This window comes from Nicotiana tabacum, chromosome 8, assembly GCF_000715075.1.
Source record: "Nicotiana tabacum cultivar K326 chromosome 8, ASM71507v2, whole genome shotgun sequence".
Taxonomy (NCBI): Eukaryota; Viridiplantae; Streptophyta; class Magnoliopsida; order Solanales; family Solanaceae; genus Nicotiana; species Nicotiana tabacum.
Genome location: NC_134087.1, coordinates 97,547,531 through 97,619,619, shown reverse-complemented (window position 1 = coordinate 97,619,619; position 72,089 = coordinate 97,547,531). Strand labels below are relative to the sequence as shown.

The following is a 72,089-nucleotide window of genomic DNA, read 5'->3' as shown; positions in this document are numbered from 1 at the left end:
ATGATTGTTGGGAGTTTGAAGATGTGTAAGCCGTAAATGGGGTATTTTTCATGTATTAGGGGGTCCACTTTGTCGAGTTTTCACTAATAGCCACCCTCGGCCACTTAGGACATTTTGTAAAAAATAGTCCAATCGTGTCTTGCATCTGTCCACTAGGAAGTGTTGTGGCGTTGCATAGTGTCTTAAGTCACTAACTGTGTTTTCTTCATTCAGGTATGGACCCACTAATTCGATCCAAAGTATTAATGGTAGTGAAAATTCCGAGGAAGTTGGTCAGGTGGTGGAAAATATTTTCATTGTTAGAACAACACGAGCTAATGAGTAAGTTGGGCACCCTCATTTCGCTTCTTGATATCATACCTCGCTCGGATTTAGCGGAGGCGATGTTGACCTATTGGGACCCGCAAAACATTTATTTTCAGATTTGGGGAGTGTGAGATGACTCCTACCTTGGCAGAAATGTCTGGTCTCACTCGTTTAAGCTATATATGCAAGGACATGATACTTCCCCGAGACCATTCTAGGACAAGATTCCTCAGCGACCTGGGCCTGAAAGACAACAAGAATTTAAGATGCCTCGAGCAGTCTTGGATATCCTTGGATTATTTGTTTGCTAGATTTGGACCACAGGATAGTTTTGACGTCTTTTGGGATGAGTTTTGCACAACCAAAGCAAAGTGGCAAAGCCATCACCTCGAAGCTTTCAGCCTTGCTTTGTTGGGATTATTGGTTTTTCCATTAGATGAGAGGCACATTAGCACCCGTCTACAGTCAGTGATGATGACACTATTTCATGAGAAGCAATGCAAAATCGTTACCGTTGTGCCGATGATCTTAGCAGAGTTGTATCAAGCCCTAAGTGAGGTTAGAGGAGGTGTCAGGTATTTTGAGGGAAGTAACCTTTTTCTACAATTGTGGATGATGGAGCATTTGCATACCACTTCCTTACTTTGTCCCATCGACCGTGCCTTGAGGGATCAGGTGGTATGCATCGAGCGTAGAATGAAATCTTCTAAGTTTACATACCCAGTAGCGTCACAGCTTGGATTGAGTTCCTTGGGTTGAGGACAAATGGGAATATTTTGTGGGCTTACCTTTGGCTACTTTTAGATGAGATTTTGGTAGGATGTCACATGCAGCCTTTCTTTGTGTTGATAGGACTTAAGTGTGCCAGGATGTACACTCCCATTAGGGCGATGCGACAGTTGGGCAGGAGATAAGAGGAGCAGCCAACTCTGAATCTTCGGAGGCACATCATGAATTTTAGCAGAAAGGCGCCTGACGAAATTAAGTACGTGCTATACTGGAACAATGCAAAGAGGATGAAGAAAAATACATTAGTAGAGGACATTAGCTGGCCCGAGTGTACTCAGGAGTATTTGATTTGGTTGCAGTCCATCCCACCAAGGGTCAGCACCCCATTGCCGGCACAGCTTAGGGGTCGGGCAGTTCAGACATATGATTTTGAGGAGACTTCGGATCAGGATCCTTGGGGTAAGCTTGAGTTGATAAGGTCTCAGTTAGGGGGATTGGCAGCAAACATGGAGCAGCATAGCCAGTATTTGTTTAGGGTCGGCCTTCAGGAGGCGGGGGAACACGCCAGGGTCTTTATTCCCATCATCGGTGTATCTTTACAAAGCATGTTGCAGAGTTTGAGCGTGACAGACAACCCAGGACCATCCCAAGCGGGGGCATCATATCCAGGAGCTACTTGAGGATTCTTTTATATGTTTTGAGTTTGTTTATATTGTTGTTATCTTCTAGTCTGGTAGTACTGAGTCCTGTAGATAGTGTCAAAGTCCGTCGTAGTGTAGTCAAGTCTATTAGTCTTATATTATCGTACTTCCCATTTTGTATTTTGAAAAGCGAAATTTCTTTTTTTTTTTTCTGAAAATTCCAAAAAGATTTTTGTTTAGTTTACCTTCTCACCAATTTTCTGGAACTACGTTTTGTCTGATTCATGTGGAACATGAATACATATGCAACCTACATCGGGTTCGATCGAATCATTTTAAAAGTTAAAGAAAAAGAGAAGGATTTATGGGGTGCAAGGAGAGAGTGATTAAGCAAAAGAAAAAGGTGGAGAAAATTGAAATGAGCAAATTGGGATGATGCCATATGACCTTATGACCCTCGAAGCTATTTTAGAACTGTTAATTGTTGCTAGGTGCATTGCACTTAATATGATATTATTATCTAATAAATGCCCTAACACTAACATGTTGGCTTTGTTTTGCTCCTTTTGGCTTTGTTTCACTATCAACAACAAGAAGGTGGTTAGTTCGTTTGCACTCTGGCAAGTTATTTATACAACACTAGGTCAAAAAGCAAGACAGCCATGACTAGCAAAGAATTGGATACATGTGTTGTTGACCCATCAAGAGAGATTATGGAATCAGAATCTGAGTTGAATGAAGAGGTTAAAAGGTTGAAACAGCAAATGTCAGATACGTATCAAGCTTGGATCAATGGGCATCCTCCACCCTCATTTCCCACTAACTACACTGAAAACCCTGTTACCATCCCACCACTATCACAAGGCCAGATTCCCACCACTGCTGATTTTTCCCACAATATGATCCAGGCTTTACCCCTTATCACAACTACCCTGGCACCTCTTCCCAACCTTTCCCTGCTCCACCAACCAAAACAACCTCATATCCCACTCCAAAATCCACTCCTGTTCTTGTAGCCCCTCCACAAACTGCTATCCATCGATCTTCTAGTGAACCCAAATTCAAAATCCCTGATGCCCAATCCTATGCTCCTGAACCAACTTTCAAGGTCTTGGATCCTTATAGCTATACCCGTCACTTTGAGCGTCCTGTTGAAACTGAGAAGCCCACTAAGAATATGGATAAAGATGACATATTCAGGAAGGTGAAGAGTTTAGAGCAATCTTTAAGGAACATGCAAGGGATAGGAAACCAAGTAAGTGTGTCTTACAAGGACTTGTGCTTGTTCCCTGATATCCAACTGCCCGCTGGGTTCAAGATGCCAAAATTTGATTTATATGATGGACATGGAGATCCCGTGGCCCATTTTAGAAGTTATTGCAGTAAGATGAGAGGTGTTGGTAGGAAGGATAAGCTTTTAATGGCCTATTTCAGTCAGAGTTTGAATGGGGAAACCCTCGAATGGTATACACGTCAAGATGCTAGTAGGTGGTATACATGGGACGATATGGCTCAGGCCTTTGCTCGACATTTTCAGTATAATATCAATATTATCCCGGATTTCCTATCTTTGACCAAGAGAGAAAAGAAGTCTAATGAAAGCTTTAGGGAATACAGATTCAGATGGAGAGAACAAGCTGTCCGGGTCAATCCTCCGATGGAAGAAGAAGAAATGGTCAAGTACTTTCTTCAAGCACAAGAGCCTACTTACTTTGGCCACTTGATATCAGCTATGAGCAAGCCTTTTAATGATGTGGTGAAGATGGGAGAGATGGTGGAAGAAAGACTAAAATCAAGCAAGATCATGAGCTATTCCGCCATAAAAGCAACTACACATGCAATCCAGAATGGCACAGGAAGTTTGTCGGGGAAGAAGAAAAAAGATGATGTCGCTATAGTTGAATTTGAACCATGGCGTGGACCAAGGGTTTCACCTCACCAGTACACTCAGCCTCGATCCCAACCTCGAGCCTACACTCAAGCTCCATATAATCCACCCCAACATTATTTCCCACCACAAGAACCTCAATACTCAGTCAGACCATACCAATATCATGTCTACCATGCGTAGTCATATGCTCAACCCCCTCTTTATCCGCAATGGCGTGCTCCAACTCCACAAAATCCTTATCCACCTACACAACCATACCGAAACCCTACTAGTTCAAGCTTTCGTCCAAGGCCAGATTACAGAAGAGAAAGGCAGCAACAGAAAAAAACTTTCACCCCGCTTGGAGAGTCCTATACCAGTTTGTTTCAAAGGTTGAGGCAGTTGGACGTCTTGAGGCCGATTGAGTCAAAGATACCAAATTCCCCTCCAAAGAACCTTGATTATTCACTCAGATGCGCATACTGTTCTGATACCCCAGGGCACGACACAGAGAAGTGTTGGCATTTAAAAAGAGCAGTCCAAGAGCTTATTGATACAAATAAAATTGTAGTCCAGAACCCAAAAGCGCCAAATATCAACCAAAATCCTTTGCCAGCCCATGCAGAGACACATATGATCGAAATAGTTCGTAAAGATGGAGAACCTAAGAATTCTTCTAAGTCCGTCATGATGATTCGTGCTAGTGAAAGTAATCCAGTTAAGGCTCCAGATTCTACAAAAGTGACTCCCTTGACAGTTGAAGGGGTGATAAAGAAACTAAGCACGCTCAACGTGAAGCCACCTATATTGGTAGTGAAAGGGCTTCCGAATGATGTGGGAGCAAGTCAAGAAAAGCCGAAGGTGGTCATGCCAAGGATCCAAAAAAAGCCTATCATAGTCGTGGAAGGGGCTCGTATTACCCCTGTCGTTATTAAACCAGTGACCTAGTTGCCAATGGTTGATACAAAATCTGTCCCATGGAATTACAAACGGGTGATAGTGACATATAAAGGGAAATAAGTAGGGGAAGAAGTCAAAAAAACTGAAGGACTGACTCTTTCTGGGAGGTGTTTTACCATGGAAGAATTAAGGAAGGCCAAGCCATTCAAGGATAGTCAAATGCCAGTGAAGAAGCCGATCACTGAAGAAGAGGTTGAGAGTTCCTAAAAAAGATGAAAGTACAAGACTATTCCATTGTGGAGCAATTAAGGAAAACACCGGCTCAGATATCTCTTTTGTCTTTACTAATACATTCAGATGACCACTTCAAAGCCCTAATGATGATTCTGAATAAGGCATGTATTCCTGATAAGATCACAGTGAATCACTTGGAAAAAATTACTAACAAGATCTTCGAAGCAAATAGGATCACCTTATCAGATGATGAGCTTCCTATGGAGGGTACAGAACACAATCGAGCTCTTTATCTCACGGTGAAGTGCGAGGAGTCAGTTGTCTCGAGGGTACTGGTTGATAACGGTTCTAGTGCAAATATTTGTCCTTTGTCTACTTTACAAAAGTTAAAAATCGGCACTGAAAGAATCCGCATGAACATTTTAGGTGTTCGAGGCTTTGATGGGGGAGGAAAAGATTCTGTTGGCGATATAATGATCGAATTGTTGATAGGGCCAGTCAAGTTCACTATGGAGTTTCAAGTGTTAGATGTGGATGTTTCCTACAATTTGTTGTTTGGTAGACCTTGGATACACACGGCTAAGGCAGTCCCGTCTTCTCTGTATCAAATGGTAAAGTTCGAATAAGACGGGCAAGAAATAGTAGTGCACGGTGACGATGACATATCTGCTTATAATGACCTGTCTGTTCCCTTTAATGAAGCTGAAGATGATAAAGGACCTTGGGCCTACCAAACTTTCAAAACAATGTCTGTTGAGAAGATTTCTGAGTGTGAATGCATTCCAGGTCCGGGGCTATCCTCAGCATCCCTCATATTTGCAAATGAAATGTTGAAGAATGGTTTTATGCCGGTTAAAGGTTTGGGTTCATCTCTACAAGGTATTGTGCATCCAGTGTGCCCACATGAAAATTTTGGCACATTTGGTTTGGGATTCACGCCTAAGTAAAGGGACGTGAAAATGGCTAAAAAATAGAAACAGTAGGTATGGTCGCTACCCAAACCTATTCCACACATCTCCAAGTCTTTTGTCAAGCCAGGGGCCGCAAAACGTCCAATATCATTAGTTCCGAAACCTATTGTCGATGTTGATGAAGAGATGATCAAGAGGTTCCAGAGTCTGTTCGATGAGGTTAATATGGTAGAAATTGGGGAAAGTTCTAGTAATGCAGATGTGCAGCTCGTTGGGCCAAATGTGAAGCTTAGCAATTGGGAAACTACTCCTCTCCCCACCCGGAAGGAGTTTTGGTAGTTTGCTTTGTTTTCCTTTATGTTATTTTGGTTATTCCAGGATTGTAATCTAAATTTTTATTTTTTGCTTGTTTTGATGTTCAAACCCTTCTATCCTTTTATTTTCAATGAAAAACAACTTTCTGTTCTACGTTATTCCTAATAGGGTTTCATTTTGTTTTGTACAGTTCTTTTTATGCTGGTTCTAATGACATGACATGCATGAGGAATTTTCAGCCAAGTCTAAAAAGCCAATCTAATTCTGAAATAATAATCCAAGAAGTGGAGTATGATGATGAAACAAAATATGATGAAGAAGCATCATCTGAGAAAATCAGTAAAGAGTTAAAATAATTTGAAGAAAAACCAAAGCCTAATTTGAATGAAACTGAAGCAATCAATTTAAGAGACTAGGATAATGTTAGGGAAACCAAGATAAGTGTGCATCTGGAACCACAAGTTAAGGAAGAAATAATCAAAGCATTGTTTGAGTACAAAGATGTCTTTGCATGGTCGTATGACGATATGTCGAGTTTGAGCACTGATTTGGTAGTTCATAAATTGCCAACTGATCCAGCATTCCCTCCTGTCAAGCAAAAGTTAAGAAAGTTCAAGACTGATATGAGTGTGAAGATCAAAGAAGAAATCACAAAACAACTTGATACAAAGGTCATTCGGGTCACTCGATATCCCACTTGGTTAGCTAATGTTGTGCCAGTATCAAAGAAGGATGGTAAGACCAAGGTATGTGTCGATTACCATGATCTTAACAAAGCGAGCCCAAATGATGATTTTCCATTGCCGAGCATTCCCATTCTGATCGATAATTGTGCCAAGCATGAGATTGGGTCTTTTGTGGATTGCTACGTGCGATATCACCAGATTTTGATGGATGAGGAAGATACAGAAAAGACTGCGTTCATCATGCCATGGGGAACCTATTGCTACTAGGTAATGCCATTTTGTTTGAAGAATGATGGGGCAACTTGCATGAAGATGATGGCTACCATATTTCATGATATGATACATAAGGAGATTGAGGTTTATGTAGATGATGTGATCATAAAGTCAAAGAATCAGTCTGACCATGTCAAGGACTTGAGGAAGTTTTTCCAAAAGCTCCGCAGATACAACCTCTAGCTCAATCCAACAAAATGTGCATTTGGTGTCCCCTCTGGGAAACTGCAGGGATTCGCGGTTAGTAGACGCGGTATTGAGCTGGATCCATCGAAGATCAAAGCCATCCGAGAGTTATCGTCGCCAAAAGAACAAAACTGAAGTGATGAGTTTGCTTGGAAGGTTAAATTACATCAGCATGTTTATTGCTCAGCTCACGACAACCTGTGAGCCCATCTTTAAGCTGCTGAAGAAGAATGCTGCAGTCACGTGGACTGACGAGTGTCAAGAAGCATTTGATAAGATTAAGAGGTACTTGTCAAACCCACCTGTGTTGGCCCCACCAGAGCCTGGGAGACCTTTAATTCTCTACTTGACAATCTTGGATAATTCTTTTGGCTGTGTATTGGGTCAACATGACATCACGGGAAAGAAAGAGCAAACAATCTATTATCTCAGTAAGAAGTTCACTCCCTATGAGGTTAAGTACACTCTGCTTGAGAGGACATGTTGCGCCTTGACTTGGGTGGCACCAAAGTTGAAGCATTATCTTTCGTCCTACACTACTTGCCTCATTTCTCGTATGGATCCTCTAAAGTATATCTTTCAGAAGCCTATGCCCACAGGAAGACTTGCAAAGTGGCAGATTTTACTCACAGAGTTTGACATTATTTATGTGACTCGGACCACGATAAAAGCCCAAGCCTTGGTTGACCATTTGGCCGAGAATCCGGTGGATGAAGAATATGAGCCACTGAAGACTTATTTTCCTGATGAAGAAGTCATGTGTGTTTATGAGGTTGACTGTAAGGAAAAGCCAGGTTGGAAACCTTCTTTGATGGAGCTGCTAACATGAAAAGTGTCAGAATATGGACTGTACTCATCTCTGAAATAGGGCAATACTACCCTGTAACAGCCCAACTTTGATTTTATTGCACCAACAGCATGGCTGAGTATGAAGCATGCATTCTGGGTTTGAGGTTATCTATAGACATGGGAGTCCAGGAAATACTTGTTCTAGGAGATTCAGATTTGTTGGTTCACCAGATTCAAGGCGAATAGGAGACTCGGGACTTGAAACTCATACTGTATCGACAGTGCCTGCATGATCTTTGTCAAAGATTCAGGTCGGTAGAATTTAGACATATTCCCAGGATTCATAATGAGATTGCCGATGCTTTGGCTACTCTGTCATCGATGTTACATCATCCGGACAAGGCTTATGTCGACCCCGTGTATATCCAAGTTCGTGATCAACATGATTATTGTAATATGGTTGAAGAGGAAATCGATAGCGAACCTTGGTTCCATGATATCAAGGAATACATAAAGTCAGGGGCATATCCAACATATGCCACAAGTGATCAAAAGAGAACCATCCGGCGTCTGACTAGTGGATTTTTCTTGAGTGGGGGAATCTTATACAAGAGGACTCCAGATTTATGACTGTTGAGGTGCATAGATGCTAAAGGAGCTTGAACTATCATGGCCGAAGTACATTCTGGAGTTTGCGGGCCACATATGAATGGGTATGTCTTGGCAAAGAAGATACTTTGAGCAGGTTATTATTGGCTCACATGAAACGAGATTGTATTAGTTTTGTTCGCAAATGTCATCAATGCCAGGTACACGGTGATTTGATTCATTCTCCCCTATCTGAGTTACACACAATGTCTGCACTTTGGGCATTTATTGCTTGGGGCATGGATGTCATTGGACCAATTGAGCCGGCAGCATCGAACGGGCATAGGTTTATTCTAGTGGCCATTGATTACTTTACCAAGTGGGTCGAAGTTGTAACTTTCAAGTCCATTACCAAGAAGACAGTGGTGGATTTTGTTCATTCAAATATCATTTATCGGTTTAGAATTCCCAAGGTGATCATCATAGACAATGCTGCCAACCTCAACAGTCATTTGATGAAAGAGGTATGCTAACAGTTCAAGATTATGCATCGAAACTCCACTCCGTACCGTCCCAAGGCGAGTGGAGCTGTTGAGGCTGCTAACAAGAACATAAAAAAGATACTTTGTAAGATAGTGCAAGGTTCTAGGCAATAGCATGAAAAGTTGCCTTTTGCCTTACTGGGTTATCGCACTACTGTTCGCACTTCAGTGGGTGCAACTCCTTATTTGCTGGTCTATGGAACTGAGGCAGTTATACCTGCGGAAGTTGAGATTCCATCCCTTCGGATCATTGCAGAAGCTAAAATTGATGATGATGAGTGGGTCAAACCCGGCTAGAGCAGTTGAGTTTGATTGATGAGAAAAGGTTGGCTGCAGTATGTCATGGTCAATTGTATCAGAAGATAATGGCAAGAGCATACAACAAGAAAGTGCGTCCTCGGAAATTCGAAGTGGGTCAGCTGATATTAAAACGCATCCTTCCTCATTAGGCTGAAGCTAAAGGCAAGTTTGCTCCAAACTGGCAGGGGCCATTCATGGTGACAAGAGTGTTGCCCAATGGTGCTTTGTATTTAACAGATATAGAAGACAAATGTGTAGATATGATTGTCAATTATGATGCAGTCAAGAGGTACTATGTATGAATTCTTTGCTTATTTCCATTCGCATTTTATACTTGGCATGTTCAAAGTTGAAATGACGAAGACATTTTGTTCCGCTACCCAAACACTTTTATCCTTTGTTATCCCTTTTGAGCCTTATTTATTTGCTTTCATACCCCTCTTTTGGAATCAGGAGTAGAATTAAAAAAAATAAAAAACAAAATGAAAAAATAAAAAATAGAAAAATGAAAAAAAGAGAAAAGAAAAGAAAAGGAAAAAATAGAAAAGAAATAAAGAAAAAAGAAAAAAAGAAAGAAAAGCAACAAAAACAAACAACTTTTGTTTGAACTACGTTCGACCTGATTTCTTTCAAGGATACGTAGGCAACCTTACACGGTTCGGTCCCCTCAAAATAAAAATCTAAAATTCCCCAGACCCAAATAAACTGGGGTAGAAGTTTTGGTTTTGCAAAAGATCTAATTCCGAAAGTTATAATTTTGAACCCTTTTCATTTTAAGTTATTTTGAGCCTTCATGCCACCCTTTCTTCCTAGCCTTGCCCAAAAGCCTACATAACAGTCCAAAGGAAGACCTTCCAATCAATCTTTGAGGATGTCAAGTCAGGTGAGATAGAGGTATGATTTACATCATGGGTAACATTTTGTTCATGGGCACAAATGAAAAATGAATAAAATGAGAGTCTTATTTGTGAAAACCCTTACGGGCATCGTAAGGCGATGGTGAGCTGAGAGAAAATTTAAAATGAGAGAGTATTATTGGTTAAAACCCTCGCGGGCACCGTAAGGCAATGATGAGTTGAGAGATGAACAAATGAGAGAGGCTTGTCAGTGAAAACCTTTCGGGGCACTACAAGTCGAATGAGGCTCGTGATGTTATAGAGAAATTGAATCATTGAAAGCCCGATTTTGAAGTATGAAGGTATGACATGAACTGAAAATATGATTGGTTGGACAAATTAGGCTGATCAATCCGAAATGCATGTCATGATCATTGGAGCTAGCCGCCTCACACAGATAAGTCTTTTTCTCTCATTCTTCTTCACACAATCATCTTTGTTCAAAATTTTCCTTCGTTCCTTTTGTCAAAAATCACTTCACTGTGCCCTTTGAGTCTGTCTTTATGAGTCTTTTTCAAGTCCTCCCTTGTTGAACAAGCATGAAAGGATCCCAAAGCCTACTACCAACTTTTAAATTGCACAAAGCGGAGTTCGGCCAAGCACATCACAAGTGACATGATTTAAAATGAGCAGTATGGTGATAACTGAAGTTCAGGCGGTAAGGTGATTTTGGAATTTTGAGAAAATACAAAGGTTTAGCAACTTTCAGAATGAAAACACAATGCAACAAGAGAGTGCAATAGATTCAGACCATTCAGAGATTTTGTGGTCCATTTTTAATCAAAAGGTCAAAAATTCTTTGTTAGCCCGAAGCAGCCAATCAGAATGAAGCATGGTAGTGGCAAAAGCAAACACCTTCAGCAAGGATGCCACAAACTAACCGCCACATTTTTAAACTAGCGAGATTTTCTTTGTTTGAAACAGGGGCAAGAATTTTTGTTTGCTTTACAAGAATCCTCCATGAAGAAAGCTTGTTCCAAGTAAGTTCAGTTTTAAGTTTTCAGGACCCTCCTGGATAATGAGACTTAGTTTCAAGTTTTCAAGACCCTCCTGGATAATGGGATTTAGGTTTTAAGTTCTAAGGACCCTCCTGGATAATAGGATCAGGCTTTAAGTTTTCAAGACCCTCATGGATAATGGGATTTGATTTAAATTTTCAGTACCCTCCCGAAAAATGGGATTCAACTAACACTCACAAATGTTCCTGGTACAAACTAGGGCACAAAATTTTCTTTGTTTTGTCTATATTGTTGTGATTGCAGGCGCCCACCTGGAGAATGAGGGAATTTATTTCAAATTTTAAGTTAGTTATAGGCGCCCACCTAGAGAACAAGGGAATCCACTTCAAGTTTATAAGTTAGTGGCAGGCGCCCACCTGAAGAATGAGGGAATTTCGTTTCAAGTTTCAAATCAGCAGCAGGCGCCCACCTAGAGTATGAGGGAATTCATTTCAAGTTTTAAGCAAGTCACAGGCACCCACCTGGAGAACGAGGGAATTCATTTCAAAGTTTTATGTCAGTGGCAGGCACCCACCTGGAGAACGAGGGAATTCATTTCAAGTTTAAGTCGATCGCAGGTGCCCACCTGGAGAATGAGAGAATTCATTTCAGTTTTAAGTCAGCCGCATGCGCCCACCTAGAAAACGAGGAAATTCATTTCAGATTTACTTTCAATTCTCAAATACAAGAGGCATCAGGAGCCCGCCTCAAGAACAGGGTCAACTTCCAGTTTTCTTCAAATTCATGTCAGCAGGATGCCCACCTAAAGAATAGGCTGAATTTTCAATTTCATGTTTAAGGATCAAATGGGGATTCAAGGAAGATTCAAGACAAGAAGTTGATAGGACCTTGTATTTTTCTTTTATTTTTTCTGTAATTTTTCCTTTTAATTTTGATGTAATGGCAGGAACCGAGGACTAGAACCTCGACGGCACCTCAACCGGCTCTCCACCTTGGTATACTCCATCGCTCTTCTCACTTCTGAGCTATACGTGGCTTGATTCCTTTATAGCCAAGGATATGTAGGCAACTCAAATACTAGGGCTCGGTTACATTCTTCTTTCTTTTAGTTTTTGGTCTCTCCAAATAAGGGTCGAGTCAAAAACCTATCTCGTCATTTTTTGTCTGAAATCTCTTCGTGTTTCCAGTCAAAGAGGGGCAGCTGTAGACATGTAATTTTTGACTCTCCCCGAAATTTTATACATTTTAGTACTTCGATATTGGTTTTAGGCCTAATATCGCTATTTTGATTATTTTAAAACCTTTTGCTTTATTTTATCTTAAAAATAAAAACTAAAAAAATATTTTCAATTATTTTAGTTAATTGGTTTTTACTATAAACTTTTAATTTTTCTTAGTTTTCATAAAATTAAAAGATACAAAAATAGTCTTGGCATTTTATTTTACAAAACGAAAAGAAAAGAAAAGAAGAGATAGTAAGAAAGTTTCAAAAAAAAATTATATAATATTTTACTTAATTTAATGTGATTTTTAAGATGTAAGGTTTTAGTATATATTGAGTATTATTTAAATTTCATTGATATAGTTGTCACACCTCCTTTTTACAGACCCGAAGGTAGTACAAGGGAGTTTTTCCAATTAAAGTGACATTATTCGAAATGGGATTAATTTATTCAATTTTGTTCAGAGTCGCCACTTGGGATAGTTTATTTGGTATCCCAAGTCACCGATTTATTTTAAATCCCAAATCGAGGAAAATTTCGACTTTCCTTTTTGAAGTCTGCGAACCAGAAATTCTAAATAAGGAACTCTGTTAACCCGGGGGAAGGTGTTAGGCATCCCCGGATTCCGTGGTTCTAGCACGGTCGCTTAAACTATTATAATTGGCATATTATCTGATTTTAATACATGTTTTAAACTATTGTGCATTTTTACCTTATAACCGCTTTTATTTAATTATTGTTATATATTGCGAATCATGTCACGAGAACCATAGTCTCGATCTACAATATGTTTAAATTTTTTTTTAAAGATTAAATTGTGGTCGGGTCACATAACTGTACCCCCGAATTTCAGTAACTAGGTGTCACAAACTACGTTACGGGAACCGTACCCGTAGCTATGATAATTATTCAATTAACGCACATAAAGTAAACTACGAAAGTTCAAACCAATTTCTAATTTTTTAGCTTGCGTTTTCTATCTCTTTTATACATACACGAACATATACATACTTCAAAAGTTTTTGTAAAAAAGGAAGATATATATTTAAATTTGCTCAACTTATGTAACTTAATGTACAAGTCATGAAAATACATAGACTAGTAAAAAAGAGATTGGATAAATCAGGAGGCAAAAAGTCCAAGAACCAGAAAACGTGAGGCAGTGAGGATAGGGGGCAAATTTTGACGTTAAACTAATCAAATAAATAAAGTAGATTGTGGTTGTAAAAGCTGGAGTGCACAAACAACTCATTAACAAACTATTGAGGAATCATTATGCCTACGATTTGAAACATGTGATACTATATATCTTTGTATTTTTGCTACTAAAAAAAACTATATACCTCATGATGCCGCTTATCTTATTTCTGAAAGTGGAGTATAGAATATAATTTACGGCTTGTTTGCTATTAAAAGATAACCCTTGCTGGCTATCAGATCCTCGATTTAAGAGAAAATTTGCTTGGATTTTACTCTCTTCCTCGATGACAAGAAGTGGAAATTAAAGAAAATGAGTAAAGACTCCCAAAGTAAATAACAGATTCCAAAATCTTTACAGCATTTACTTCGTCAACATTTAATCTAAAGTTTAACATTTTCGATTCATTACACTACTTTATTCAAATGGAAACCAAACATTCATCCATGACACACTAGAATAGCAGAAATCGTATTTTTGAGCAAATCCAAAAATCTAAAAGGAATTCAATAACTTTATATAGCCATTCAGCAAAATATAATACAAAGGATTTGGGACTAACCTAACAGAGTTAAGCGGGCACCAAGAGATAAGCCAAAGAAAAGCAGAATCCAAATCACATGAGGAGCTCAAGAAGCAATTTTCAACAGTAGCAACAAAGCAACAAACTTTTACCCGAATCCAGCTGAAAATTTTAAATTTTGAAGCCTTTGCTTTCAGCTCTTTTGAGTGTGAAGAACTTTTAAAGTGAGTCTCTCAAATGTTGGGTGTGAATTCAGGTGTGCATTTTCAGAGAAGCTTCCATGGTAAAATGAGTGTGTGCGACCGTTTTTCTTGGGAAGAAAGGATGAGATCTTTTGTATTTGTCTGTTGCTTGGAAAAAAACTCCAAGAAGAAGAAGAGAGCTCTCTTGTAAAATGCGTCCTTTTCTATATATAATTTTTTTTAAGGTGAGGTCTTTATGTGTGTGTTATAGGTAGAGAGAATGATGAAGAGTGGTGGAGGAAATATTTTTTGGGGAGAGTGGGGAACATGAGTGGGGAAAATGGGGAAAGTGGGTAGTGAGTGGGGAAAGTGGGGAGAGTGGGGAACATGAGTGGGGAAAATGGAGAAAGTTGGTAGTGAGTGGAGAAAGTGGGGAAAGTGGGTAGTGAGTGGAGAAAATGGGGAAAATGGGTAGTGAGTGGAGAAAGTGGGGACAGTGGGGAAAGTGGTGAGTGAGTGGAGAAAGTGGGGAAAGTGGGGAGAGTGGGGAACATGAATGGGGAAAATGGGGAAAGTGGGTAGTGAGTGGAGAAAGTGGGGAAAGTGGGGAACATGAGTGGGGAAAATGGGAAAAGTGGGTAGTGAGTGGAGAAAGTGGGGAAAGTTGGTAGTGAGTAGAGAAAAGTAGGAATAAATTCAAACATGGTCAAAAATAAGTTGCTCACAGCTGCCCCTCTTTGCTCAAAAACATGAAGAGTTTTCGGGCAAAGATAAAGTGAGCAACTACAAGCAATTTTTGTCCGTTTGAAACTCAATTTGGAAGCATTTTGAAAAAGTTTGACCGAACCTTGCTTCGGAGGTTGCCTACATATCCTTGGCTATAAAGGAATCATGTCGGTGTAGTTCTGAAAGTTTTTGTAGCTGGGATTACCGGGAAACTATGGTTTCACTGCTGTTGCTGCTGTTTCTGCTTGCTGAGCTCCTTATTACACAAAAAAAATGGAAAAATAAAAAGCTAAACTAGCTAAGTCTATCAACTATGAGTTACAAGATTCTCATCTATAAGTCTCTTGAAGCTTGATCTTGAGTCTTAGCTGGTTCTTGCTGTTGGACTCCGATCTGAATCTTGATGCTCGTTAGCTGCAATCGCTGGTTCATTCTTCAGCTTTTGGATCAAGGCAGGACATGCGAAGCTTGTGACTTCAATCCTATCTTGAGCAGTCCGCATCTTTTCTCCGCTTCTGCACTTTAGAGCTCACTTCATTTTTCTTGTTTTTCTTTTCTTTTATTTGAAAAAAGACTTCTTTTTTTGGTCGCCTCGAAACTTGTCCCTCAAGGTAAAAACCTGCTTAGGCACCAAAACAAACAAACGAACGAAATTTTTCAGCCCCAGTTTTCACTAGGAAAATTTTGTGAGTTATTGCAACAAAATCTAAATTATTTCTTTTATTGAAAGCAATAAAATCGGGATTGTGTATCCCAGAAAAAAAGAGATTAGGGAATGGAGACCCTATATCTAAAATGATATCAAATGGGGATCGGAGGCCCCAAGTTGGAAATATTACCAGGTTATGCTGGAAAAAATGATCGGGTTATGCCGGAAAGTCTTCGGGTTATGCCGGAAAAGAAAAATGTCTTCGGGTTATGCCGGGTAAGACCACTGGTTATGCCGGGAAAGTCATCGGGTTATGCCGGGAAAGTTATCGGATTATGCGGAAATAAAAAAGGTCATCGGGTTATGCCGGGGAGGTCCACGGTTTATGCCGGGAAATTCATCGGGTTATCCCGGAAAAAGGAAAGGTCCTCGGGTTATGCCAGAAAATTCATCGGGTTATGCCGGAAAAGAAAAAGGTCCTCGGGTTATGCTGGGGAGGTCCACGAGTTATGCCGGGAGAAAAGAAAAAAAAAAGGTCCCTGGGTTATGCTAGGGAGGTCCACGGGTTATGCCGGGAGAAAAAGAAAAAAGTCCCTGGGTTATGCCAGGGAAGTCCACGGGTTATGCCGGGAGGAAAAGAAAAAGGTCCTTGGGTTATGCTAGGGAGGTCCACAGGTTATGCCGGGAGAGTCATCGGGTTATGCCGGAAAAGAAAAAGGTCATCGGGTTATGCCGGGGAGGTCCACGGGTTATGCCGCGAAAGAAAAAAAAGTCCTCGGGTTATGACAGGGAGGTCCACGAGTTATACCGGAAAAGTTCATCGGGTTATGCAGGAAAAGAAAAAGGGTCCTCGGGTTATGTCGGGGAGATCCACGGGTTATGCCGGGAAAGTCATTGGGTTATGCCGGAGAAAGGAAAAGGTCCTCGGGTTATGTCGGGGATCAACTAGAGAGTGGAACTCAATACTAAAAGAGATTACCAGGTTATGCTGGCAGTGACTAGGGAATGAGACCCTAGGTGGGAAAAGATTACCAGGTTATGCTGGCGTCGACTAGGGAATGAGATCCTATGTTGGAAAGGACGTAGCTAGAGATTGGAGACCCTATGCTACCATGATTTTGAATTTATCTTCTTATTCTTTTTATTTTTATTTTTTATCAATCTTCATTTTATTTTTATTTTTTTATTTTTTTTTATTTTTGAGTTTAAGAAAATGAGTAAAAAATGCAGGAAAGAATTAGGAGGAGACTTCCCTTTTGGGTTGATTATTGCAGCATAACTATTTCTAACCCTTGCGCATTTCCTTTTGGTTGCACCTGCTTTTTGCATGGTTGCTTTGGATTGCACCTGTTTCAATTTTTCAAACAAAGAACAACTGTTAGTTTGAAACGGTGGTCGATTTTGTGGCCTTCATTGTTTTTGATCACTTAATCTCGGCCTAGCTCTTTTGGTGAGAACCTCTGCTGCTTGCTGAAGATTGATCTCTCTCCTAAAACCGAGGAACTCAACTTTTAAAACGTTCTTAACGGCGGTTCAACCGTGCGGGGCTTTAGCCCTTTCACTTTAATCCACCTCTAGGTCTTTGACTTCGAATTTCTTTTCATTTTCAATAACTCTGGTTTTAGAGCATCGGCTATTATGGCCAGTCGGGATCGACTTGATGCACCCGTTGAGGCTGGGGTACTTTTCTTTGGACTTGGTTTTTATCAAGCAGAACTCTGTAAAACCAATCTTGCCACATTTTCTTTGTATTAGTTTCGGAACAAATTTAGACCGAAAGAGGTTCAAGGAAAAGTAAACAAAGGACAAGAAAATGAATTTAAAAGAGAAGCATCCCTTTCGGGGAGGAAGGACGGACTTATCTGAGGTGCATGCAGACTTCAAATAGACATGACATACTTCTTGGACTAGACAACCGATCCGCACAAATATCCTATATTCTCATAAACCCATTGCGACCCGTGTTTCAAAACCGAGAAACCTTGCCAGGACTCTTTCAATACCAATGGTGGTGAGGGGTTTCTTCTTTTCGATCGATGACGCCCTTTGTGGGTTTTCACCAATCGATCTCTCTCATTTCTCTTCTTACCATCACCTTATAGTGCTCGTTACGGGTTTTCACTAACAAGACTCTCTCATTTTCGATTTCTCTGCTCGCCATTGCCTTATGGTGCCCGTAGGTTTTCACCAATAAGACTCTCTCATTTTATTTCTCTCATCTTGATTGCATCAGATCCATGCAACTACGTTCTTTAATTTTGAAAAACCTTTTGCCGATTGATCGAAAGGACTTGAAACAGGTTTGGGTAAAAAGAACTTGGATCGAATTACAACTTTGGAACCGTTCGGGCGGGATCATCGCCGAATTATTATAACGTCTGCCCCAATTTCACTTTTGGGGAAATTTGGATTTTTGTTTTGGTGTGACTGAACCCCAGGGAGAGGCTTCCAACGTATCCTTTCGGAATCAAGTCGAATGTAGTTCAGGAAACTTTGTTTTTTATTTTTCTTTTGTTTTTCTGTTTTGTTTTGTTTTCTCTCTTTTTTTTAATGACACTTTCAGGTTCCAAAGAGGGTAATGAAAGAAAGGTAAACGGCTCAAAGGGTTAGCAAAGGATTGGAGTTTTTGGGGTAGCGAGAATGAAAGTCTTCGTTATCCCAATCGGATAATGTTATTGCTACAGAAGGATTAGACATAGTACCTTTTGACCGCATCTGCATTTATAGCTGTTTCAGAGTAATTTCCTTCAATGTCTCCCAGATACAATGCCCCTTTTGGCAACACTTTTCTGATGATGTATGGGCCTTTCTAGTTAGGAGCAAATTTTCCTTTGGCTTCATGATGATGGGGGAGAATACGCCTTAAGACGAGTTTCCCCACTTCAAAGTTTCTAGGCTGCACTTTCTTGTTGTAGGCACGAGCCATTCTTTGTTGATACAACTGCTCGTGGCAGACTGCAGCCATTCGCTTTTCATCGATCAGGGTTAACTGTTCCAAATGGGTTTTGACCCACTTATTGTCTTCAATTTCAGCTTCAGCAATGATCCGGAGAGAAGGGATTTCAACTTCTGCGGGTATTACGGCTTCCGTGCCATAAACCAAAAGGTACGGGGTTGCTCCGACCGATGTGCGCACAGTAGTGCGATACCCCAATAATGCAAACGGCAACTTTTCATGCCACTGCCTGGAACTTTGAATCATCTTTCTCAAAATCTTTTTGATGTTCTTGTTTGCTGCTTCGACGACACCATTGGCTTTGGGACGATAAGGAGTAGAGTTCCGATGCGTTATCTTAAATTGTTCACATATCTCTCTCATCAAATGACTATTCAAATTTGGAGCATTATCCGTAATGATAGTTGCAGGAATACCAAAACGGCAGATGAGGTTGGAATGCACGAAGTCTACTACAGTTTTCTTGGTGACATATTTGAGGGTAATTGCTTCAACCCACTTTGTGAAGTAGTCGATAGCGACCAATATGAATCTATGCCCATTTGAAGCTTTCGACTCAATCGGCCCAATGACGTCCATACCCCAGGCAACAAATGGCCAAGGTGCTGACATGGGATGCAGTTCTGTAGGCGGTGCATGAATAAAATCACCGTGCACCTAATATTGGTGACATTTTCGGACGAAACTGAAGCAGTCCTTTTCCATAGTCATCCAGTAATAGCCCGCTCGCAGGATTTTCTTTGCTAAAACATACCCGTTCATGTGGGGTCCGCACACTCCTGCGTGTACATCATACATGATTCTTCCGACTTCTTTGACATCAACACATCTTAACAAGTTGAGGTCCGGAGTCCTTTTGTACAAAACATCACCGCTCAGGAAGAAACCACTTGCGTACCGTCTGATGGTTCTCTTTTGGTCCCCACTGGCTTGCTCGGGGTACTCTTTAGTTTTCAGAAATATTTTGATATTATGATACCATGGCTGAATACTTGGTTCTACCTCAGCCGTATTACAGTAAATGTGCCTTTCCCGGATTTGGATTTCCAAGGGATCAATGTGGGCATTTCCTGGGTATGGCAGCATCGAGGCCAAAGTAGCAAGTGCATCGGCCAGTTCATTGTGACAATGAGGGATGTACCTGAACTCTATTGACTTGAATCGCCTGCTAAGATCTTCCACATGTTGCCTGTAGGGAATAAGTTTGACATCTCGAGTCTCCCATTCTCCCTGAGCTTGTCGGATAATCAGATCTGAATCTCCCATGATTAACAATTCTTCGACATCTTGGTCGATTGCCATGTTCATACCCATAATGCAGGCTTCATACTCGGCAGTATTGTTTGTGCAGAGAAACCGAAGTCGGGATGTGGCTGGATAGTGCTGACCAGTAGGTGAGATCAGGATTGCCCCAATTCCAACGCCTTTTGCGTTCACAACTCCATCGAAGAACATTTTCCAAGCACCGATGTCTTATGATGTCATCTCGATTGAATTCACCTCCTCATCTGGAAAGTAAGTACTCAGAGGTTGATATTCATCATCCACAAGGTTTTCAGCTAGGTGATCTGCTAAAGCCTGGGCCTTTATTGTCGTGCGGGTGACATAGAATATGTCAAACTCAATGAGCAGGATCTTCCATTTTGCTAACCTCCCTGTGGGCATCGGCTTCTGGAATATGTACTTCAAAGGGTCCAACCTGGTAATGAGGTAAGTGGTATAGGCCAACAAGTAATGCCTAAGCTTCTGAGCGACCCAAGTTAGAGTGCAGCAAGTTCTTTCCAACAAAGTGTATTTGGCTTCATAGCTGGTAAACTTCTTGCTCAGATAGTAGATGGCCTGCTCTCTCTTTCCGGTCACATCATGTTGCCCGAGGACGCAGCCAAAGGAATTTTCCAAGACTGTCAGATACAAGAACAGAGGCCTTCCCGGTTCAGGTGGGACCAAGACTGGCGGGTTCGACAAATATTCTTTGATTTTGTCAAAGGCTTCTTGACACTCATCCGTCCATTTAATCGCTGCATCTTTCTTTAACAGCTTGAAGATGGGTTCACATGTTGAAGTCAACTGAGCAATGAATCGGCTAATGTAATTCAACCTTCCCAACAGGCTCATAACCTCTTTCTTGGTTCTTGGAGAAGGCAAATCCCGAATAGACTTTATCTTTGTTGGGTCTAGCTCGATGCCTCTCCGACTGACTATAAATCCCAAGAGTTTGCCAGACGGAACTCCGAATGCACATTTCCCCGGATTTAGCTTCAACTCATATTTACGTAGCCGCTCAAAGAATTTTCTTAGGTCCCGAACATGGTCGTCCTGGGTTCTGGATTTGATGATCACATCGTCCACATACACCTCTATCTCTTGATGCATCATGTCATGAAATATGACAGTCATGGCCCTCATGTAAGTTGCCCCGGCATTTTTCAAACCAAAAGGCATGACCCTGTAACAGTAGGTGCCCCAGGGTTTGGTGAAAGCTGTCTTTTCCGCATATTCTTCATCCATCAACACCTAGTGATATCCTGCATAACAATCCACAAAAGACTGTATTTCATGTTTGGCGCAGTTATCAACAAGGATGTGGATGTTTGGTAGAGGGAAATTGTCCTTAGGGCTTGCTTTGTTCAGATCTCGATAGTCAATGCACACCCGAATTTTCCCATCTTTCTTTGGCATGGGAACTATGTTAGCCAGCCATGTGGTGTACCGGACCACACGGATCACTCCCGCCTTTAACTGTTTTGTGACCTCTTCTTTAATCTTGTCACTGATATCAATTTTGAACTTCCTATGTTTTTGCTGGACAGGGGAATAATCGGGGTAGGTTGGCAACTTATGGACCACTAAATCGACATTTAATCCTGGTATGTCATCGTATGACCAAGCAAACACATCTTTGAATTCAAACAAAAGTTGGATCAATGCATCCCTAGTTCTTTCATCTGTGTGAATGCTTATCTTGGTTTCTTTGATTTCTTCAGAGCTACCCAGATTAACCGGCTCGGTTTCATTTAAGTTCGACTTAGGTTTATTCTCAAATTGTTCCAATTCTCGATTTATTTCCTTAAAAGCCTCTTCTTCATCATATTTCATTTCTTGATTCATTATTTCACAATTAGACAGCATGTTTGGATCTGGGCATGAAGTCCGCAAGCATGTCATGTTATTTAAAGCCGCATTATTAGAACTGAAAGAAGAAATAAGAAAAAGTAACAAAATCAGAAAGAATAAAGAGAGATGAACAATGAAATATTAATTTCATTTCATTGAATTTTGAAGATAACAGGGTTTACATTAGCATTTAAAGACAGGAAACTAAAAGAAAAACATCCGAGTTACACCCTGAAATAACTCCTGATGCAGAAAAGGTGGCAGGACTAGACTATCGGGATTCCCGCCTGATTGGGAACGGAGTAGCCTTCCAGTTTTGCAACTTGGTATTGGGCCCCATATACAGCACCTCAACGGTGCTTGAGCCTTCTCCCGGCTGAACTATGTGGGTTTCATACAGCATTTGCCTCATAGCCCCACAGATTTCTTCAATTTCCTCGGCCATGAAGGCCTCATCTTCTTCTTCTTCATTGTACTTGGGCCTGACAAATGTTCTGTAGAGATGCGGAATTGGCTGAGATAAAACCCAACCATTGCTCTTTCGTTGATTTGCCCACATCACATCAGCTTTTGTGGCGTGAAAACCCACACCGAAGAACTTCTTGGTGGCAAGTAAGGTGATAGGTTCGGTGATACCTTGCAATGATGCCCTGAGCCCCTTCCCGGGTTTATAACCATGCCTGATCATTTCCTTGGCAACCATAATTGACGCTTTTGAGAGAAAAGGCTGAGGGCAAGGGCTTCCTTCTTTATATTGGTCTGCGACCACAACCTCGAAAACTTGATAGACTATATGTTCACTACCTTCCCTAGCTTCGAGGCATGGGACCGACGGGACCCGATAGATCGATTGCTCATCCTCTCCGTGGACTATGATCTCCTGATCTTCATATTCCAATTTCACCATCTGGTGGAGAGTGGAAGGTACGACTCCTGCCGTGTGAATCCAAGGCCTTCCCAAGAGGAAATTATAAGAAGTATCCATGTCTAGGAATTGAAAGGTCACCTCAAAATCCACAGGTCCAATAGTCAAAATCAAATCAATCTCGCCTATGGTGTCTCTTTTGATGCCATCAAAGGCACGAACACATATGTTGTTGGGACTGATTCTCTCAATCTTGATATCCATTTTTTGCAGAGTTGAGAGAGGGCAAATATCTACTCCGGAACCGCCATCCACCATGACTCTCTTCACATAGTACCCCTCACATTTAACTGTTATGTGGAGGGCTTTGTTGTGGGTGGCCCCCTCCGGGGGCAGGTCATTCTTGCTAAAGGAGATCTGATTGATTGTGAAGAATCTTTCTGCCATCCTCTCCAGTTGTTCCACAGTAGTTTCAATCGGAATGTAAGCTTCATTGAGGGTTTTGATCAACACTTTCTGATGTTCAGTTGAATTCATTAATAGAGACAACAAAGAGACCTGAGCATGAGACTTTCGGAGTTGGTCAATTATCTCGTAGTCCGCAGTTTTCATTTTCCTGAAGAACTCTGCTTCTTCAGCACTAACTGGCTTCTTGAGTGGGAAACACTTCTTCGTGGCATTATTCACTTCCTCCAGATTGAGGTATTTCTCAGCCGGGTTAGTTTCATTTACTTCTCCCAGGACTTCTTTTTCTTTGTAGGTTACTACCGCCTCGTTATAATTCCATGGGATGGTAGTAGGATCTGTCATGGGCCTCTGCGGCGCGCGGCCAATAACCACGGGCTCATTCAGCCTTGGTGAAATTATTGGCCCTCGTACCACATAAGTTCCTTTTGGCACATACATTTTAGATCCTTTGTTCAGCTCAAACCTTCTTGGAGGGCTCAATGTCACTTGTCCTTTCCTAGGACACCGGGGCACATAAAGGATGGCATCTTTCGAGGGTACTACCTCAGTTTTGGTTTCCACTGTTTTTTCTGTATTTTGAGGGGTGGGTTTACTCTTCTTCTCCCCTTTTTCTTGCTTTGCATCAGCCTTTGGATTTTTCTCGACGTCGGCGATTGCAATGATGGCTTTCAAGGCAGGATCAAACTCTTTATCTTCGCAGATCATTCCAATAACCGGTCCATTGTTGTGAGCCGGTAATGGGTTGTTGGTCACATTAGGAATGTCTTCATCCTTTAACACTATCCGTTTTTGTTCTATGAGATTTTCAACAACCCTTTTCAAAGTCCAACAGCTCTCAGTGTCATGCCCTTCCACCCCAAAATGATAGGCACATCGAGCGCCAGGTTGGTAAGAGGGTGACTCTGGGTTTTGCCTATTTGGGGGTACGGGTTGTAACAAACCCATTTGGACCAATTTAGGGAAAAGCTAGAATATGACTCACCAATAGGTGTGAAGTTCGTCTTCTTGGGCGACTCCCGAGTACGGGCATTGTAGGGAAAATTATTTTGTGGAGGTCGGGGATTATACTGAGCTTGATGAGGAAGTTGATTTCTGGGAAATTGAGTTCAGTTTTGGTGAAATTTTTGTTGTGGCCTAGCGTGTGGTTGTGCATTCATCACTGCGTATGGCTGAAGATCCATAGCATAGGCCGCATCTTGATGGGGGTAGTAGTGTTGTGGGGTTCTTTCAGAGAAATGAAGTCTGGCCGAACGGGGTTTTCTTACACTCGAAGTTGCCATTGATACTTCTTCCTTCTTCTTTCGGTTTGCTACTCCTCCAGACCCGCCTTGGATTGCTTAGGAGGTAGCCCTTATAGCAGACTGACTCAAGATTCGCCCTGTTTTCAACCCATTCTCAACCATTTCACCGATTTTGATGGCTTCGGCAAACGGCTTTCCCATTGCAGACATCATGTTTTGATAATAATCAGCCTCTTGGGCTTGAAGGAACACACTGACCATTTCTGTTTCGTCCATTGGAGGCTTGACTCTGGCCGCTTGTTTGCGCCATTTGACAGCATACTCTCGAAAGCTCTCCGAGGAATTCTTCTTTAGATTTGATAATGAATTCCTGTCAAGGGCAATGTCGATGTTATATTGAAACTGCCTGACAAAATCCCGAGCCAAGTCGTCCCAGATATGCCAATGAGATATATCCTGATCCATATACTATTCAGAAGCAATGCCGACCAAAGACTCTCCAAAGTATGCCATAAGAAGCTCTTCTTTTCCGCCCGCTCCCCGCAACTGGTTGCAGTACCTTTTGAGGTGGGCAATGGGATCCCCATGCCCTTCATATTTTTCAAATTTTGGGGTTTTGAAACCCAAGGGTAGATGTACGTGTGGGAACACGCACAGGTCAACGTATGATACGCTCTTTTGCCCACTCAGACCCTGTATATTTTTGAGACTTTGCTCCATGCTTCTCATCTTTTTGGTAATTTCCTCTTGTTCAGGTATTTTTTCGGCTTTTTCCTGCCCTGCGGTAAACTCGTACCGGGGCGGCTGAGGGTAAGCATTGGTAGTAAACTGGGTAGGTTCCAGTGGGAAAGATGGTGCTTGAAATGTGAAGGAAGATGAATCAAAGTTAGGCCTAGGTAAAGCAGGTTGTGCCATAGCTGAACAAGCTGGAGCAGTGAATATGTTTGAAGCTGCACTTGAAGCTAACACCTAGGGGCGAGACTCAGAAGGTGTTCCAGCAAAGTGGGCTGAAATGGTAGGATACCCCAGTGGGGTATTTGGATAACTCATGGGGATGTTGGAGGTCCCACTTGCCCTGAGAAAAAGATCAGGGAATCCAGGGATCGCACTTGGTGGTTCTTTTCCATTGGCCCATGCGTCCCACATTTCCATCATGCGGAGACACAGAATTCTATTTTCCTCAGCAGTTGCTGACTCAGAAGTTGGGATGGTCGAGATCGGACTATCCTCTGGAATAGGAACTGTTGGCAGAGGAATTTCCGAAGACATTTCAATGCTTCCTTTTGACCTTGTGAAGTATGAATGTGAAGCCAGACTACCACAAAACCAACCACCTTACTATAGAACCTAACTAACAGTAAACAACAAACCGGTCAGTTTGAAGCAATTAACACATAGGTAATCGCACGTTGGGGTGTGATGCACCTATACAGTTAAATGTGTTTCTACATGTTTCGCAACGGTTGCATGTTTCATCCCGGCTCTGCTTATTTTCCCCAATTTTCTTTTTCTTTCCACTTTTGGCTTTTGTACTTCTCCTCTTATTCCTATTTTCCACTCTTTTCTTTCCTCTCTTTCCTTGCTTTTTTTTTCGTTTTTCTTTTGGTTTTTCTTTGGCTCTCTTTTTCACATCCCTCTCTTATTTGAGTTATTTACAAAAATGTGACCGGATCCGATGAGAATTGCCTACGTATCACGATGCCACGTGAATCAGATTATTACGCAGTTCAAGAAAAACAAATGCGAAAAATAAAGAAATAATTTTTGGGAATTTTCAAATTTTCATTAATAAAACTCCTAAACTTTCTATTACAAAAGACTTCCAACTACTTATTTTCTTGGAATTTTAAAAACTACCAACAGACTCAAAAATAATTTCCAAAATACAGACTCAATAAATGAAAAATCATGAATACATCAATGCTTCAACTCCTGGGGCCCGTGGGACATCATTCGGTCTCACTGGCCTACGTGCGAGATACCCTTGAAGCCGCTCCAAATCACTCATTATCTGGCGGACAAATGTCATTACAGCAGCGAAGAAAGTGGTCTAAGTCATATCCTCACATGCGTGACATTTCATGACGATATAGTAGGCAATGGCTCTAACCCTATCTCGGACAATACCCTTTTCTTGAAGTAAACGCCCGATTTGCTGATTCCGAGCTTCCAACACTTGAGTGTCATGATGATTTTGATTCCGCAATTGTTGCATATCTTCGTCCATTTGGGCCATCAGAGCATAACAATGTTCCCTATCGGCTTTAAAATTCCTGGCCTGTTTGTCCGCCTCATTTTCAAGGGTGGTTAGCTTTCTTTTTAAATTGGCGATTGTCCCCTCATATTTTCTTTTCATTTGTCGCACAAACTCTGCCCGCCCTTCTGCATTCTCTGCCAATTGTGCTCGGACTTTTGCTAGACAAGCCTCAGATTTTTCTAGGTCATCTTGACACTCAAGTACTTTCTTTCTCATACCGCTTATAAGCATTTCATCTGCCCGGCTTCTTTCCAGGTTTCTAGCAACTATTCTCATTTTATGGATTTGAGCTTTGAGAGCTTCGTTTTCCTGAGTTAGCTTTTTCTTTTCCCCTTCATCTGCGGCAGCTTGGATACTGTGGCCAAATTTGAGGTCCCTGATTTGTCCCTCTAATTTACTTATCTTGGCCCTATAGCTTTCTTCTTTTGCCAACCAACCCCACTGTTCATGCGAGTTGTTAGTGAATTGTTGGACATGGGGTCTCTTAGCAGGTCTCTCGGGCTCTCGAGGAATTTGAAACCTTTTGCCAAACCAAACCATATAATTGGGGTCCACCTCACCTCTAGCTAGATCCCGCACCATAGTCTTGGGTTCGAGAAATCTGCACTCATTCCAAACTTGGCGAACTCTTCCTTCTAGAAATACAACCTTTGGGCCCAATTCGACGACATGTACACTCAAATCTTTGTCATGGGGGACGGTTTGAAATCTTCCCAGTTGGAGCAAAACCCTGTGAGGAGTATATGGCTGGATGCTCCGGATGCCCATTAGGAGAAAGTAGCACACTTTAGCTGACATGTATACGACTTCGGTGGCAGGGAGCCATCCGAACATCCACTCAATTTTATCCGAAGTTAAAGAACTCAAGTGTGCAAACCAAGCTTCGGTACCCTCTGGAAATTCAACCCCCACCACTCGGCTTTCAAATTCTTTGATGTAATCCAAACCGATCATGCTGTAGTTCATATACCCGACACGGTGGCGGAGATGTTCCAGTATCCACAATTGTAGTAGTAAGTTGCAGCCTTGGAAGAATTTTTCCCCTTCTCGACAGATGGTCAAAGCTCGGTAAATCTCAGATAAGATCAGGGAAACCAAAGTGCCATTAGCTTTCTTGATTGCGACATCAACCATTCCCACGAGGCCCAATTCTGTGTTGTCGTCTTTTCGCGTACATATTATAACACCCAAGAATGCTACTATAAAAACCAAACCCCGTCTTGCCTCCCATTTATCTTTATTTCCGGCATGGGTCAGACCAGTATTCGGTGCTTCGAAACCTTGGGGATTGCCATAGCGTTGGTACAGGAACTGGAAAGTGCAAAACCCTTCAGATAAATTCTCATCCTGAATATCCCGGCTAATACTCAACATATCCAGAAACTTGTGAGTAGATACTGGTCTCGGTGACACCGGGTACCGACTTCTAAAGTTTCCGCTAAGGCCGGCATAAACCCGCAATTTCCTCTAGCGTGGGTGTGAGCTCAAAATTAGAAAAGCGAAACACATTGCGAGTCGGATCCTAAAAAGGTATCAAAACTTCAATCACGTCCAATCTTGGCTTGATGTTCAAAAGTCCGACAAGACCACCCAAAACTTTTATCACAGTTCCTCCGCTACCTTTTCCTAGGTCATTCCACCACATGTGGAGCTGTGAGGGGATCTCTTCAAGAGCTGCGAAGGGTTCGTTTTCATCTGTGCTCATCCTGCACATTTATTAGGGTGATTTAATTTAAAAGGTTATGACTCATTTTGACTCAAGAAAAGGTTATCACTATTTTTTTTTAATTTTCATAAAAAATCCGGCTTTGCAAATACGGCCTTTCAGTACTTCGGGGAAGAAGATTTTAACGTTGTGTTTGCTAAACGGCCAAAACCTTAAAAAAACTACTAAAGGTGGCTGTTCTTGCAAAAACGGGCTTCCGGCGCCCTTTTGGGGACATTCAACTATTTTAGACAAGAATGACATCACCTTACTTATTTACAATCAAAACAAAATTTTTTTGTTCTTTTTGGGCTATTTTTACAAAAATAAAGTTGGACTCGATGGGGGTTGCCTACGTATCCCACATCCGGGGAGAATCAAACTGGCGTAGTTCGGGAAGACCAGAAATAAAGTAAATAAACTAACGCTTTTTTTTTTGGAAATTTCGAAAGAAGAAAGATTTTTTTTTTAATTTAGACTTTTATTGTTTTTTTTTTTGGAATTTCAATAGAAAAAACTTCTAAAGAAGAAAGAAAAATATTTTTGGAATTTTATTTTGAATCTATGAAAGAAATGCTTCTAAAAAAAATAAAATATTTTTGAATTTTGAATTTTCTTTTCAATTTTGAAAGAAGAATGAAAATATTTTTGGATTTTTGGAAGAAATTAAAAGAAAATATTTTTGTATATATATATATATTTTAAAATAATTAGGGTCTAAAGAAGCAGTAAAAGAAAATATTTTTGTATATTATAAACAATTAGGGTCTAAAGAAGCAGTAAAAGAAAATATTTTTGTATATATTTTTTTAAATAAACAATTAGTTTCAAAAGAAGTAATGGAAAATATTTTTTTTTTGGATTTTTTGAAAATTGGAGTCTAAAAAAAGACTTTTCTAGAGAGGAAGTAAAGGAAAATATTTTTGATTTTTTTTTTTGAAAATTATGGGCCGGAACCGATGAGGTTTGCCTACGTATCTCACATCCGGTGAGAATCAGACCCGCGTAGTTCGCCAGTTTTGACAGAACAGGGGAAACATGGAAGTTGAAAACTTTGGCTCATTTGGAGATGACTTCTTCTTTTTTCGGAATTTCGGCAGAGTTTCAGAATTTTCTAAATACCTACCTCTCACTCCTATATTATTATTATTTTTATTTTATTTTTTGATTATTTTTTTTTATTTTTTTTTTTGATTTTCTTCCTCTGTTCTAGAAGCCGGTCAACATGCAAGCCGAAACAAACAGACGCGCAAGTAGCACGTAAGATGCATTAGGATAGTCTTTTTCATTTGGGTACACCTGTCCTAGACAGACCCAACCCCTGTGTTGAGTCTCCAAGGTCAAATGCACGTGATGCAAACAAACGTTCCTACTAGGGATCCGACATGAGGCTTGTTATACTAGGTTTAAAAACCTGAGTTTATTGTTCTAGACCTGGCTTACCCGAGCGGACAGCTCGAGCCGAGGGGGGGCAGCGTACTGGGAATACAGAAGCTTCACCGGCTTTGCAACTTGTCCAAACCTCGTTCTAAAATTGGGATAAGACTCTAACAGAAAAGAAGTCACACGAAGTGCACACTTCCCAGATGATTTAGAAGACTCAGAGAGAGGAGGGTTTCGTAGCAATTTATATACAGTCCAAACAATATCAAAGCGGTAAAAGCGACATTTAGCACATTAGGCTCAACATGTAAAAATCAAATAAAACAAGCCAACTATAACAGTTATTCTAAGCTCGAATTCTTGAACCCTGAACCAGAGATTCTGGGCACGATTCTTCCCAGCAGAGTTGCCAAAGCTGTCACACCTCCTTTTTACACACCCGAAGGTAGTAAAAGGAAGTTTTTCCAATTAAAGTGACATTATTCGAAATGAGATTAATTTATTCAATTTTGTTCAGAGTCGCCACTTGGGATAGTTTATTTGGTGTCCCAAGTCACCGATTTATTTTAAATCCCAAATCGACGAAAATTTTGACTTTCCTTTTTGAAGTCTGCGAACCAAAAATTCTGAATAAGGAACTCTGTTAACCCGGGGGAAGGTGTTAGGCATCCCCGGATTTCGTGGTTCTAGCACGGTCACTTAAACTATTATAACTAGCATATTATCTGATTTTAATACATGTTTTAAACTATTGTGCATTTTTACCTTAAAACCGCTTTTATTTAATTATTGTTACATATTGCGAATTATGTCACGAGAACCGTACTCACGATCTACAACATGTTTAATTTTTTTAAAAAAAGATTAAATTGTGGCTGGGTCACAAAACTGTATCCCCAGATTTTAGTAACTAGGTGTCACAAACTACGTTACGGGAACCGTACCCGTAGCTATGACAATTATTCAATTAATGCACCTAAAGTAAACTACGAAAGTTCAAACCAATTTCTTTTTTTTAGCTAGCGTTTTCTATCTCTTTTATACATACACGAACATATACATACTTCAAAAGTTTTTGTAAAAAAGGAAGATATATATATTTAAATTTGCTCGACTTATGTAACTTAATGTACAAGTCATGAAAATACATAGACTAGTAAAAAAAAGATTGGATAAATCAGGAGGCAAAAAGTCCAAGAACCAGAAAACGTGAGGCAGAGAGGATAGGGGGGCAAATTTTGACGTTAAACTAATCAAATAAATAAAGTAGATTGTGGTTGTAAAAGCTGGAGTGCACAAACAACTCATTAACAAACTATTGAGGAATCATTATGCCTACGAGTTGAAACATGTGATACTATATATCTTTATATTTTTGCTACTAAAAAAAAACTATATACCTCATGATGCCGCTTATCTTATTTCTGAATATGGAGTATAGAATATAATTTAAAGCTTGTTTGCTATTAAAAGATAACCATTGCTGGCCATCAGATCCTCGATTTAAGAGCAAATTTGCTTGGATTTTACTCTCTTCCTCGATGACAAGAAGTGGAAATTAAAGAAAATGAGTAAAGACTCCCAAAGCAAATAACAGATTCCAAAATCTTTACAGCATTTACTTCGTCAAAATTTAATCTAAAGTTTAACATTTTCGATTCATTACACTACTTTATTCAAATGGAAACCAAACATTCATCCATGACACACTAGAATAGCAGAAATCGTATTTTTGGGCAAATTCAAAAATCTAAAAGGAATTCAATAACTTTATATAGTCATTCAACAAAACATAATACAAAGGATTTGGGACTGACCTAACAGAGTTAAGTGGACACCAAGAGATAAGCCAAAGAAAAGCAGAATCCAAATCACATGAGGAGCTCAAGAAGCAATTTCAATAGTAGCAACAGAGCAACAAACTTTTACCCGAATCCAGCTAAAAATTTTAAATTTTGAAGCCTTTGCTTTCAGCTCTTTTGAGTGTGAAGAACTTTCAAAGCGAGTCTCTCAAATGTTGGGTGTGAATTCAGGTGTGCATTTTCAGAGAAGCTTCCGTGGTAAAATGAGTGTGTGCGGCCGTTTTTCTTGAAAAGAAAGGATGAGATCTGTTGTATTTGTCTGTTGCTTGGAGAAAAAATCCAAGAAGAAGAAGAGAGCTCTCTTGTAAAATGCGTCCTTTTCTATATATAATTTTTTTTAAGGTGAGGTCTTGATGTGTGTGTTATAGGTAGAGAGAATGATGAAGAGTGGGTGGAGGAAATATTTTTTGGGGAGAGTGGGGAACATGAGTGGGGAAAGTGGGGAGAGTGGGAACATGAGTGGAGAAAATGGGGAAAGTGGGTAGTGAGTGGAGAAAGTGGGGAAAGTGAGGAAAGTGGGTAGTGAGTGGAGAAAGTGGGGATAGTGGGGAGAGTGGGGAACATGAGTGGGGAAAATGGGGAAAGTGGGTAGTGAGTGGAGAAAGTGGGGAAAGTGAGGAGAGTGGGGAAAATGGGGAAAGTAGGTAGTGAGTGGAGAAAGTGGGGAAAGTGGGTAGTGAGTGGAGAAAGTGGGAAAAATGGGGAGAGTGGAGAACATGAGTGGGGAAAATGGGGAAAGTGGGTAGTGAGTGGAGAAAGTGGGGAAAGTGGGTAGTGAGTAGAGAAAAGTAGGAATAAATTCAAACATGATAAAAAATAAGCTGCTCACAATAGTAACTATATGTCTCCTCTTAATATTTTATATTATCTCAAATATACTAGTATCTTTATAAAGCTATTTTTAATTATTTTTAGATTAAAAGATAAAAAAATCAAAAAGAAAGGAAAAACGGAAAGAAAATGACGTGAAAGGCAAAGTGAAAGGAAACAAATGAAGTTGGTAGTTGTCTCATTTTTCCATTCTCACTCATATTCAGGTGTGACCTTCCCCTATTTTATTCTTAAGATTCTTTTTCTTTCTTTTACCAAGTAAGTTTAAGATTCCTCTCACAATCTGCACACACACACAATTAGTCTAGCCTCACGTACATAAAAATCAAGAGAGAGAAAGTGGGGATATCATTGAGTGAAAGAGAGGATTTTTAGGAGAAAAGTTTGAGTGGGGACATCACTTTAAGAAGAGAAGAGAATTTTGGGGAAGAGAGAGAGGGAGTGGGACACAATAGGAAAAGTTGAACATTATTTTTAGGCAAAAGAATGGAGGAGGAACGGGGAGATATACAACTTTACCTCCAACAAAATTAAATATATACACCTTCTTCTCCATTGAAAAGGGGGGACGGTCTTGGAGATGAGAGGATTAGAGTTTGTTCTTAGCTTTTCTTTTTCGGTTTTCTTTTCGATTCCACAAAGAAGATATATATATATATAAAAATTCAGTTCTTTCATGTCCTCAATTTACTTAAAAATCTGAAAGTTCAAAACAAAAGAAGAAAAGAAAATTGTTCCGTTTTTTTTGTAATTTTGGTTTCAACATGGAGATCGATTGAGCCGAAATCGGATTTGCCGTTCGAGTTTTTGGTTGCTGGTTCGGTTCCTGTTTATCTGACGTTGTTTATTTCAAATACTCATTGCCGGATTCATTGTCTTCAATTCCAAACGAACTTAATTGAAGAGTTTCGCATTTTCAGGTTATCTCTTTTCTCATTCTATTTGCTCACTGCTTTTGTGGTGAATTAAGCATGGGAAGAGCCATTCAGGAAGGTTAACTTTGTATTTAGTTATTTAATTTAAACTGTTCATTTGGGGTTTTAAGATGAAGCATATTTGTTTGAGTATTTCTGGAATCGACGTGATACATTTTGGTTCGTTGATTTTCATGTATTGAATAGTATAGAACCCTAGGCTGGATCTTTAAGAGTTATAATATGCACTGTTATTTTCCTGTCTTTGACGTTAGGATATTTAATCTTTTCTTACTAAGGAAGAATTGAAGATCTGAAGGGATTTTGTTATTATATTAATGGATTAACTTAATTCTCTCTCAAAATGGGATGTTGAAAAGTAAAAATATTAAAGTAAGTTTTCAGTGTATATTTTAGTTTAATTGGATTTTTTCTTGTTCTTTCTACTGGGGTTTAGCTTATGGACAAATTCTTGCCTATCAAACTTTTCTTGTCTGTTTCTATGGAGCTCTAAGCATGATTGACTGTTCGACAACATTTGTAAGCTCAATTTGATTATGGGTTACTTAATGTGATGACCTTGGGAATTTTTTTTTAAAAAAGAAAAGAGCATTTAGTTGAACTAGAATTAGCTAATGAAGTTGAGTTAATTTGTTTAACAATTCACATGCCATATATTGTGTGTTTCTCGTACCCTTTTTAGCTCTTGAATTTGGTGCAAAACACCTTTATAAGCTTTTGTGGGTTGATTGCGCATTCCCATTATTTGTCTGATGCTCCTGTGTCTCATGATCTTTTAATTGCCCTCATGTGTTAATTAAGTCATTAGATAGGCATTGGTTTCGCATAGTTATGATTTGGCATATTGGGTTGGAATTTGACTTGTGAGATTGGGGTATGAGATATATAAACATGGTGCGGCATTTGGCTTTTATGCTAAGTTCTGGTTAGTGGCAAAATCTTTAGTTAGCTCTTCCTAATGGCTTTAATTCACATGTTTTTTATTTTACTAATATTCTAGTATCGTTCAGTTTTTAAAGTACTGGACTGTTCATCCGTTGTTTTGTTTCATTGATTGGCTTCTGGTTGAATTTAGAGTTATTTGAATGATTGTCGGGTTGTGGGAATGGGAAAGACCGAGGGCCATTAGCAATTAATTGGTTCTCATGTTTTAGTTCCGGCCCTGGTCAAGTGCAAGAAATAAGAAGTTAAAAGAAAGTGAGCATGAAATTAATTTTTATTTCTTTTAGTTTTATTTATTTTACTTTTATTACATTATTCGTTAGGAACATGTTTTAGGCCGACCATACTTGGGTAGGCAAGCCTTAGGATTTTGTTAGCTTTGAGATGAGAGGTCGTTCCCTTAGCTAAATTTATCCGGGGAATGCCCCGAAATATTTGTATATATTTTATTCCGGGGTATGCCCCGTAGTATCTTGTATTTAGAGACCGAAAGTAGAACTCGTAGTATTTTTATTTTTATTTTTATATTCATTTTCATCTATTTAGGTGGGAACGACCTCGAGCCTCCTGTGTGTTTATTTTCCTTTTTCTGTATTTTCTACCTCAATTCGAATATTTTAAGTGCCGACTAGATCAAGTATCCGTACTAGTTAGGGACTTGGGGAGTGCCTAGCACCTTCTCCCCGAGTCAAATGAACCCCCTTACCTGAATCTCTGGTATGGACTTGGTTTTAGAGTCTAAAATGTTTAAAAAAGGAAAAATTATTTTTTTTTAAAAACGGTGACTTGGCACACCGAAATCAAAGTAAGGTGGTGACTCCGAGTTATTTCCTTTTGAACACAATTTTGTCACTTTTTAATTAAAAACCATTTTGAGCTTTACAAATCTTTTTTGTTAAGAGGGTTAGGTTGGTTAAAAAAAAGGGGTGTGTCAAATACTAGAAGCAATATACCCTGCAATTGCAAAGAAATTTACTCTAAGCATATAGTTTAACCCGTAGTAGCTGGTAACGCTTTTTATTGACGATAGTGTAAAGGTTCTTATACTATCTGTGTATAGAAGTTGGACTTTTTGTGTGTGTGTGTGTATTTTTAATAAGATTTGGACGGCAAGAAGATGGAATCTAATGAAAAGGAATTAGTTTTACCAGAGCAGAGATAAGGGAAGAAATCCAAATGACAGAAAAACAACCAAGAAAGGAGTCAGCAATGATTCCTGCGAGAATGGGGAAAATGGTGATGCAGCCATTCGCCACATTATACACTTTAGCAGCGGGGATGCTCTTCATGTTGAATTCTTGTATCAGATAAACAATCAGGTTGCTAACCCATCCTCCTGCAGCTACTGTCAAGCAAGCCATTGTTCCTGCTTAATTTTGGGAATTAACACATTCAAAATTTGTTAAAATACAAAAATTAGTATCCGATCTTTGTTACACAGGACCAAAATGCATCTAACAACTAACAGTAAAGTGTCAAGAAAGACCAAAAAAAGAAACCGACCTATCATAAAGGGGAAGGTTATCCAGCCACCATTTTTGCGGCTGTCTGAAGAGGAGAGTCTTGCTCTTTCATCATCAGAACTGGCTGAATTATCCATTCAAATTAGTCAATTTAATAGCAGTGATATTTCTTCTTTTTGGATATGGAGTTTCAAGTTTTTATAAGTAAGCAACTTTATGCTAGACTGCTAGACCCCAGGTCACTGATTTTATAGGCCACCCTGTTCATTTAGTTGGCTCTTTTGTCTTTGTTACGTTCATATAAAGTAATTTCGATAACTTTTGTGTTTAAATTAGAAATCGTTACTCTACTATTTATTTTAAATGAAATTTAAGTATTTAAAATCGCACAAAAATTAGGTTTTTTATTTTTATTTTTTATGTTTAGAAAAGAATAAAGAAATATTATTTACAAGAATTTTCAGGGAATCAAGAATTTTTTCCAGGGAAGAAGAAAAAGAAAAGGATCAACCTTTATTAGTGTAACTGAATGGTATTTTTCTAAGCAAGATGAAAAGCCTGTCATCTCATTTGTTGATAGGTAATTTACCTGTTTCATATATAGTATATCAGACCAAAAGATACTCGTATTTCCAACTGGAAAAGCATGGTTTTTAACTATTTGATCGTTCCTCAAGTTTAAATTGCCTTCACCTGCTGGTCCTTTGGTTATTTAAACCAAATTAATCACTAGAAAATGACGCGCGACAGCTACAATGGTATTGTCATCTTCAAAAAAGAAAACAATCTGAAAAAGGCATCACAAACAGCTACCACTTAGAATCGACATTTTACCTTATTGATTTGTCTAGCGGTCTCCATTTGGTAATTTTTTTCTGCTCGTGTATTTAAGCTGACTTATTTCATGCTTAATAATGATAATTTTTTTAATTGAAAGAAATGATAGAAGAAACCGTGAAGTATAACACACATCTGCATTCCTAATGGAGCTTGATATTCACATTAAATCACTAAATGTATAACATGTGCTTTATATTACTTTGTCTCACTTACCCAAATCACATTTTCTCTTTTAAATAAAGGAATTCCAATACAAGCTTAGCATGAGAAACCACAAGCAAATTGAAGTTTTCAACCCGTGGAGATGGATAGTTTCATATTATGACACTTTCTCAAACCTCGACAAGTTAAACTAGGTACAACACCGTGGATAAAAAGCAACCCTTTATATATGCACATTATTTTAACCTTTCTGTTTTCTAATTACTCTGTTATGCTCCTCGCTTATATATTGATACCACAAATTAAACCGATACAAATGCAACAAGTGATTGTTTTATACTTTAAAGGGTCATGACAATTTTACATGAATCCAGGCCTACTTCATTTGTGCTAATTGCTATCTATTTTGTCAATAGAATCATTTACTTCCTGGTCAACATTTTTATACTTGTACAATGAAGCACATACTAGGTAATACACAGAATTCGCAGCCCCTAAAACACATACCACCCAGAAAACATTATCCAACCTACCATTATCAATATTCTCCGGCAACCATCCTGTCACGCTTTGAACCAAGTCCATCACCCCGTTCCCTAAATAAAATGCTGCGCCCACAAAAACCGCCACGACCGCCGTAGACGTGCTTTTCAGGGACGATGGAAATTCTTGGTAATAAAATCCCGCATATCCTGGAGAATGAAAAGCTAGCCCGATGCCTGTAATTGCTAGCTGTGGCGCCAACCAGAATACGGACATTGGAGCTACAACATTGTTTTGATGGTGAGATTTCACTATTTTTATCCTCTTTGACTCGACCAGGGCAGATAAGGCCATGCTAACGACCGTTAGCAAATGGCCTATCCCAACCCGTCGAAGTGGTGTTAGAGAGCTACGAATGCATCTATTCAACAAAGGGAATAGGACTCGGTCCGTGAAGGTAATGGTTATGCATGTGGAGATCAATGTAAAGACAACAACAGAACCAGCTGGGATTTTGAAATGGGATCCGAAACTTCGGTCCATTTTTAGAGCTTGAAGGATTGCTAAACTGGCTTGTATGACTAGTGGGGTGTACAGAAACAAACCAGTAGTCCATAGTGGGAAAAGCTTTATCAATATTTTGAGATCTTCCACTTGTTGCACTGTACATAGTTTCCAAGGCTCAGCAATGAGGCCGTCCTGTTTCTTATCTCCTTCCGTGACCAAAGCCGCCCGGTTCAGGAACCTATTAAAACATAAAATTAGCAAATTCAATCCGCTTCTCGTTTGAAAATCATTTCACTTGAATCTTAAGGGCCAGGACAATAAATTTTGATTATGTACTTGACTACCACTTAGTAGCGGAACCAGGATTTCTTAAAATCGGATTCAAAAATATGCCGACTGAGATTCAAACCTACAACTTAAAATCCTACAAACCTATCTTTATGTCAGGGGTTCAACTGAACCTATTCCTACATTATAATGTTCTAATTAACGATAGGGATCAAATTGAACCCCTATAAGATCATGCTCCGATCCACCCGTGCTACTACTCGATATACTTTGAACCATATGTTTGGGAAGAGTGTTCTTACCTGAAGAATTTGGAAGGTTTTGGGAAGTCGGTTCTTGTAGCACTGCCCTGCGATTTCGTGCCATGGTAATAATCTTCACCTCCTAAAGAGAACGATTTCTTCCTAATGGCAGCGACGACGACCTGAGCCAAACTGACGAAGGGGCTTTCATGTTGTGTCTCAATATGGCGATACAAACGTTGGCCAGACAAGAAAATAGTCAAGCCAAGAATGTTGAATGCGACACAAATGGCGAACCCCAATACCCAACTAACATTGTCCTCAATGTATAAAAGGACTGTGCTGCCAATGACATTGGATGTGTAGAGTGCGAAAGTATACCAGTTGAAGAAAATTGCTTGATGCTTTGGCTTCTGGAATTGGTTTGCTCCCATTGATCCAATAGTGAAACGTGTACCCCCATTCCCCAAATATGCTAGCGCTAGAGCTGCATATAAGAATGTAAGTTGGGACGTTGATGCATTTCTGCACTCGCCCCAACCATAACCGCATCTTTGAGGTCTCAATGTATCAATTGCTGCTGTGAATGTGAGAAGCAGTGCTCCCTACCAGCCAAAAAATAAAAAAATTAAGTATACTTAAACACAGCTTAACAAGAATATTTATAGATCAGGTATAACTACGGCCTATAATAAGTGAACATTTTGTGACAAAGTAAACATTTAAATTACCTTTAAAATAAAACAAATAACCTGCGATGACAAGCTGAATCCCAATCATTAAAAACTGTCAGGAAGCATGTTCTGTAGTTCAATGAAATGAATGCAAGAAGAAACTGGACAGAAAGTAATACACTTGTCGTTTCCCCTTTAAATTGTGAAATTTTCGGGTAAATTTCACAAATGATGACTCTTTTTCATCATATCACTTTGTTTCTCACACAAAAATCATAAAAAATTCATTAACTCACACAAAAATCATAGTAACCAGAAAACACAATTTTCTAATAGTATTTTCTTATTCCAGGTTCTTTTATTTTTTAATTTCAATCTAATAAATAATAACCCAATTAAAATAGAAAAAAAATATATTTTTAATATAATAGCCGATAAAATATATATTCTTATATATTATGTGTATATAAATATTCTATATCTTTTTGGCTAGTGAATGCAATTAGTTTCGGCTGACCGATCAATTTTATATTTTCCCTTTAAAATAGGAATGATCCAACCCAACCTGACACAATACCATTTGCATAAATTAAAATAATACTAAAAGTGAATTCTTTCCTCAGAAAATACTTAGTTTGAAATGCATGAGACTGACAAAAAAAAGAAAGAAATAAAAGGTATAATTAGAGAGAACTTAAAACAAAAATGAATATCTTGAAAAGAAAAATAAAAGATAGAAGTATCGTATTTTGAAAGATTTACTTTTAGTATTATTTTAATTTATATATATGGCTATTGGGTCGGGTGGGTCAGGTCGGGTTGAGTCATTCCTATTTTAATTGAATTATTATTTTAGACTGAAAACAAAAACTAAAAAATTATGGAATAAGAAAATACTACTGAAAAGTTATATTTTCAGTTATTATGATTTTTGTGTGAGTTAATAGAAGTTTTATGATTTTTGTATGAGAAAACATAGTTAAGTCATTTCGTTTGTATTTTATTCAACGGGACTGAAAACACAACAATGATTTGTTTTATGGACAATTATATTATTTCCGGTCCAAATGAGGTTAGTTATATGACCATTTATGTAATTTTCTCGAATGCGCATCACGGAATGGTCGAAATATCCATTAAATCCACTCATTAAAAACTGCCAGGCAGCATGTTATACACGGTTCCATGAAATTAATAAAACAATTGTCGTTTTTCCTTTGAATTGTAAAATTTTCTCGAATGGTCATCACCGAATGTCCGAAATATTAATAGGTTCGCATATAAAGAAACAAATACTCCACCATTGAATCACGAGAACTCAAGGCCCTGCATTGAACAAGGGAAACAATCCACTGAAATGGGTGGTCGTTACTCGTCATGCTTCAAAGCATCTCTGAGCTAATATTTAATAAAGAGTTCAACTTCTGTATACCGATATAAATAAAAATTTATGCTATCAAATCGTCTAAATTAAAACAGAAGTATATCATTTTGGGGTAAGTTCCATTTTCGAGTTCCAACTCCTAATGCATAGTGTCATACTTCTGGTAATTATTTGTCATACTAATTAAGGGTAGGGTTGAATGGTTGAATGGGACTGGAAAAATCATTTTTCTGTTGAATTTTGTGTCAGTTTCGTTCTGACAAATGCTCACCTCCCATATCTATCCATCAATTATGGATATTGCGATAGCTAAAATGGTGATGTAGGCCCAATATATAAGCCGATGGATAATCTGTTGGACGGCATTTACTATATATATATATATATATATAAGTGGCAAGTCTTGTACTTATACAGCAATTGCCTAAAAAACAGCAAAAGATGAAAAATGAATCACAGAAATATTATTGAGGTGGCCACGCTCAGGGAAACTGTGGGTATTTGCGTGTCTCTTTTTACAACTGCCACTTGGAATCTCAGATAATTGCTCACTACTACTACTACACTTTTTCTTTAGATAAGTGCATCTGAAATAATTTTTAATTAGATAAAGTATTGCTCAGCTCATCTTATCAAGTTTTTAATTAACGTGTCTTTTGGAGGCATTTTTAAAGATAAATATTTAGAATTTTTTAATAAAATTTCCACTAATGGATATCTAACAAATCTTAAATTCTTTACGGTGAAAATTTTTACGGCATTACTACGTACAAAGACCTCAACGAAGTCCAAAAGATTTGTTTTAAGCAAAGCTTTAGTGGCCAAACAAATACTAAAACTACTCGCGTTAATAAAGATGGTTATATAACCGAAACCAAGACAAGCAGATAAGTAAGACAACTTCTATCAACGACAAATATCACAACAACAATATAACGATAAGATACTGCTGTTCTTTTTATCGTGAATCGACATCTTTTCAATCTGTGAAAAGAAAAAGGAGATAAAGGAATCAAAGCTACCAGCCGAGAGATAAGAAGCAATGTTGAAACTATTTTGGTGTACCAACATGAAAGAAAACATAGAGTACCACTAAAATAACCAATTTACACATACAATTATTTAGCCAACCTCCCACGAAACGATCATTAATTAAATGATGAGTTAATTCCATGAGGCCTTACGCGGCGCGAATCCGGATATAGTCGAGTTCCAATGCGGATATCGGACACCAGGTGGGAAACCAAAAAGAATGAGTTAATTTCACATATGGTTACCGAGTTTATATTGTTACGATGAAAAAAAATATCAATTATTCGTTCCGTTTTAACATATGTGACCAAATTTGAATAAGCATGGAGCTTGAGAAAAGTAAATATTTCATTTTTTAAAATCTTGAGATCCTAAAAGTGTAATAATGATCGTATGCTTGTAAGACTTTTAAAGCTTGTCCTCTAGACATTTCCTAACTTGTGTGTTGGTATAAAGAACTTCTCATCGGTAAATTAGGAAAGTTTAAGCTAAGTCGTTTCAAATTTAAAAAGTTACTATATAGTATTATAATTTGATAAATATAATTTAATAATTGTGTGACTAAAATTTAGTCATCTAACGAAATCCAAAACCATGACAAAAAGACATATATACCTTTACATGAAATTGACAAAAAGAAAAAGGAGAAAGAAAGGGGAAAGGGAATAAAAGTTTCTTACCAGCAGAGAGATGAAAGAAGAAATCCAGATGACGGAGAAACAGCCAAGAAAAGAATCGGCAACTACGGCACCCAAAATAGGGAAAATAGTGCTGCACCCATTCGCCATATTGTACACTTTTGCAGCACTTACGCTATTCATGTTGAATTCTTGTATTAGATACACAATCAAATTGTTATTCCATCCTGCTGCAGCTAGTGATAGCCCTGCCATGCTCCCTATTAATAATTTCAACAATAAAAGTTCAATACTCCATTATATATGGTCAATGGGAAAAAGGACTAATACATAGCTTTAGAAGAAGAAGAAAAAGGACCTATGATGAAGGGGAAGGATATCCAACCGCCATTGTTATTGCTGCGAGCTGCAGGAGAAGACTGCACCTTTGTTGCAGCTTCATCTACACACTGGACAGCTGGTTTCTCCATTGCTGCATTAACTCAACTGTTTATCCTGATCTCTTTTAGTTTCTCTAGGACTGATATACTTTTTTGTTTTTATTCTTTTCGGTTGGTTTGTTGGCTCAACTTATGATGTCAACTTATAGGGAGTATTTTGTTTGCAAGTACAAAGGGTGTTTTGGTAAAAATATAAATTGCATAGACTATCTTATTACATATTTTTTTGGCTCTTTCAGTCCAAAAAAAACACCTCTTTATATTTAGTAACAATTCAACTTTAAAATGTCATTTACCCTTATAACTTATTTGGATGATTGTTACCTATTGTATTGTATCGTATTGTTACTCTAAATACAATATTTATTTTGATTGTTACTTAAATTTTATTATATCGTATCGTTAAATCTGTCGTTACGTAATGGCAAAAAGTATCACTTTATGCAACGACCGATTTGGTGTAGTCGCATCGTTATCTTATTTTTTCTCTCATCTTGTCCGTCCTTATTATTAAATAATCATATTTTATCTTTTACCCTACCTTTTTATATAATAATTCTACCTTGTACCTTACTTTTTCTTTATAATATTGCAAGTTTATACTTCATATTATTGGTGCATGATATCATGAAACGATGACAAACAATACAATCTATCCAAATATTGTGTACATCAAAACAATACAATACAATACAATACAATATAATACTATACGATACATAGAACCATCCAAATAAGCTGTTAATGATTTTTTATAGCCACACAAATATTTATAGCTCATTGTAGACTAGAGGTGTCAAAAGCCTTTCTTAAACGTTTGTGTCTAGTCAAATACTGCAACATTAATTGGGATGAAGAGAGTATTTACTTATGCGTGATAAATACTTATTCATGTGAAAAAGTTTGACTTAATACGGAGTTTTAGAAAGAAATATAATTTTTTGAAACTTATGATCTAAAACAAATTATAAATATTTATGTGGCTAAAAAGGTTTCTCATTAAGGATAAATAATTTTTTTTAGTTGAATTGTTTCCGAATTTTCTAAATTATCATACTCTCTAAAGTTGACTAAAAAAGAGATGTTTGTCACGTCCTTAGTTGTTAACTAAGTACATGTGCGGCACTTGACAACTCGCTTACGATCTTGCTCAACTTGCTCACGTTCTTTCTATGCCAAGTCAGCCTTACTACACTCAAGAACGCTAAGAGAATGGAAGAAAGAACACAAGAGAATTGTTAAAGGAAGCTTTGTATTGGAGAGGACTTGAATTGTTTGCTTGGTGAATTACAAATGAATGGCCCCCTTTATATACTAGTCTCCTAGGGGCTAGTGTGTAAATATTAATTATTACACAAGTCCCTGATATTTACAAGATAAGGGCTTTTTCTAGAATTCTCTACAAGCCTAGAAGATTCCAAGGACTTTCCTAGCAAATCCATAAGGATCTAGGTTCTTCCTAAGGAAATGTCCATACTTCTCTAGAATCTTCTCACAAATGCTAGCCTTCTTCTTATGTAAGCTTCCACATGGCATTAATATATTCCAAATGGCGCCTATATGGCATGATGATGTGGCGGGTCATCACACTCTCCCCCACATAATATTGCAACGACTGCGGCACAATGCTGCTGCATAAACTCTCGGATATTATCTTTGAATTGCCATAAGTCTTCATATCGTTCCCACGTGGCCTCTTCTGGTGATTGCCCTTTCCAATGGACGAGGAACATAGCGGTGGCTTTTTGCCCTTGTTTTCGCCTGGCCTGGTAATCTATGATAGCCTCATTCCCCCGATCATGCGAGGCAGTGATAGTCATTGGCGCTCGACTTGATTGGCCCCTACTCAGATCATCCTTATCTTCATGATATGGCTTAAACATGCTGACATGAGAAATATTGTCACGACCCAAATCGATGGACCGCGACGGGCACCCGGTACCTTACTCAACTGAGTACCAACATAACGTATCTTTCTTGTTACATCATCATATACACGTGACATATGGTCCTAATAGGCCAACATGATTATTTATAAACTCAAAACATAGGCCGACAAGGTCGTACAATCTTTTACATACACGACATATGTCTACAAGCCTCTAAGGGTACATAAATGTCATAAAGGTCGGGACAGAATTCTGCCATACCAAACAATACACGTCTAAATCATACTAACCAACAAGCAACTCCGAAGCAATTGGAGTGCACCAATATCTTCCGCTGAGCTGATAGCCTAGTTGGAGGGCTCTTGACCTGCCTATCGAGACCTGCGAGCATGAAATGCAACGGTCCCAGGCAAAAGGGACGTCAATACAAAAAATATACCGAGTATGTAAGGCACATGAATAAGTACATAATAGACATGGAAGAAATATAGAGTAAATGACTCAACCTGTAAGTTTGGATAACTCTGTAAGTCATAAAATAATTATAGTGTCATGCATATGCGTATGAATGTCATGTCGTGCATAGGTACATGTGTTCATAACATCATCAAGCCTTTGAGGGCATCCCATTATATCATCTCGGCCACTGTGGGCAAAATCATCAACGTATACCAGCTGATCAGGTGGTGGTGTGTATATAACGCCATAACCTTTATACATATATATATATATATATATATATATATATATATATATATATATATATATATATATATATATATATATATATATATATATATATATATATATATACCATCTAGTCATGGGTCAATGTGAATGAATGCAATGCATGATAAGTACGTCAATAAAATCTTTCGGAGTGTCATGAGACCATTTTGCCTCTGATCAATATCATGAAGTAAACTTTATCAACTTACATATTTTCTGAGACCCATGAACGGACGATAAAATAATAAAACATATGGAAAATCAAGAACATAGGCATCTCTAATACTTCTATGAATAAAGTTATTTATGGAATTTGTGTATTTGCTCATTTCGTTCGTGTCATATAGATCATGCCAAAAAGAGCGAAGGGATAGCCTCAACATACTTGAACCGATTCTCTTTTGCGAAAATATGTAACGACGAATTGAAGTAGAGAAAATTCCGTATGATATTCTTGAGAAAGATTGTACCGGACTTTCTTTAAATTAGCATTTCAAAGAATTTCATGTTTGGACTGGTATCATTGCAGAGAGTTTCACCTTTTGGACATTGTAATGCTCCAGGGAGTTTTAAACAACATTTGTATAAGAAGAAGGCACAAATCACTTTTATTTGAGTTCTTACGTTTCATTTATGAACTTCAAAATATTGGACCATCATTTGCCTTTTTCTCCTTTACTCTACAGGGGTCATATTTATGCTGTTTGAGTCTTCAGAATCCTCGTCACTTCAGCTCAATCAATCTTTCAAATCCATTATCACCAGATCAATTAGTAATCTTTACTATGTATCTAACTTATTGACAAAGAAATGCAATTTGCTACATTGCTTAAGAATTTCATTAAGTTCATATGATATTTGTTAAAATGTGGCAAATTCCTAAAGAATGGACAAAAGAACCTAAAGTGACTCATATGGTATATGAATTCTTAAAGTGACACCTTGCATATAAAATTAAGAGTCATTCCTAAATGTCTCTTGGGCTGCCACGTTACTTTGGGGAATTTTATTAATTTTATCCAATTATTAGTTAATTGGGTAATGTCCTGTTACCAGGTAATTAACCAATTACCTGCATAATTTAAAAATTGTCTCAAATTACTTAAAATTTTGTTCATTTTTAATATATTTTATACATCGTGCTACTATGGTCATATGGTACCTTGCATGGTACTAGTTCATAATTATCGGGTATTATCGCTCGATCCGTATTTTATCCCAAATGCCAAACTTGGACGAAAATTTGTTTCCTTTGACTTGCTTCCCCTCTCATCTTCACGAATTTACTTTTTACTTGTTTGAAATAGCATAATTCTTATAAACTCCGAATAATCTTTTCCTTGGACTGATGTCAATTACTTTATGACAAATTCAACGTACAATACTATAGGGTGCAACATCGTCGTAATGTAGTACTGCGAGACGTGACATCTCACTTCCGGGCTCTCATTAATTTATTTTTGGCGTGTTTTCATGTACGAAAATATGGGGTGTAACATCATTCCCCCCTTTGGAACATTCGTCCTCGAATGTTGACTGATGCGTTTAATGTTCTCATATCCAGTAGCTCTTGCGAATACTTTTGTAGTCCTCTTGCCATCTAGGTAATTGTTCTGTGAATAAGTCCAAAGGCCAGGGCATTCCCCCCTTTAGGCCCTTTTCCCATTTCATGACTTGTGATCGAATTCCTTCTAATTTTTAGCCAATCCTGAAGTTCTTCGCTTGGTATTTTGTCGAACTTACGAATATTTCTATATCTTATTTTATAGACCTGGTTATCCATTCGTATGACTTTACTGCATCTACATAGATCATACTATACCATAACTCTTACCTCGATCTCTCGTTACTAAGGTCTGCTACCAAATCCCAAGTTACTTTCATTGCTTATCCCATACGTATAAATCTATGTCCTCTAATGCTTCCACATTACTGTTTATCTTAAGAATGACGGCCTAATCTCCTCTCATACTTTATAACTTTTATCCATCCATTGTTGATTCACCTCAATTTTGATCCATAATTCACCCTGATAACTTAACCTTTTATGTAATATTGCTGCTAGGATTCACATTTTATCGGAGAACATCTGAAATGATTAGATTGATCCACCCGGGGCGATACCCTGCTTTCATAACCGTATCTCACGGCATCCCAATATGATTCACCTTGCGTGGGTATTTTAATCTTGCCCAATTGATGAAATCCCTTTCTTTTATTCGTCAGATCATTACTCAATCGAAGGCCCAAACATCATTTTTTGTCTATAGTAATTACACCCTTATTCTATTAACAGGGCATCATTCCATCTCTTCTGAATGTTATTAGTCTTAGACTCCTTTGAGTTTATTCAGGCTATACTGAACTTTCTATAACTTAGAGAAACCATTAGCTTTCTTGTTTTCATGGGTTCTAATCCCGAGGACTTATCCGTTCTCATCACCATCTCACTCACCCTTTCTCGTTCTTGCTCCTGTCATAAAATTTGTTTCTTTACTATACTTTAGCTTGGGACCTATACATATCTATTTATACTATTCGCGGCCTTCCTTCAACTTGCTTGATCCATAAATTTCCTTATGTTGTTCTGAAACATTAAGCAAGACATCACATCGTCTCTAACTATTCTTTACTCTCATAATCAGGCTTTTTCGATACCTAAACCATAGGCTAGAAGATATGCTACTGACGTTGCTGCTATCATTCTTGGATATTGAATCCCCGCGCTTCTAGCCTTCTAAGTATGGAATATTCTTAACCTTCTGCTTTTGAGTATCTCGTTCATTGTTCACTTTTACCTTACTTTCCTTAAAGCCTCACATCACATCTTCTATCTCTTTCATGACCTTCCCTCCACATAGATATAATTCACATCCACGTCTTGAACTTTTATTATAATACATGTACCTTTTTACATAATCTCGTGAGAGCTTCATACTAACTTCTTATGAGGTTGGGATACCTCTAGTTGGATTTATCGTAGAGCTGTTATAGAATATGGCTACTGCATTATCTCTCTTGTACCTTTGATAGTAAGAGTAATTCTGCAATGTTCTCAATCAAGATTTCTATAATTTTCAGGGTCGAATAATGAGATTCTTGATTTACTTCGTTAATGTATCTCTTTAGTTTCCTCCTCCTTCTGATCAGCCTTTATGTAGGCTTAAGCTACCTACCGGTATACAGTTCATGGTATTAGTTATTACGTTTACCCTTTCATGAGGAATATCCATGATATAGTCCTTTGTCTATGACCTAGGCTCAATTCATTCTTTTAACTTATACCGGAATTTTCTATGGCTATATATGCTGCATGTATAAAACTCCAAACTCTTAAGTGCATTCATAACGTAAGTAACTCTGGATCATGAATCAAATAATTCTTTTTGTTCCATCTCAGCCTTCTTCAAACGTAAGCAATTACTTTTCTTATTCGTTTTTCCCCTTCTTGTGTGCATACACAGCTTATCTTGGTGACCACGCATATTGGAATTTCATAGAACTCATATGGTCTTGAATATCACTTCTGATTTTACTTCCCATTCCTTAGCCACAATAGATGTCATTTTCTTTTGGAGTGCATGCAATGTTGTTGTGAGACTGTTGTCATAAGACCATTTCCTTCTTAGGTTACCCAGCTTAGGTTGAAGCCTTCTTTCTTATTTCCTCAGTTAGTCTCTCTTTCTAGTACTTAGGGAGAACCCTTGACCCTCGTAAAGCCGTGAGCTTATTATAGACCTTTTGATGTCCTTCTTTGCCTAAAATTATCCATAGTTACTCACCTTCGTGTCCTTGTGCTTGTAGGGTTGCTTCTGAACTGATATTTTGATTGCCTTCCCAGTGACACTTTCTTTATCCCCGTAACACACATACGGTACCTTTAACCATCCCGAGTCCTATTTGAATATATCTCAAGTATTATAATGACATTACTGCGAGGATGAATTCTTCATGTTGGGTTTACTACATTCATCTTGCATGATCTATTGATTTGTCCATAACTTCTTGTCTAGGCATGACTATGCTCTTCCTGCATCAACTACTAATTACTCATTGACCCATTATCATATCATATTCTGTGTAATCTTTCTTTTGTTACTCCCTTGTCTTAACTTACCTTACGTACTGACTCCTTATCTAATAATAACTTTTCGGGCAGGAACCCTTACTTCCTTTTTTTGTCATCGTACATACATAACGTTCTGGAATCATAGCATATCTGTAGGATTCAGATAAGTGCAATCTCATTACTTTCTTATTTTTATCGCACTCTTCCTTTACCATTCCATAGTTACTAGAACAACTTAATTCTATCTTAATGCCACATCACTCCATATTCCCCCCTTTAGGGGATTACTAAGATTTAGTGCTATGATGATCTACGTATAGATGTCTTACCTTTTCATCTCTGGCGTCTTTTCATATCGTCGATGACCCTTACTCGCCTTGAGATAATCCTTTTGTACCAAGGATAACAAAATTCCTCACTCGCGAGGGTGACACTTAATGTAACTGGTACATACAGTCCCTTAAGCTTAACTTTGCTCACATTGCTTGCTTTAGGGAAGCGTCTTCCTGAATGACCATTCTCTGAGTTTCTCCTGAATCTTCTTCTATTGTTCATTATGTTATCGCCGGAACGAAATCTAAAATTCTCATGATGTCGACCATTATAACCTCACTCAACCTCTAATTCATGTTTAGTTTATCTTGTTCACCAGCCCATATTGATTTTTATTATTCTGGGGTCTAACTTTTCCTTCTGGTAGTCACGTTGGAGTCACAGACTTATTTCCCGAAATGAGGATATGACTTTATGGCCTATATTTTTTGTTGTCTCAAGGCTTGTCACCTCTTATCTTTTACTTCACTTGACTATAAACTCTGTAATACTGTCATCTTTTTGAACTACCGTTGCCATCCATATATCACATCTTACTCTTAATGCTTCATTAGTTCTCGTCTTATATCCTGCTAACATTTATGTCTATCACTTTATTCTGAAAACACGAACAAGGTATTCCTTTGCTCTTAGCTCCCTGGATCCATACATTGGCTCTTCGAGTTGTCTAACATTCTCTCTCTACTAGGGACAGGAGCCATACTAAGGCAATATTTATCCCTTCAAGGTTTCCAGTTCCTATCATTGTAGTACTCGTATCTAGCTGTACTATTTTAGTGTGCACCATCTGGGTGTCTCACAAGGAGATCTATTAGCACATTTGTAATATCCTTCGAAAATGTCAACTAACGCAAACAATTCATTCACCATTTTGGCTTACTCTAATCCCAGCTACATCGTGATATTATGTCCTTCTCTTAAACCATATTTATTAGCTCCCATCGAGCATAATTTAGATCGGTGTGGCCAATTATACATATCTCTATTACTGTTGAAGGTAACTCAAAATGCTTGCATCTCTCTTCCTGAATGGTAAATAAGGATAATCTTTATTAACTGGGTACCTCGTACCATTCTTCACCTTGCTTCTTTTACTTGCTGTAACTCGTGTCTACTTCCGATTCCATTATTCATTTTTACCGTAAGACGGGATAAGTATTCTTTCCTAAGAGCTCCTTATTAAGAACCGTACTCTTTTTAGTACATGCATGATCTACTGAATACCTCTCATTTACTCATCATAAGCAAGATGCAAAAAGCGAATTCCTCTAACTCAACACTTCCATAGCTATATCTCTTATCGATTGTCTTTCTGAGTGTAAGCATCGTCTTATTACGAATAGAAGTTTGGGATTTGAATTCTTATAAGTGAGTTCTACCACACGATCTAGAATAAGAAGAAAGAGTGACGGTCCTAAATGCCCTGTAGCCTCCTGCTTATAAGTGTGGTGCATGACACACCCATAAACAAGACTCTACTAGACACGGCTTGTAGACTCCCTAGGACAGAACTACTCTGATACCATTTTTGTCATGATCCAAACCGATGGGTTGTGATGGGCACCCGGTACCTTACTCAACCGAGTACCAATGTAACGTATCTTTCTTATTACATTATCATATACACGTGACATACGGTCCTAATAGGCCAACATGATTATTTATAAACTCAAAACATATGCCGATAAGGCCGTACAATCTTTCACGTACACGACATATGTCTACAAGCCTCTAAGGGTACGTAAATGTCATAAAGGTCGGGACAGAGTCCCGCCATACCAAATAATACACGTCTAAATCATACTAACCAAACACGCAACTCCGAAGCAATTGGAGCGCGCCAATATCTTCCGCTAAGCTGATAGACTACTTGGAGGGCTCTCGACGTGCCTATCGAGACTTGCAGATATGAAACGCAGCGTCCCCAAGCAAAAGGAACGTCAGTACGAAAAATGTACCGAGTATGTAAGGAACATGAATAAGTACATAACAGACATGGAAGAAATAAAGAGTAAATGACTCAACTTGTAAGTTTGGATAACTCTGTAAGTTATGAAATAATTATAGTGTCATGCATATGCGTATGAATGTCATGTCATGCATAGGTACATCTTTCATAATATCATCAGGCCTCCCATCATATCATCTCGATCACTGTGGGAAAAATTATCAACGTATACCAGCTGATAAGGTGGTGGTGCGTATATAATGCCATAACATTTTCCCATGTCCCATATACATATATATTATACATATATACGCATATATAACGCCATCTAGTCATGGGTCAATGTGAATGAATGCAATGCATGATAAGTACGTCAATAAAATCTTTCGGAGTGTCATGAGACCATTTTGCCTCTGATCAATATCATGAAGTAAACTTTATCAACTTACGTATTTTCTGAGACCCATGAATAGACGATAAAATAATAAAACATATGGAAAATCAAGAACATAGATATCTCTAATACTTCTATGAATAGAGTCATTTATGAAATTTGTGTATTTGCTCGTTTCGTTTGTGTCATATAGATCATGCCAAAAAGAGAGAAGGGATAGTCTTAATATACCTGAACCGATTCTCTTTTGCGAAAATATGTAACGGCGGATTGAAGTAGAAAAAATTCCGTATGATATTCTTGAGAAAGATTGTACCGGACTTTCTTTGAATTAGCATTTCAAAGAATCTCACGTTTGGACTGGTATCATTGAGAGAGTTTCACCTTTTGGACATTGTAACGCTCCAGGGAGTTTTAAACAACATTTGTACAAGAAGAAGACACAAATCACTTTTATTTGAGTTCTTACGTTTCATTTATGAGCTTCAAAATATTGGACCATCATTTGCCTTTTTCTCCTTACTCTATAGGGGTCATATCTATGCGGTTTAAGTCTTCTGGATCCTCGTCACTTCAGCTCAATTAATCTTTCAAATCCATTATCACCGGATCCAATTAGTAATCTTTACTATGTATCTAACTTATTGACAAAGAAATGCAATTTGCTACATTGCTTAAGAATTTCATTAAGTTCATATGATATTTGTTAAAATGTGGCAAATTCCTAAAGAATGGACAAAAGAACCTAAAGTGACTCATATGGTATGTGGATTCTTAAAGTGACACCTTGCATATAAAAGTAAGAGTCATTCCTAAATGCCTCTTGGGTTGCCACGTTACTTTGGGGAAATTTTATTAATTTTATCTATTTACTAGTTAATTGGGTAATGTCTTGTTACCCGGTAATTAATCAATTACCCGCATAATTTAAAAATTGTCTCAAATTACTTAAAATTCTTTCATTTTTAATATATTTTATACATCGTACTACTGTGGTCATATGGTACCTTGCATGGTACTAGTTCATAATTATCGGGTATTATCGCTCGACCTGTATTTTATCCCAAATGCCAAACTTGGACGAAAATTCGTTTCATTTTGACTTGCTTCCCCTCTCACCTTCACAAATTTACTTTTTACTAGTTTGAAATAGCATAATCCTTATAATCTCCGAATAATCCTTTCCTTGGACTGATGTCAATTACCTTAGGACAAATTCAACGTACAATACTATAGGGTGCAACATCGTCGTAACGTAGTACTGCAAGACGTGACACCTCACTTCTGGGCTCTCATTAATTTATTTATGGTGTGTTTTCATGTACGAAAATATGGGGTGTAACAGATATGGTAGATCTTAAGATACGCTGGCATGCCAAGCTTGTATGATATCTTGCCTACCTTGGCGACGATCTTAAATGGCCCATCGTACTTGCGAATCAGATTCTGATGCATGCACCATAGTGCCTTGAACTATCTTGGGTTAAACTTCACCATGACCATGTCCCCAACTCTATAGTTTGTGGGACGCTGCTTACGGTCCGCAAACTTCTTCATTTTCTTAGCTGCCTTATCCAAGTAGGACTTAACAGTGTCGAGCTACTCCTCCCATCCTTTGGCCATATGATAAGCCCCCAAACTCTTTCCCTCGAACGCGGCTGGTAATGAATGTGGAGTTTGTGGTTGTTGGCTTGTGGCTAGATCAAATTGTGTCCGCCCCATGGACTCACTTCTCTACAAGTTATAAGAGAATTGGGCGATGTCTAGGAGCCTTGCCCAATCTTTCTGATGTGCGCTTACATAATGCCTCAAGTAGCATTCTAGTAAGGCATTGATACGTTCCATTTGTCCATCTGTCTGTGGGTGGAAACTAGTAAAAAAGTGCAGTTCCGTGCCAAGTATGTCGAACAACTCTCTCCAAAAGTTCGGGGGTATCGATCACTGATGATATGCCTTGGTAACCCCCAATACTTTACCACATTCTTAAAGAATAGCTTGGCGGCTTCCTTAGCTGTGCAATCCGGTGAGGCGGGCATGAAGGTAGCATATTTGGAAAATCTATCCACGACCACCATAATAGTACCATAACCGTCAGACTTCAGTAGGCAAGTGATAAAGTCCATAGTCACTCTCTCCCATGGACTCTCTGCAACTGGTAGTGGCTCCAAAATTCCACCGGGTTTGTTGTTCAACCTTGTCCCATTGACAGACAAGACAAGCCTGCACATAACAATCTACGTCATCTCGCATGTGTGGCCAATAGTAGACTGACTCAACCAAGGCCCTACTGCGATGTTGACCTGGATGACCATCCCATATTGTGTCATGACGCTCTCTTATGATCCGTCGTCTAATGTCTCCAAACTTAGGCACGTAGACTCGCCGACCTGTGGTAAGTAGTAGGCCATCTTCTATCCAAAATTGTCTCATCTTGCCTTTGTTGGCTAACTCGATAAGCTGTTTGGCTGTTGGATCATGCTGCGTGCCTTCTTTTATAGACTCCCCAATGTCCCATCTCACTGAAGTGATTGCAGCAATCTTGGCTTTCCGGCTCAAGGCAACGGCTACAACGTTACCTTTGCCCGGCTTATACTCCATCGCATAATCAAACTCGGCCAAGAAATCCTACTACCTAACCTGCTTTGGTGTGAGCTTCTTCTGTGTCTGAAAGTAGTTAGTAGCCACATTATCAGTCTTGACCACGAACCTCAACCCGAGCAGATAATGTCTCCATGTACGAAGGCAATGAACAATGGCAGTCATTTCCTTCTCTTGCACCGTGTAACCCCGATCCGTCTCATTTAACTTGCGACTCTCAAATGCTATGGGATGCTTATCCTACATCAGGACACCCCTAATGGCGAAGTTTGAGGCATCTGTGTGCACCTCAAATGTCTTGGAAAATATAGGTAACGCCAAGACTGGCTCCTCTGTTACAGCTTCCTTAAGGCATTCAAACGCCTTTTGACAATGCTCTATCCAAACCTATGGCTTGTTATTCTTTAGAAACTCAGTTAATGGTGCGGACTTTGCTGAGTATTCACTGATGAACCGATGATAGTAGTTAACAAGGACAAGGAAGGATCTCAACTCAGTTACCTCTATAGGTGTCTCCCACTCCTGGATAGGACATACCTTAGCCTCGTCCATGCGTAGCTCACCATTGCTAATGACATGGCCCAAGAAGTGCACCTTTGATTGTGTAAACTCTCACTTCTCCCTCTTGATGTATAGCTCGTTCTCCCACAAGACTTGGAAAACCTTCCTTAAGTGCTCTATGTGTTCCTCCAAGGTGTTGATGTAGATGACTATGTCATCTAGGTAGACTACCACGAACTGATCAAGGTATGGATGAAAAATCTTGTTCATAAGGGTGCAAAATGTGGTCGGTGCATTGGTTAAGCCGAAAGGCATCACCAACCACTCAAAGGCTCCATATCCCGTCACACATGTTGTCTTTGGCTCATCCCCTTCAGCAATACGAACCTGGTAGTAGCCCTTTCGAAGATCCACCTTGGTAAAGTACTTGGCTTGCCCAAGTCTATCGAATAAGTCAGCAATGAGCAAGATCGGGTACTTATTCTTCACTATAACCTTATTAAGTGCTCGGTAGTCTATGCACAAGCGCAACGATCTATCCTTTTTCTTTTGGAACAATACTGGTGTGCCGAAAAGTGCCTTTGATGGGCGAATGTGACCAGCATCCAACAACTCTTTCAATTGTTTCTTAGCTCCTCTAGCTCGGGCGGTGCCATACGATATGGGGCAAATGTGGGTGGCTTAGCCCCTGGCTCCAACTCAATCTTGTGATCCACCTCTCGCCTAGGCGGCAAGTGCTTAGACAACTCCTCGGGCATGATATCTTTGGTTTCCTCAAGTAACATCTCTATGCAAGGCGGCACTATCTCTTGAAAATTCTTGTCTTCCTCTACACTTGCAATGGTTGCCACGAACGTTGGCTCCCCCTTCTTGATCTCCTTGACAACCTGCATTGCTGAGAGTTGTGCTAGAATTTGTCCGTGTGGAATAGTCACTATAGGTACCAGCAAGCTCCTTTTCTCTCGATAACCAAGAGATGTTGGAGGTAGGCATCGATCAAAGTATGACAGTGTCTAAAGAACTCTTGCCCCAGTATGATATCAAAGATATCCATAGCGGTTACGGTAAAGTTTGTCATACCTTTCCAAGCTCCCAATTTGACACCAACTCCATTAGCTACCCCACGAGCATTTTATACCTCGACATTCATGGTCTTGACGCGAGAGTTGGTTAGAGCAAGCTTCAATTCTAGTCTCTTTGCGGCAGCCTCAGTCTTGAAACTATAAGTTGCTCCAGTATCCACCATTACACGAGGGGGCTTGTTGTTGATAGTGAGATCCATGTACTGATTGCCATTCTCGGTAGGTTGGATAGCTTACTTTGTGACAGCACCACATAGTCCGATCATACCCAATTGTGCGATTCCCGAACTCTCTCCTTGCGGATGCTCCTTCCGTTCACGGACCATGGCACGGAGGCTCTTAAGGTCGGGACAATTCCTGATGTCGTGCGGCCCTCCACATATGTAGCATCCCTTCTTCTCGGCCTGTGCCTTCTTCTTGGCGTAGCCCTGACGACCACTTGACTTTTTAGGATCTTGAGCCTTCGAGTATTGTTGTTATATCTCCTTGCCTTTGCCGCGGTCTCCCCCACCTTTGACATTGTTAACCTTTGACTCGTTACCATTGCCTTTGTCATGCTTGTCATGCCTGAAATCAATCAATGATTCAGCCTCCACTATGGCTTGATCTATATCAGTGACTTGTCGGCATTGCAACTCCTGCTTATCCCAATTTTGCAACCCGTCCATGAAGTGGAACAACAAGTCATCATTGGTCAGGTTGGGGATTTGAAGCATAAGGGTAGTGAACTCCTTGACATTAGTTACGTATTCTCCCTATTTGCTTCAATTCCCTAAGCTTGCGCCTTGCATCGTACAAGACATTGTTTGGAAAGAACTATCGCTTGAACTCTGTTTTGAATTGATCCTATATGCTAATAGTACAAACACCTTTATCCACGTCGGCCATCTTCCTTCTCCACCATAGCATAGTAGTCTTTGAGAGGTACAATACCGCAATATTGATCTTGGCCTCGTCGTCCCTCACTTTTTTGTGCCTGAAGTAGTTCTCTAAGTGCCAAAGGAAGTTTTCCACTTCTTATGCATCACGAACACCTTTGAACACCGGGGATTTGGGAGCCTCGATCTTGGCCTCCCTCGTCACCACAATATTGATGGCTGCCTCAGTCACGCTAGCATTGACATGCTCCTCGAGTGACTCTATCTTTGCCTTTATAGCATCGATAGCACTCAAAGCCTCCATGAGTCTACACTCTAAGGCAGTGATGGTTTGCCTTAGTTCTATCTCAGTCTGTATACGTCCCTCCAAATCATTTCGGATACTCTCAATCTCTTCAAGAGTGTGCCCCTCAAGAACGCTAAGGGTGCCTTCCACATTCCCCAAGCGTTGGACAAAGATCTCTACGACATCCATCCCCGCGTTCATCTTCATCACCCACTCTTCACCGAGCGAGACGTCCTCTGGAAGGACATCCACTTCATCCTCGCTCGCTTTAGTGGCAGATGGTTCTTGGGATATAAGCCCTTCGTTTGACACAACGGCACCTCCTGGCTCTTGTTGGTGGCATTCTTCTTTTTGTTACGGCCGCTCTTGCCAGCAACATCCTGGATGATGGTGGCTTGGGTGTTGGCAGCGTTAATTTCTCCCTCGTTCGTCATTCCCTTAGTTGAAACCTTCGCTCTGATACTACGTTGTCACGTCCTTAGTTGTTAACTAAGTACACGTGCGACATTTGATAACTCGCTCACGATCTTGTACAACTTGCTCACGTTCTTGCTATGCCAAATCAGCCTTACTACACTCAAGATCGCTAAGAGAATGGAAGAAAGAACACAAGAGAATTGTTAAAGGAAGCTTTGTATTAGAGAGGACTTGAATTGTTTGCTTGATGAATTACAAATGAATGACCCCCTTTATATATTAGTCTCCTAGGGACTAGTGTGTAAATATTAATTATTACACAAGTCCTTGATATTTACAAGATAAAGACTTTCTCTAGAATTCTCTACAAGCCTAGAAGATTCCAATGACTTTCCTAGCAAATCCATAAGGATCTAGGTTCTTCCTAAGGAAATGTTCACACTCCTCTAGAATCTTCTCACAAATGCTAGCCTTCTTCTTATGTAAAGAAGTAAAAGTCTTTATAAGACTCCGATCGCAAACCATAAGCTCGTCACTCTCGACTAATTGTGACTTTCCTATTTATAAAAATTCTGATTTTATAAGAGTTCATTACTTGGTTTTAGCAAATCATTTGAGGATATTTCTGATAGTATCAACTTCAAAACTAGTATTATTAGGAGTAGCGTTTATGGGATCTTTCTATCACAATCGGATGGTGATGGAAAATTCTTTAATTGTTTTTCTACTTAATTCTTCTCATTCATTTCATAAAGATACCGCAATTCTTTCCATGATATCTACTTCCTTATCATCAGTACAAGTAATTAAATATAGCCAATGGGGTTGAAGTATATTCGTACATAAAAACCCAAGTCATAATCAAAGTCTCGGCAATATGTATTGCTTAATGGCAATGGAACCGTGAAGAAACCATCCAAAGGGAAGATGAGATCTTGATTCCACTAATAACGTGGCTGAAGCCTTGCACGACGCACTGCAGCCCTAATCAGGACAACACTTCAGTTTCCTCTGCTAAGATGTTTAGAAAATTAATTTGTTTAGATAATATATTAGAAAGGGTAAGAAAGTCATATTATTTTTTGTATAATGCTACATAGGTTAAATGGATAGTTACACAAAACATTAAAATAAGAGAGGCAAGTGTATTATTCTAAACTACTAGGAAAGTTAGTGTGGTGGGACCAAACCTGCGGCGAGGTCTCTGAGATTATCCCCAATTTTTCAAGTGATAAATGTTTTACACCAATTTCTCTTAGACTTAAATGCAGGGGCGACTAGAGAGTCAAGCAACTAAAGCAATTGCTTTAGAATCCAAATTCTTTTTTTTTTTGGTTTTTATTTTTATTTTCACGTGTTCGATGTTTGTATTAAAGCCACGACTAATTTAAGTTTGCACCGCTTAAGGCCTAGTTAAAAGGAAAGCGCATTCTAACAGGATATCATCCATAGGACTCAAACCCAAAATATCTGATTAAAGAAGGTTAAATCATATCCATCCACCACAATCCTTGAAATGGAGCCCAACTTTTATCAACAATAGTTTTATAAGTTAATTTTTAAAAAATAATATTGAGTATTTCAAAATAGAAAAGTAAATTCTTTTATAAAAGTAAAAAAATACTCCCCTAAACACTTACCATGAATACAAAATTCTGCCTTAATTACATTTTACGATTGACATCATTAGTGAAATACCTACATTATTTGTTACTTTTTTATATTTTTCACTAGGAAACGTGTAATAAATTTTTAGAGTCTAATATTTTAATATCTCTAGTAGTCCAAATCTCATTTTCTATATTTGTTATAAAAAACGTGTATTACACTCTTATATTTTCTTTCTTGGTTTCAGAAAAAGTTCAAGTATGATAAGCTATATTGTTTCGTAAAAAAAGATCAATTTTTTTAATAAAAACCAAGAGCTAAAGAATACTGTTGAATAAGCTATATTGCACATTCTTAATTTTTTTCCTCCGTAGGTTTCAAGCACTACAACAAGTATATTAAAAAATCAAATAATTATTTCAATATCAAGTAATCAACTTTTTGAATCTGGTTTTATTTCCTAAGATCAATAATATTTTAAGAGTGATTAAATGGTTTATAAAAAATTATTAATAATTTTACATCTCAAAAAGCAAGAAAAAATAGATTTCAAATAAAAGTGTATATGAAGGTTTTGTTTTAACAAAGGCCTCCAATTAAATTTTTGCTTTAGGCCTCCAATCTTGTTGAGCCGCCCATGCTTAAATGATATAAAGAGGACCGAAACAGTACTTTCAGTGAAGTAAACCATAATGGGCTCAGTCCCGTTTTTGCGAAGAGAAATTAAAAAATAGTCAGATTTACAAGTGGTCATTCAAAATAGCCACAGTTTCAAAAGTAATCAAAAATTACCCACTTTCATATAGAGATAAATCTGAACGAAAACACTATTCAAAATCCGGAATACACTCCAGCATAATATACTGAAATCTAGTATAATATACTGGAGTTCCAGTATATTAAACTGGTGTTCCAGTATAATATACTAGACTTCCAGTATAATATACTGGAGTTCCAGTATAATATACCGGTCCAACATAAAATGCTGGAAGTTCATACATAGGTGCTCCAATCTTCAGTATATTATGCTAGATTTTTTTGGCGTATTGGAGTTCTGGCATAATATGCTGGAAGTTCATACACATGAGGTGCACCGATCTCCAGTATATTATGGTGGAACTTTCCGTGTTGCAGCAAAATAATGACTATTTTTTAATGACTTTGTAAATGCTGGCTCTTTTTCAATAACCAATCCAAAAACTGGCTAGCCCGCACTATTTTTACGTTATTAAGCCATAGAGTCAAACCATCAATATTGTTGTTGAAAGTACGCTTCGTCTTTGGAGGATTTGTAGTTGTACCCTATATTTGTGCCACTTTTTAACCAGTATCCTATTTTTAAAAATTATTGATTTGGTAGCCAGCTGACAAAAAATCTGTAATAACATGACAATTACACCCTTGACAAAAGATATAAAACCTGCATCACGCATTAATTGCGTGATCTGCAGCCTCATTCGTGAAAAAAGATCTCCTCCTCTCCTCTCAGCAGCTTTATCAAAAAATCAGAAACTTGTCCAAATTCATCTTCAGAATCATACTTGCATGAAGTTGTTTCATGTTGAAGCTAAAACTTCATGCTAATGCATGGTGCAGTTATTTATCTTACAGTCTACAGTTTGTCATGAGTTTTATCCGAAACTTCAGTCTAAACATGCTGAAGTTATTTAGTTCATTTGCTAAAACTTCAGACTAAACATGCTTAAGTTATTTAGTTCATTTGCTAAAACTTCAGACTAAATATGCTTAAGGTTTTTAGTTTATTTGCTAAAACTTCAGACTAAACATGCTCAAGTTTTTGTCTTGCAGTATGTAATTTTCTAATGAGTTTTTGCTAATGAATGCTGAAGTTATTTAGTTCATTTGCTAAAACTTCAGGCTAAACATGCTGAAGTTTTTTAGTTCATTTGCTAAAACTCCAGACTAAACATGCATAAGTTTTTGTCTTGTAGTATGTAATTTTCTAAATAGTTTTTGCTAATGCATGCTGAAGTTATTTTAGTTCATTTGCTAAAATTTTATACCAAAATATGCTAAAGTTTTATAACGCAGTTTACAGTTTTGCCTTGAGTTTTATCCGAAACTTCAGTCTAAACAAGTTGAAGTTGTTTAATTCATTTACTAAAACTTCAGCCTAAACATGCTTAAATTTTGTCCTGCAGTTTGTCAATAGTCTTTTATTAAAAAAGGGCAAAATTATCTTTTTAAGACGCTTTTAACGAAAAAATAAGTACGAATGCAAACAAAAAAATAAAACAGATATAAAATAAAAAGGGGCGACCAAATAGAGTGCCTCATGCAATTTTTACTTCGTCCTTCTCTTACAACGGCATATAAACTCACATAGAATGGGACATGTTATCCGACAGCGCTTGATCCAACACTTGTGATAGTCCAATACAGCCAACCTAGTTGAAACGTTTTGTCATTCTCATATATATGGGGGATAAACTCACCACTCACTAACTTCTTATTGCGGTTTGTTTGTACATTTAATGTGACAATTTATCCAACAGTATAGCTTGATCTTATAGCACTTGGTACTGCCATCCCATGATATGTATAGTCAATACTCTTTTCGGCTCAATGCAATGTTCCAAGTATTGAATCAGCGATATTTACTGTAGCAATTACCCATTAGGCATTTTCTCGATTTTCTCAAATATGTCTTCAATTGCTAAAAGTGCCAGCCATCAGGAAAATGACAAAACCAACAATGGTTGCTACACATAAAAAGAACCAACTTCAAAAGTTTTCTATAGAAGACGGCTCTATGGGCTAACAAACAAAAAGTATACACGGGCTGTTAAAAGGTATGAATTTCTTCCTGCCTTCTTTCCTAATTAAAAGCTTTAATTCCGCTTAAATAAAAGGGAAAAGGTCCATTGTACCTTTACTTTTGAATATTGTCTACATTTAGCCTCTATTATATTATTTGGCTAAATTTATTCCTGCTGTTATATTATCCGGTCAAATTTACCCCTATTATCAGTAAACTTTTAAAAATTATTCTCAATCCGTTAGGTAACCCAATTTTTTTCAAATCCCTTTTATTTAAATCACTTCTTCTTCTTCTTCTTGATCCACTATTTTCAGAAACTACTATTAATATGAATGCTAAAGGTACTCAACTACACAAATTATTCATGAATATTTATAATACCATTGTACCCACTTATCTTCTTGTGATAATAGTTTTGAAATTGGTTTAAAATTTTTATAATTTTTCAATCATATATTTAACGCAGAATTTTGCGGTTCTATTTGTTATGTATTATATGCGGCTGCTCATCATGTATGTACATGTATATTCAGATATATTTTGTAATTATCTAGTTAGTATAGAGTTCGGTCAACTAACTTAAGAATGCACAATGCGTAGGCATTTGATTAAAGTAAAGTTGAATTCAACAATGTAAAGTCTCCAAGGAACTTCAACTTCTATCACTAATACTTGCAAAGTCTTCATACCTGTTTACTTCGAAAATACGAGTAACAATTAAATTTGATTTGTGGTTTAAAAGATATGTGATTTAGTTCAATATCAATTAATAATCAAGAAATATAGTGGTTAAATAAAAGAATAAGTAAACCAAACCAGTGTTACAAAGCAAAATCGACCTCGAGCCCAGTGACCTCGAGATGGGTTAAGAGCAGTAACGTAAGAACAATAAAGCAAGAATAGTAAAACTAAAGGACAATTTTGATGAACAATGAGCGAGAAAAGTAGGATAGTATATTCTTTGCCAATGATTACATGATGTTTACAAATGATTGAGGTACCCTTTATATAGGAGGGGAGCCCTAAATAAGGTATCTTTCCATTTACAATAAAGAATCTTATTGGGACAGCTGCGGATTTGTACTAATTCGTACAAATCTATTCCGAAATTTACACCATGATCTTGGGGACGTAGCGAGAATCTTATCCTCATGTAACAAACTCATAACGGCACTATCTCGGAGCCGATTATACTTGGCTCCGATGTTCCCTAAACACTTAGGTCTTCGAGCCTCTTATTCTGCCTTCGAGCACGAGCTTGGTCTTTATCAAACTTCTACCCTCGATGCGACGTCACGAGCCTACTAAATCGGAAGCATATGATTTTGACCGTATACAGATAGTCCCCACATTTCTTATAATAAAATGATAAGAGACGATTTGATTTTCAACCCTTAGATGCCTCGATCATGATGTCAATCTCGTGATGTCAGCAATTGAAGTAGCTGAAAGGTTGCGTTTGCAAAGTTTCCCAAGGCCATCAATTGGAGGCGGTTGATGGTCGACTATTTGGATTCTCTAACATGCTTAAGCGGCCTCTATAAATAGGCTAACATCACAATTTTTCAAACTTTACTTCTCAAACCATCCTTAAAATCACATTAGCTTCTTCAATTTCTCTGAGTTCAGTCTTCTCTCAATTTGTTTTTACTTCAGCCTCAACTTTTTCTCTTCTCTTGGATTTTTAAGCCACAACGGCTAAAACATCTAAAACTGTTCCCCAAAAAAGAAAAAGCCTCTTCGTCGTCGCAGCCGGCCAGAAGTAGAACGGTGGTGCAACATTGTATCAAGGAGTGCTTTCTCCCACCGTGCAAAATAACATCCAATTTCAAGATTGATAAACCTACGTCGACACCAAGCCGATGTGAGCCCATGTCTCGATACATCTGCTTCATAACCAAAAGTGAACTCGAGCAGGTGAAAAAGGACTGCAACTGGGATCACAGATGTGGTGATCCCTTCCCCTGGAGAGGACATCACCACTCAAAAGGTAGGGTACTTAAGCGTGTATACCTACCCATTCACGCTAGGTCCTGCAGATCCATCTCTGGGGTCCCACAGATCCAGTTATACTTGATTTTTTCCAACAATACCAGGTGACGCTTGGCCATATCTATCCTTCATTCTGGCGCAATGTCAATCTAATTAGATATTTCTCGAGCTAGGTCGAGGGGATTCCTTTTACCCTCGACCATCTGATCAAGCTATACAATCTTCGTCTTTATCGAGGTGGCCTGATAAAGCTTCAATGCCGATCCACAAAATCTCTCTTCTCCGGCATCGATGAGGACAAGGACCGAAGATGGATGAGCTGGTTTGTCTGAATCAGGACCTCTGACTTGATTCCTGCCTAGAGGATGCCATTCCGGGGGGAATGGAACATGAAACGTAAGTACAGGTTCATCAAAAGTGACCTTATATTCCACTTTCCCTACTCTTTCTCGACCTAGTCCTTTTCCGACGGTGTAGCTATTTCTTGGTTTCCCGGTGTGGTCCCAAACCTCGAGGGTTGAGTCTGAAAACTAGCCTCTACTTCTTCATATGTGGAGCGTAACTAGTGTGACCTGGCCAAAGGTCGATGGGAGGCTAAAAACCATGGTGAGTCTTCTTGTTTGCATACTTACGTTTCTTAGCAAAATACTTACTTTATCTTTATGCAGGCCTCGTAGACGACGTTGCTATGCGACCGCCCCCGCCTGGTGAAGAAGAAATCCCAAAGCCTTCCAAGGAAAAGAAAAGAAAGAGAGGTTCACCTGCAAATTCCTCGAAGCCAAAGAAAAGCAAGGCTCGAAAGCCTAAGGCCGATACTGTGGTCCTGTCTCCAGAAACAGCCCAACGCCTTCGGGATGAGGATGAAGAGGGGGAAGATGATGACTGCCTATTGGTAGTTCGAAAAAGAGGAAGCACTGACGCTTTAAAGACGGCCGAACCGATGGTGGCTAATGCGGTTCATTCTAGAATTGAAGAAACCTCCAAAGGGAGTTCGAGCAAAGTCCCCGAGCCATCAGGTGGAAGAAGTGAGCCTCGTCCCGGGGGACACTTGGTAGGTGAGCTCAAAGAGCCTAATTCTGAGGCCCTTCAGAGACAGGATAATATCCTAAGTAAATCACTTGGGGTAATTAATGTGGATGATTCGCCGTAGGGCCCGGTGTTCTCCGAGGGGCAATTACGAGATGTCCAGGACATGAGGACTCCTGAGGTGGGAACGACCCATGAAGGGAGTGATATTTTTCGGGAGTGCCTTGCGGGGATCGAAGATGGCCCCGATCGTGATGCCCGTTTATTTTTGATGAGGCCGAAAAGCTTCTCAAACAAGTAAGTTTTGTCTTCATAACTATGCTTCGAATTTAGCTTTCACCTTTCTAAGCCTAACTCCTTTTATTTATGAGAAGGTCGTGTCACTTCACTGACGAGCATTTGCCAAATCTCAAGCTGAGCTTGCCCGATGCAAAGCTGAACTAAAAAAGCTCGTGGAAGAGAGGGACAACATTAAGATCCTCTACGTCAAAAAGAGGGGGAGATCAGTGATCTCCGAGCTGAGTTGGCGAAGGCTCGTTAAGAACATACCGAGCTTATTGAAAAGGTAATATAGCCTTTGAGGGTCTGTTATGCATTTACTTGATTTGGCGACTAACATTTCTACTTTGTAGGCCTAGCAGAAGGGCAAGCTGGTGGAGTAGCTTCAAGAGGAGCTCAAGATGAAAGAGGCTGAGACCCTAGGGTGGAAACAACACATGGATTGTCTCGCCTTGGAGAAAGATACATTTTGGGAGCAGTTGACTTCAATTGAACGCCAGCTTCAAAGTGTAAAGGCAGAAAGCTTAGCCCGAAGTAGCAAAATTGAGGAGCTCGAAGTTAAATCTGCCGTGGAGCTTGCAAAGGCTAGATCTGATGCAGAGGAATTTGTGTTTTCGTACCGAGCTGACACCAAAGCTGCTAACACTCGGGCAAAGGAGATCTCCACTGCGTCCGAAGTTAAGTTATCATGTGCTCTTGACCACGCCAGGCGGCAGTCCCGGAGAGAAATCCTTGAGGGGGTGCACGCTTGTGGCTTCGACCTCTCAGCCGATATTGGAAAAGCAAAGACTTTAAAGAGGCTGCCACTTTTCTTTGTGGTGACGAGGATTCAACTAGTGGCTCCCAGAGCGGAGGAGATGAAGATGAAGTCCCCGAGGAGGGGCTTCCCAAAGATGCAGCTCCCAAGGATGTGGCCTCGAAGTAGATTTAGGTTCCTTTATTTTGTTTTTGTGTTTTTGTGCAAGGGACCCTCGTGGGTGTTGTAAATATATTTTGTAAACATCTCTTATAAATATAAAGAACCTCTTTGCTTTATCTTCGATTTGTGTTGAATTCCGTTTCATCTTTATTTGTGAAAAATTTGATTGTATAACTCTAATGATCAGTCCAAATATTGGCTTGGACTCAGAACATAATAAACCCTTAGGTTTTTTATTGATCAATGTAATACTTCTTAAGGTTTTTGTTAATCCTCGAGCTAAGCTTAAATTGATTTGCTGCGAGTTTGGGATGTCAGGACTCTTGAGTCCGACTTGAGTGAGAGCAAGGTCTAGAACCCTATATATTTTGGCCCTTAGGCTCTTTTATATCTGCCCTTAGGCTCTTTTAGGTTGGCCCTTAGGCTCTTTAAGTTGGGCCGATTTGGCCTCTAAAGTGGCTATAAATTTTCCCTCTTTTCGGCTAAAAGACTTAGTGAAAATTTTCTATGCCTTAGCATGTGTTTTTTGTACCCGTTGGGTTTTTCGAAGGTTCTACCGATCAGAACCCATTTGTAATTCGTTTGTGTAATGATAATCAAATACCTCTTGAGTTTTTTTCGAAGGCTAATGTTTATCGAAGCCTTTAAATTATTCAAAAGCTGATTTTATCGAAGTCCCTTTATTATTTGCTTTTGCCGAGGGTAGCCTGATTTAACCAGTTTTTTAAAGTGTTTGAATGCCTTTAATTTATGGTGGAAGTCGGACGTCTCCGAGCTGCATCATTTCGGTCGTAGCCTTTTTATATGACCGTAGTCTTTAATATGGTCGTAGCCTTCGGGTATGTCTCTTGGACTTGTTTCCCGATAACCTTTCGAACTTGTTCGAAAGGTTAGTCCCCGAGTGTGATGGCCTTGGCCTTTATATCTAGGGGATGCCTCTTTGAGGTCTTATGAGTTTGAGTTTTTTATGACTCAGATATGTTGACTGTCGATGACAGTCCCCGAGTATTCGGGGCGTATTTGCATTCTGGCCCATGGGCCGTTTCTCATAGAATTATAAGTGTAGAGCTCGTATGATAATAGATTTCTTTGAGACACAAAGTGTTTTGATAAAGGAAGAATGCTTCTTTGAATAATTGGTACATGCGAACATGTCTTGTCGTCGGGGCTCGACAATACTATATGGACACAGTTCATCTAACCGTTTGGCCCATTACAAAGTTCTCCTATCGAGGCCCTCTTTGGCGTGAAGTATATTCTTCAAAATATAACCTCCGATGGTGATGCCCCCTAGTATTCGAGGTTGATTGAAAAGAAGCATTGGATACTATTGAGTTCTCCTTAGGTAGCACATAGTTGTTGCCTCGTTAAAAACCTCGCTTGGGACAAAATCCAATCTAAGGGAAAAAGAGTGCAACCCTTCGTGTAAAAAAGTGCCTTCAATAGCTTCGATCGAACACCTGCAATGGATTAGTTTCAAATTCAAATGGACAAAAAGAGAAAGTCATACCTTAGCAATAGTATCGCTTGAGTAATGATACGTTCCAATTGTTTGCCAGTTGTTCAACTTCCATTGTGCTTAAGTTTGTAAGATCCTTTACTGACAACTCTGAGGACTCGGTATGGTCCTTCCCAATTTGGGCCCAGTTTCCCTTTATTTGGGTCTTGAGTGTTGAGGGTGACTCTCCGTAGATCTAAGTCCCCGATTCCGAAGTGTCAAAGGTTGGTCCTTCTATTGTAGTATCTCTCGATTCTTTTCTTCTGCGCGGCCATCCGAACAAGTGTTGCCTCTCATTTTTCATCTAACAGCTCAAGGCTAGTATACATAGCCTCGTGGTTTGACTCCTCTGATGCATGTCGAACCTGGCGCTGGGTTCTCCGACCTCGACAAGGATAAGGGCCTCGGAGCCATATACTAAAGAGAACGAAGTGGCCCCCGTGCTAGACTTTGATGTTGTTCTATATGCCCAAAAGACCTCGAGTAGAACTTCTCTCCACTTTCATTTTGCATCGTCCAACCTCTTCTTTATGTTTTGAATGATGGTTTTGTTTGTTGACTCGACCTGCTCGTTCCCGGTCGGATGATATGGCATTGATAGAATCCTCTTTATTTTGTGTGCTTCGAGGAACTCTGTTACCTTGCTGCTGATGAATTGCTTGCCATTGTCACATACAATTTTGGTAGGTATCCCGAATCGACACACGATATGGTCCCAAATGAAGTAAATAACTTCTTTTTCTCTGACCTTCTCGAAAGCCTATGCTTCCACCCATTTAGAAAAATAATCAGTCATAAACAAAAAGAATTTGGCTTTACCTGGGGCTATTGGTAGAGGGCCGACTATGTCCATTCCCCATTTCATGAAAGGCCATGGGGACAAGACTGAGTGTAGTGCTCTCCGGGCTGATGAATAATAGGCGCAAAACTTTGGCATTTATCACACTTTTTAACGAACTCCTTGGTGTCTTTTTCCATGATATCCCAGTAATGCCCTGCTCTGATAATTTTGTGAATCAAAGACTCAGCGCCGGAGTGATTCCCACAAGTACCTTCGTGGATTTCTCTTAGAACATAATCGGTATCCCCCGCCCCTAAACATACCACCAATGTCCCATCGAACGTTCTTCTGTATAATGTCCCATCCCATCTAGTGTGAACCTAGCAGCCTTGGTTTGTAGAGCCCTCGATTCTTTGTGATTCGATGGGAGATTTCCAATTTTCAAATAATCGATATGCTTATTTCTCCAATCCCAAGTCAAGCTCGTGGAATTTATTTCGGCATGACCTTCCTCGACCACGGATCTCGATAGCTGAACGACAATCCCCGGGACAATGTCATCTTCTTCGATAGACAATCCCAGATATGCAAGCGCATCGGCCTCACTATTTTGCTCTCGAGGTATATGATCCAGAGTTCATTTCTTGAAGCGGTGCAACGTCACCTATAGTTTGTCTAAGTACCTCTGCATTCTATCTTCTCGAACCTTAAAACTCTTGTTTACTTGGTTCACCACCAATAGAGAGTCACATTTGGCCTCGATGACCTCTGCCCCCATGCTCTTAGCTAGCTCGAGACCTGCAATCATGGCCTCGTACTCGGCCTCATTGTTAGTCAATCTTGAAGTTTTGATAGATTGTCTAATAGTACTACCTATTGGTGGCTTCAATACAATGCCGAGCCCGAACCCTTTCACATTCGAGGCACCATCCATGAAAAGGGTCATACCCTCGATGATGTACCCGATCCCAACAAAAGTTCTTTTTCTACTTCGGGTACGAGGGTCGGTGTAAAATTGGCCATGAAGTCAGCCAAGATTTGGGACTTGATAGCTGTTCGGGGTTGATATTCAATATTGTACCCGCCAAGTTCGACCGCCCACTTGGCCAATCGACCCGACAACTCGGGCTTATGCAAGACATTTCAGAGAGGATAAGTGGTCAGTACATATATGGGATGACATTAAGAATATGGCTTTAACTTTCTAGATGCACTTATTAATGCAGGTGCTAATTTTTCTAAGTGAGGGTATCTAGTTTCAGCATCTCCCAGAGTTCGACTTACATAATAAGCAGGGAATTGCGTACCTTGCTCTTAACGAACTAGTACTCCACTTACTGCTATCTCGGATACTGCCAAATATAAGTAAAGCTTTTCATCTACCTTCAAGGTGTGGAGCAAAGGCAGGTTCGATAAGTATCACTTCAATTCTTCTAAGGCTTGCTGGCATTCCGGGATCCATGCAAAGTCCTTTTTCTTTTTGAGCAAGGAAAAAAACCTATGACTTCGATCTGATGACCTCAAAATGAATCGACCCAAGGTGGCTATTCATCCTGTTAATCTTTGCACATATTTCACACTATCCATGATGGTGATATCTTCGATGGACTTGATCTTATCTTGGTTGATCTCGATTCCTTGATTAGATACCATGAAGCCAAGTAACTTGCCCGAGCCAACCCTGAAGGCACAATTTTCTGGGTTAAGCTTCATGTTTTAATTCCTCAAGATTATGAATGTTTCCTGCAAATGAGTCAAATGGTCCTCTGCGTGCAGGGACTTAACTAACATATCGTCAATGTAAACTTCCATCGTTTTACCTATCTGTTCTTCGAACATCTTGTTAACTAGGCGTTGATATGTGGCTCCAATATTTTTTAGCCTGAAGAGCATTACATTATAACAGTATGTTCCAAACATGGTGATAAACAAGGTATTCTCCTGGTCCTCCGGGTTCAGCTAAATTTGATTATACCCGGAGTAGGCATCGAGAAAGGTTAGGATCTCGTGGTCGGCCGTGGCATCGATCATGCGATCGATGTTAGGCAATGGAAAAGAGTCTTTAGGGCATGCCTTGTTTAAATTTTTATAATCTATACACATTCTAAGTTTGTTTCCCTTTTTAAGAACTACGACCATGTTGGATAACCACTAGGGGTATTTCATTTCCCGAATAGACCCTATCTTAAAAGGTTTAGTTACCTCGTCCTTTATGAATGCATGTTTCACCTCGGACTGGGCCTTCTCTTTTGCTTCACCGGTTTGAACCTGGGGTCGATGCTTAACCGATGTGTTGTTATTTCTGGTGGGATCCCTGTCATATCTAGATGAGACCAAGAAAAATAATCCATATTATTGATAATAAATTGAATAAATTTTTTCCTGAGTTTAGGGGTTAACCCCGTCCCCAGGTATACCTTTTTCTCGGGCATGTGCTCGATTAGTATGACCCGTTCCAGTTTCTCGACCGTTGATTTGGATGCGTCCGATTCCTTCGGGAAAGGAAATCCTCTTCTTCTTCCTTGATTACCTATTCCTCTGGCTCGATCGAGACTGGGATCGGTGATTGCTATTTGGCCACTGGCTTATCTTTGGTCCCTGATTTTTTCGAGGTCGAATACGTTGGTGCCGGAGTCACTTCCTCGACCGCAAACATCTCATTTGCAGCATGTTGTTCTCCATAGACCATTTTCCCGCCATCCTCTGTTGGGAATTTCATCATCTGGTGAAGGGTCGAAGGTACTTCGCTCATGTTGTGGATCCATGGCCTCTCGAGAAGTGCACTATACCTCATGTCACCTTCGATGATATGGAATTTCGTATCTTGAATGGTTCTGGCCACATTTACTAGTAGGATGATCCCCCCCTTCGTTGTTTCTCTTGCCATGTTGAAACCATTTAGGAGTCGGGATGCTGGTACAATTTGATCTTGTAGGTCGAGCTGCTCTACGACCCTCGATCTGATTATGTTTGTAGAGCTACCTGGATCCACTAGAACATGTTTAACTTGAATTTTATTTAAACGAATAGAGATTACCAGGGCGTCATTTTGTGGCTGAGATATGCCTTCTACTTCCTTATCATAGAATGATAGGGCATCCTCAGGCACATAGCTTCGATTCCATTTTTCTCTGGTGATCGACACCTTGGTGCGTTTGAATACAGGTCTTTGTGGGACATCGACACCGCCTACGATTATGTGGATTACATGCAGTGGTTCTTCCTGCTCATTTTTTCTTGCATATCTCTCCCTGAAGTGGTTCTTAGCTCGATCGCTGAGAAATTCTCGAAGGTGACCCTCGTTGAACAACAGAGCTACCTCATATCTTAGCGGCCTGCAGTCCTCGGTTCTATGGCCATGTGTGCCATGATACTTACACATCAAGTTCAGATTCCTTTGAGAGGGATCGGTTTGTATAGGCCTGGGCTACTTGGAATCTTTGATCCTTCCAATACCTAACACAATCCCAGATGTATCTACACTGAAATTATACTCTGACAATCGAGGTGCCTCCGCGGGGTCGGTATGTTTATCGAACCCATTCTTATTCATGAGTCCCCGAGATCTTTGACCTTGATCGTTTCTCCGATCATTATGAGGAGCATTACGATCCACCGATCGATTTATGGCTAATTCCGTTCTTTGTTGGATCTTGATTCTCTGTCTGTATCCTTCGGGGGCTTAGCTGCCAACGTGTTAGGATGAACTAAGCCCGAGGGGGCTCCCAACTAGTCGTCCTCG

At 39.2% G+C, this 72,089-nt stretch overlaps 2 protein-coding genes across 2 annotated transcripts; both read right to left on the bottom strand.

The window, feature by feature from the left end:
• Positions 1 to 11,488: 11,488 nt before the first annotated feature.
• LOC142163225 (uncharacterized) lies at positions 11,489 to 23,974 on the bottom strand. Its single transcript, XM_075220489.1, has 3 exons — positions 23,441 to 23,974; positions 22,173 to 23,251; positions 11,489 to 11,594 (listed from the first exon to the last, which is right to left on the bottom strand). Exons 1-3 carry the CDS (start codon positions 23,972 to 23,974, stop codon positions 11,489 to 11,491), a joined length of 1,719 nt encoding a protein of 572 aa, XP_075076590.1.
• A 12,978-nt stretch (positions 23,975 to 36,952) lies between these two features.
• On the bottom strand, positions 36,953 to 42,470 carry LOC107820937 (protein NRT1/ PTR FAMILY 2.7-like). The gene is made up of 4 exons (XM_016647302.2): positions 42,257 to 42,470; positions 41,941 to 42,158; positions 38,231 to 38,775; positions 36,953 to 37,878 (listed from the first exon to the last, which is right to left on the bottom strand). The coding sequence occupies exons 1-4, from the start codon at positions 42,366 to 42,368 to the stop codon at positions 37,041 to 37,043; spliced, it is 1,713 nt and encodes a 570-aa protein (XP_016502788.1). The 5' UTR covers positions 42,369 to 42,470; the 3' UTR covers positions 36,953 to 37,040.
• Positions 42,471 to 72,089: the final 29,619 nt, after the last annotated feature.

Excerpts from the sequence above, each read along its gene's own strand:
- LOC142163225 (XM_075220489.1), bottom strand. The coding sequence starts at position 23,974 with ATGGGTTTGTTACAACCCGTACCCCCAAATAGGCAAAACCCAGAGTCA. Across the intron at positions 23,252-23,440 it reads TGCCAAAAGGAACTTATGTG|GAAGTGAATAATGCCACGAA; the intron begins GTACGAGGGCCA and ends CTCAATCTGGAG. Across the intron at positions 11,595-22,172 it reads AGAACATTTGTCAGGCCCAA|GTGGGCGCCTGCTGCTGATT; the intron begins GTACAATGAAGA and ends CTCATACTCTAG.
- LOC107820937 (XM_016647302.2), bottom strand. The coding sequence starts at position 42,368 with ATGGAGAAACCAGCTGTCCAGTGTGTAGATGAAGCTGCAACAAAGGTG. Across the intron at positions 42,159-42,256 it reads ATCCTTCCCCTTCATCATAG|GGAGCATGGCAGGGCTATCA; the intron begins GTCCTTTTTCTT and ends AATTATTAATAG. Across the intron at positions 38,776-41,940 it reads CTTCTTTCATCTCTCTGCTG|GGAGCACTGCTTCTCACATT; the intron begins GTAAGAAACTTT and ends TTTGGCTGGTAG.